Here is a 56,191-nt window from a genome sequence, read left to right on the forward strand (position 1 = left end):
ATATTCCGAGCCTGGCAAAGGGAGCCTCACGTCCTCCATGTGTACCTAGTCCCTCTCCGGAAATGACCAAGATAAAAACTAAGCCATTCAGGGCTTCCCTGGTGGCGCAGTGGTTGAGAGTCTGCCTGTCGATGCAGGGGACACGGGTTCATGCCCCAGTCCGGGAAGATCCCACATGCCACGGAGCGGCTGGGCCCGTGAGTCATGGCCACTGAGCCTGCGCGTCCGGAGCCTGTGCTCCGCAACGGGAGAGGCCACGACAGTGAGAGGCTTGCGTACCGAAAAAATAAATAAATAAATAAAAATAAGCCATTCAATAACTACCCCCTGGATACTTGGTACTTATGATTCCAGCCGAGGCCCACAGAGGAAAAATTGAAGGCGATTTGCCTCATGAAAGAAATCGTGGGGCACTGGGATACTTGGGAGACTTTTAAAAAGATGGGTGAGAGTTCTTTTATTTTTTTCTACAATTTTTATTTTAATATTTATTGTGTTTTTTCTGAAGACAGTTTTGCAGTACCAATTACAAATGAGATTAAATGTATCCCTAATCACACAACCTACAGATAGGTTCTGATAATATTTTAAACAAAATTAAGGTCATAATATGAAACTCTACACTTTGATATGTAGTTTGTTTTATCATCTATAAATAGATCTTTTCACTGGGTGGGTGGAGCTGAAAACAATGTAGAATTTTCAAAAGTCCCATCCTCACCTTTGAGAAACCCTGATTTGTTAGGCATGAACAAATCCTGTGTCATTTTAGAATCTTTGAAAGCATAATTTTAACTTTTATTGTTATTTGAAAAATTATAAAGGAATCACACTAACCCATAATCACATCATTCTTTTTTTTTTTTTTTTTTTTGTGCTATGCGGGCCTCTCACTGTTGTGGCCTCTCCCGTTGCGGAGCACAGGCTCCGGACGCGCAGGCTCAGCGGCCATGGCTCATGGGCCCAGGCGCTCCGCGGCATGTGGGATCTTCCCGGACTGGGGCACGAACCCGTGTCCCCTGCATCGGCAGGCGGACTCTCAACCACTGCGCCACCAGGGAAGCCCAATCACATCATTCTTACTCTATTTTAACAAACATTATATTATTTATGAAGTGAATGCCCATCTTTGGCCCACTGAAGTCCACCTCTTAGAGGACACATTTTAACAATTTGATGTATATCCTTTTCAAGTTTTTGCATTGTTACAGACATATCCATGCATCATCCTTCTGACATTCTATCTGTCCATCTCTGTTCATCCATCCATCCACCCATATCTATCCATGTTAGTGGTTAAAAGCACAGGCTTTGGAGCCAACTGTCCTGGGTTCAGTTCCCTGCTCTGCCAATTCTAGGTGTGTAACCTGTGGCAGGTACTCTGCACCTCAGTTTTCTCACCTCTAAAAAGGAGTACCACATGTTAGGATTTTTGTGTGGATTAAATGAATTAATATAGATGAACTTGAAAAAATTCTTGGCAGATACTAAGCTCTCAATAAATGCATATTATTATTCACAAACACATATATACACATCCTCACATATTTCAACCAAAATGGAGTGTATATTCGTATGTAGCTTGCTTTAAAAAATTATTAATAGATTATGAATGTCCTTTCAGGTAAGGATATATAGAACCTCATTAAAAATAATAACAGCTTTTGGGACTTCCCTGGTGGCGCTGTGGTTGAGAATCTGCCTGCCAATGCAGGGGACACGGGTTCGTGCCCCAGTCCGGGAAGATCCTACATGCCACGGAGCGGCTGGGCCCATGATCCATGGCCACTGAGCCTGCGCGTCCAGAGCCTGTGCTCCGCAACGGGAGAGGCCACAACAGTGAGAGGCCCGTGTACCACACACACACAAAAAAAAAAGATTGGAAAAAACTAATAAGAAAAGACAACAGGAACCCCAGTATCTCAGTAATTTTCAAGAGGGTACAGGAAGATGTGGACAATGCAAGACCAGAAAAAGAAATAGAAGATATTAGGAATTGCTAGAAAGAAACAAAACTCATTATCTGCAGATGATAATCTGAAAATTAAAAGTCTAAGAATCCTACTGACAAACTGATAGAACAAGAAAGTTCAAGATTACCAAATGATTAGAATAACGTGATATAAAATAAGATACAAATTCAAAAAGTTTAAAATATATAAAATTGGATGTGTCTATGATTTCAGAGTAGAAAAAGATTTCTTAAACAATACCAAAAATAGCATGAAGTATAAAGGGAAAAACAGATAGCTACATGGAACTAAAGATATGGCTTTAAAATTGGACAACAAAGACAAAATTAAATGATAGGGGTAGACTGAGTGAAAAATCTTTTCAATTTCTATAAATAACTAAGGATATCAAGTATACAAAAAAAAGAATGCAGAAAGAATAAAGTCAAGGCACTTTATGAAAAAGTACTGTAAAGATATGGAGTCATGTGGCCACTAAATATACGAAGAGTGTTCATTGATTTGGACCTCGCTATTAATTGAAGGAACTACATAAACAGCCAATATTTGAGTGCTTACAAAGGTCAGCCATTATTCTACGTGCTTTTAAAGTGTAACGGTTTTGTTCTGATCCTTACAGCAACTCTATGAACTAGGCATCATTATTGTCTCATTTTACAAATTAGGAAACCAGGAACAGAAATTTCCACAAGTGTTAAGTGGGAGAGCTAGCATTTGAGGCGACACCCCTCACCTCTACAACCACTACAACTTTACTGCTCTGTTACACCATTTCATAGCCAGCAGGTTGTTAAAAATTAGAAAGATAACATGAAAGGCTGGCAAGGATGTGGGGAAATAAGAAATCTCATATAATATTGAGAGGGGCAGCTCTAACATCTTGACAGCAATCTGGCAGTATTTAGTGAAAACTGTAGGCATATCCTTTGTGCCCCCAAATTCCACTCTTGGATGTGTACTCCAGTGATATTCTTCCCAGATGCACGAAGAGGCATGTACAATGATGCCCATCAAAGCTTATTGTGCTAGAAAGAAGTTGAAGGTAACCTAGAAGTTCAAAAACAGGCAAATATTTTTTAGGAATAAGTAACGTGTGGTATATGAATATGCAAGAGAGGAATACTAGTGCCAGAGGCAATGATCAGCATGGAAAAGATAGCAGTGTAAGCAGATTTCAAAACTATAAAGTTGAATAGAATAGTAAGAAACAGAATGTGATGCTATTTGTGCCATTAAAAGCATATCTACATTAATAAAAATGAATTTCATGAATGCACACATTGCAAATGACCATGAACCCTGTGGAATGTGGACTGGAAAAGCATACATTAACTGCATGTGAGTGGGAGCCTGGTGGGGGTAGGAAGGGGACTGATGATGCAGGAAAGAATGAGAAAAATCATGAAATAAAACATAAAAGGGAGAAGGTGCACTGGTTGACAATAAAAACTTGTCAGGAACCAAGGAGTATAATCAATTCAGTTCTGTGCACCTGAGATCCAAAATCCCAAAGCAAACAAAATTAAAAAGAGCAAGAAAACTTTAAAAATCTACCTGTCTATCTATCTATCCATCCACCCATCCCTCCATTCATGCATCTATGTGACAGAGTTTTTTAAAACGTCGGCATATATATATATATATATATATATATATATATATATATATATATATAAAATTTAGACCTATTATAATAAAAATTATGTAGTGATTTAAAGAATTTCTGAGGCCTAAAGAATAGCACAGAGAGGATTATTGAAGTTGAATGTAGTGATTATAATTCCATTTTTTCCTGTATGTTCTTTTAGTTTGTGTGACAGAAAGAAACATCTTTAACCCAGGAAGTGTTTCACATGAATTTTAAAACCTGGGTTACTAATTTACTATTTTATGACTGTCTGGTTTAAGGATGTGTAGAAAAATACTTGTTTCTATGACATGAAATCCTGCACCCTTATAATAACCTATCATTACAAAAACATTCAAATAATTAAGGATAATATGCTTTATGTTGAATTTATGTTGGCCTTTCTTTTTTTCTAGTTTCAAAGCTTATAATGACCCAGAAAACATATTTACTTAATGAATCAAGGAAACTGCAAGAAGGAAACAGCATGGTGATTACTTAAAGAGAAGGCAGAAAAATGGGGAAAAAAATTCCCTCCCTTTCAACTACATTCTTTCCAATGGTCTTAATTACTATCCTCTTGCATTTATGGCCTTTATTAAGTATTGCAATATCTAATTATTTAAATAATGGCAAAAATGCAATGTATATATTCCTTAACAATAAGAGGTTAAAAGATAAAAGCATCTCATTCTCATTTAGAGATATAGTAAAATACTTATGAGTAAAACAACACAGAGTCTGGGATTTACCTTTAAGTACACCAGGAAGAAAGTTGGGGAGGGATAGATGAAATGAAATTGGTAAAGTGGTAACAATTGTTGTTGTTGAGTGACGGGAGTATAGGGGTCCACTACTCTCTTAAGCCAACTTTTGTATAAGATTTAAATTCTTCATCATAAAAAATTTTCCTTAAAAATATGGTAAGTTCTGGCTCTGTGTGATTTTAAAAGTCATTTTGCTATAATTGCATTCTGAAGTATTTACGAAGTGAATAAAGTTCCTAGAGCTGCATGGCTGGACACATTTGGGAAAGCTTATGATACCAGTCCAAAAGGCCAGCCACATTCAGGATGAAGCATGGTCTGACACACGTCTCCCATTTCCAAAACAACTGGCAGGTGTGGGCTGCTTTTCCACGTGTGCACTAAGCATGAGCAAGATTTCTTCCTCTCCGAGTTTATCTGGGGCAGCTCCTGTCTACAAACGTTGCTTTCTCTTTCATTGAGCAATTTCAAAATTAAACTGTCAAGTAATGAGTATTTATTATAATCAAATAACTCTGCAAAGGAATTTTCATTTTTTTGTTTGTTTGCAATTTCCAAAAGACAGTACAGAGAACAGTTGCCCAAAAAGATTGGTGAGTGAAATTGGTTAATGTTATTGACACGGTTTAGACTGATGAGTATTTTGTTTCAGGGAGAATTTTCTACATTAAAACACCTGTTGAAAATTAGTGACATTTATTTTAAAGTTCATACTTTAAACATTTTAAATTATGAGTACTAAAATCCAAAGGAGAATGTTGAGAGGCTGATGAGAATTCTGGAGGTTTCTGCCAAGCAGTCTTTCTGATATAACAATATAACTAGTTGACTTCTTTCCCTTGTCATATCAAGTAAATTAAACTAATTTTTTAGAGAAGGGTGACATCTTTCAAAAGGTCACCAGGAGGTTAACTTTCTTTTGTCATTTGGATGACCAGGACAGATTTTCAATTTACATAGCCTTCAACTTTCCCACATGGGATTATGAGACGAAAAGTGAATCATTTCTGCAGAAAGTGCTCTGCCCATCTGCTAAGAAAGTTTTAAAGTTTCATGATGAAATAGAAATAGAAAAATAAAAGTTTAAAGTTCTACCTCAATAATAGAAAAAGAGTTTCAAATTTGAATATTTTATCTGTTTCAACCAGTGAAATAATTGAATGTTCTCCTACAGTCATTAAAAAATACAGCAGTTATACTTGTTTTTTCTTCTGTCCTAGAAAACATAGAAAAGGCTTTCTTCAAGTTAAAGAGAAGAATGAAAAACCATTTTGTGCATCACATTTTGTAGACAAATGAATATATCAAATACTTGGTAGTTTAGGAGATATAGTTTAGTGTGGTTTTTAGAGCTGGTTTTCCAGTGATAAAATTAGAGAGGAAAAACTGCTTGAAACCTGTTTCCTGCCCTTTGAATGCCTGTAGCTCTTATGGGCACTGAGTATAGTAGTTAGGAATCTGTACTTTGCATTTAAAAAAAAAAAAACCCAACTACCTGGGTTTGATTTCCAGCTGCTCCATTTATAAGCCATATGGCCTTTGGCAAATTAGTAACCTCCTCAACCTCCCCAACTATAAAGTGGTGGTGATGAATATATACGGAACACACACACACACACACACACACACACACAGAGATATGAAAACAGGCACACTGTTGTAAAGGTTAAATTAGATTGTGCATAAAATATACATAACAAGTAACTAGAACATTTATAGCATATGCTCAATAAACATTCAGTTATTATTTGCACTAGGATAGCATTTACATTTAATTGAAAATATATAGCAATGTAGAGGGTATTATGCTAACTAAGTGAAATAAGTCAGACAGAAAAAGACATATACTATATGATTTCACTTATACATGGAACCTAAAAAACAAAACAAATGAACAAACATAACCAAACAGAAACAGACTCATAGGCACAGAGAATAAACAGGTGGTTACCAGCGGGGGTGGGAGGAGGGGGAACTGGATGCAGGTAGTCAAAAGGTACAAACTTCCAGTTATAAGATAAATAAGTACTCAGGATGTAATATACAGCATGATAAATATAATTAACCCTGCTGTATGTTACATATGAAAGTTAAGAGAGTAAATCCTGAGTTCTCATCACAAGGAAACATTTTTTTTCTATTTATTTATTTTGTATCTATATGAGATGATAGATGTTTACTGAACTTATTGTGTAATCATTTCATGATGTATGTAAGTCAAATCATTATGCTGTACACCTTAAACTTATACAGTGCTGTATGTCAATTATATCTCAATAAAACTGGAAGAAAAAAATAAAAATAAACTATATATAGCAATGAATATGTATAACTGGCAAAATAATTGTTTTGAAAAGATGTTTTAGAAACATATTTATTGTACAGAATGAGATAAAAATGCAGCATGGTTGAATGATTCTAAAAGTTGTCCTAAAATTCCCTGAAAGAGACAAAATTTTTCTCATTGGAAGACTACTTTACTTGTTTTAAACTGCATCTGGTTTGAATTAGATTTGGAAATCACTGCTCTGTTTTTCTAAAGTAAGTGCTGGATAATCTCCACATAATCCTGATGATGCGTCAGTTTATTTATTTATTTTTTTGATAGTCACTTCATTTTTCAAAACTTTCACAAAGAGAAATATAAGCAGCAGTTTATACCTGGGTCTTTACCAATTGTTAATGCAATTGTTTGACCACTGACAGTAAGCGTGTGACTAGGTCCATCGCTAGCTCACCATTGTTGTACAACTGTATGCAAATATTGAACATTTCTTCTCACCACTTTCAACTCTTAATTATCAATATTCTCACCAACCTCAGAATTAAATCAATATTATTGTGGCACCAATAAAAAGCTTCTCATCATACAAGTAACAGTATTTTCCCCCAAATCTATTTCTTACCTAATAGGACCTTAATATTTTAAACTCACTAATCCTCCATTTTATTCCATAGAGATATTAATTGAGAGATCAGGCAGAATTCAGCTACCTATTGCTGGAGAAGAAAAGGTGCTCATGCCTTTAAAAAATGCACAAGAGCTCTCAAACTGCTCATGGATGACTCAGAGAAGAGAGGCTAGGACCCTTGGGATCCTAGGAGCTTGGTGACATTAACCAGGCCAGGCCATTTGGTCTACTGTCCTGTTTCAGGCCAGACCCGTTCAGAGAATTTTAATTAAAGGTTTAAGAGATGCAGGTTCTGGAGAACAACTGTTGAAATCAATTCTAGCTCTGTCACTTACTGTGTGATTTGGGCTAACTGTTTGTGGTCTCTTTAAAAAAGGAGAATACTAATCTCTAGTTCATAGGGTAGTTCTGAGGATTAGTTAAATCAATCCATGTGAAATGCTTAGGATAGTGCCTAGCACAAGGTAAGGGCCTAGTAAATATTAGCTATTATCATCACCATCATTATAAATACCCAGACTAAAGCCCATATAGACAGAAATACATAACTACATACATGCACACATGCACATACATATATATAAATATACAGTATGAGCCAAAATAGTATGTCTTTTGGTTTTGTCTTGCAATATTCACTTACCATGGACTACTTTTTCAGGTGAGTACATGTAGATTTATTTCATTAAAAAACTGCTGTGTTGTAGCACATTATATTGATGTACTATTCTTACACTGGTGTACCTTTAGTTTTTCCTTCCAGGCTTTTTGCTTTACAAATAATACTTAAAGCTGCAGTGTTCTATACATAACTTTGCATATAAATAGCACTCTTTCTGAAGAATAGATTCCAAGAAGTAAAAGTGATGGATCAAATTATATATCTATTTTAAAAAATTGATTGATACTCTATTCTCCACGTATATTATGCCTATTATATACTTCCAAAAACTGTAGAATACTATCCATTTCCACAGACCCTAACCAGCATTTAATGCTATTAATTTAATTATTGCAAATCCAATGCATATGATATTGTATTGCATTTGGTTTTCATTTGCATTTCCCTGCTAATAGTGAAGATAGCATATTTCCTTATATTTATTGGCTGTCTATATGTATCCTATGACTTTTAGGTTTATATTATTCATATATTTTTATATGTATCGTTTCTTTTCTTCTATTTCTTTCATCATTGTGTATATCAGGGATATTAACTCCTTGTCTCATATATGTGTTACAAATGTTTTCTCCAAGCCTGTTGGTGGTTGTATCTAGACATTTCTCCTTTTTAAGTGGGCCTTTCCACACTGACCTTAAAATATTCGTTCCTACTGTCTTCTAATAATCTTATAGCTTTGTTTTTGCTCTTTAGATATTTTATCTGCATATAAAATAGTTTTGCATTATTTTGGTGGTAAATAAATAGCTTAAATATGTTGGTAGCGAATTTCCTCATAATTAAATAAATGTGAAATCAGAGATAGAAACTGAGAGATGGATGGGACTTTAAAGATTATTCAGCCCATAGTCCCATCTTGCTAGTCAGATGATTAAAGCCCAGTATGAGAAAAAGAAGTCATTTACTGCAGCACTAAGGGTAATGTGATTTGAATGTTAAGGCTTGATCTGAAATTGCTTCATATGACCAGAGCATCTCTTCCCATGACATTTCCTGCCACATGGGTCTGTATTAAGCAACTTAGCTGGTAGTATTCTCATGTTTAGCTTCCCCTTCTCTGAAATCATAGTCCTTTATAGCATTATTTCAGGTAGATAGAAATTATTTTCGAACCCTTTTTCTTTCAACATAATTTTTTTTCAAAGGTCTTACTGAGAGAGCCAACTTTTGATTTGGCTCAACCTTTCTGAAAATAATAAAGTTTAATATTCCACCTATAAATATCTACCAGACATGAAAATATTCACTGTTCTAGGCCAGAACCAGATAGGAAACATATAACTTGATTCTTAAACTATGGAAAAAATTTTAAAGGGACAAAAATTTTAAAGGGACAATTTGTGGTACAAATTTGTCTGTTTTTGAGAGGGATGATTTTAGCTTGGTTTTAATTTTTATTAGCATTACTTATTAGCTCTTATTGTTTCTTTTCTATTTGCTAAAGTAGTAGTGTATAAACTGAAGAAAATTTAGAAAATGTATAAAATATTAAAAAATTCTACTCTGCATAATCACTTTAAATATTTTCATATATACTTTCTAATCTTTTATGTATATAAATGTGATATTTTGAGCAAAATTAATATCATATTGAACATGATTTTTCTTTTTGAAATTTACATTCATTATTTAAAATAGCAGTTGAAAATTATGAGATTTAACATTAAAATCTGGGAAGATTTGTGGCAGCTCAATTTATAATCTGCTGCTGTCCTTGGGGAGAAGGTATCCCTTTTACATGATGTTAATTTTTAAAGCTTTTCTCAATTCTTAACCTTAATATTTTATTCCTCACTCTTTGAGAAAACTAAGTAAATATAATAGCCAAATTGTCTAAGAAGGTCGCAAATACTGAGCCCGCACACTCTGGAGCCTGTGCACCACAACTAGAGAGAAGCCTGAGCACGGCAACTAGAGAAGCCCACGCGCCGCAGTGAAGATCCTACCTGCCACAACTAAGACCGGACGCAGCCAAATAAATAAATAAATATATATTTTAAAAAGGGACCATAGTATTTTGCTTCAACAGGAATCTGGGATGAAATGAATAAGCTCTGTATCAAATTAAGGTTACTGAGCAAATTTTCCCTGTGAGGGGACAAGTATTTGAAAAAATAAAGGATACCAGACCAATGCAGCAAGTGGAGCTAAGAAAACATAATGAACTGTTATAGAATGTGTACTTCTCATTCTAGGAGACAATTCAAAGCTCATACAGCAGTGAATAGAGGTAAACACACAGTTTTGAAAACATTATTTAGAGAGTAAAAAAGAATATTAAGTATCTAAGCCTTCAAATAAAGAAGATAGAAAAGGATTAACAGAATAAACAGACAACAGCAAAAAATTAAACAAGGAAATAATAAAGATAATGTCATTAAATGAAATGGAAGACAGAAATATGATTTACAAAACTGAAAGCTGTTTTTTTAGAGATCAGTAAGTCAGACATACATTTGAAAAAATTGATCATCAGTAAAAGAGTGTGAATGCAAACAGCATACAGAATGAAGGGAAATAACTAAAGATATAAAAGACATATTGAAACGTATCAAATTATGTTGTGAATAATATTTTAACAGTACATCAGAAAACCACATTAAATGGACAATGTAAAAACGTAGTGACAAAATTAGTAAAAGATGAAAAAACAACTTAAATAGACTAATAGCCACTAAATATATCATATTACTAATGGTAAGTTTTCTCTTAGAAAGCCCTAGACAAGGAAAAGTTTATAGGTAATTCCTACCACATATTCAGAGAACAGTGCTAATCCCTAGTTTCTACAAATTGAACCAAAAAATAGGAAAAGGGGAAAAACGCCAAGCTATTGTTATGAGTCCACATTAATTTTCCTTGGCCACATTTTCTCAAGAAGATGTCCTTTAAAAATCATTAAGAAAAGAGCTTTTGGGGGGCCAGAGAGGAATAGATTGGGAGATTAGGATTGAGATATACACACTACTATATATAAAATAGATAACTAATAAGGACACACTGTATAGCAAAAGGAACTCTACTCAATACTTTGTAATGACCTATATGGGAAACGAATCTAAAAAAGAGTGGATATATGTATATGTATAACTGATTCACTTTGTTGTACACCTGAAACTAACACAACATTATCATGTTATGCAATGCCACTGCTAGGAGTATATCCAGAGAAAACTATACTTGGAAAACTCACATGCACCCCAATGTTCGTTGCAGCACTACTGACAATAGCCAAGAATGGGATTCAAACAAAAGCCCATCAAAAGAAAAATGGATAAAGACGATATGGTACCTATTCACAAGGGCATATTAGCCATCAGAAAAGAAGGAAATAATACAATGTGCAGCAATATAGATGGACCTACAGATGACCATACTAAGAGAAGTAAGTCAGAGAGAGAAAGACAAATATCATAGGGTATTACTTATAGGTGGCATCTTAAAACTGATACAAATGAACTCATTTACCAACCAGAAACAGACCCACAGAATTAGAAAACCAATTTAGGGTTACCAAAGGGGAAACATCAGGGAGCAGGGTTAATCAGCAGTTCCGGATTCACATATACACACTAATATATATAACACACAGCATCCAAAAGGACGTACTGTATAGCACAGAGAAGTCTACTCAACAGCCTGTAATAACCTATAGGGGCAAGGAATGCGAAAAAGAGTAGACATACATCTATGTATACCAGAATCAAGTTGCCGCACACTGACACCAACACACCATTGTAAGTCAACTATGCTCCAAAATGAAATGAACATTATTTTAAAAAATAAAACGAAATGCCTACAATATTCTCCTCAGGCCCCGGTGACCCGGCTGATCTAACATCCCTGGAACCCAGGCAGCCTTGGCTCCCAAGGCTGGACTGTCCTGGGGCTGAGGGAGTTGGGAAGGACGTGCCAGGAAATGAGCCCTCACTGGACCTGTAGTGTCTATCGCCTCTGCACGAAAGCACAATCTCCAGACCCAGGCCGGCCCTCCACAGCTAATCCAAGCCAAGTACACCCAAGGATGGTGGACCCTTTGGTCTGGAAGAGCTTTGAGAAGTCGCCTAGGGCTTCCCTGGTGGCGCAGTGGTTGAGAGTCCGCCTGCCGACGCAGGGGACACGGGTTCGTGCCCCGGTCCGGGAAGATCCCACATGCCGCGGAGCGGCTGGGCCCGTGAGCCATGGCCGCTGAGCCTGTGCGTCCGGAGCCTGTGCTCCGCAACGGGACAGGCCACAACAGTGAGAGGCCCGCGTACGGCAAAAAAAAAAAAAAAAAGAAAAGTCGCCTGGTCTCCAAGTCTCCTGGTGCTGGGGTTCCCACCTCCAATCTCCTTCCACAGATTCACCCAACCTACTGACAACAGCATCCCCAGCATAGCAGGTTTGCAGGGGCCTGGATTTGGGGTGGGGAGAGGGTGAAGGGAAATAGGGAAAAAGTGTTCATTTCAGCACATTCCACTCTCATTTCCAACGCAGGAACAGGACCAGCACTAAGGCTCTGGGGCCCCAGTAACCAGAGCGGGGCAGGAAGAAATCCTCCCGCCTTGTGGTCGTTTCTCATAACAACAACTTTAAAACCAGTGCTTACTGGCATTATAATATTCACAAGGCCTGTGGGGTTGTAGAAGACACCTCCCTCAGAAATGGCCTGCAGTAGGCAACCAACTACGATTTCAAAACAGCACAGGCTTTCAGAGAAGCACTTTCAAGAGGTCAATTTTGCTCACACCATTTAAAAAAAAAAAAAAGCACATGAAAATTTCTCAACATCACACACTATTAGAGAAGTACAAATCGAAATTACAAGGAGATATCACCTCGCAACAGTCAGTATGGCCGTCATCAAAAAGTCTACAAAAGGTATATGCTGGCGAGGATATGGAAAAACAGCAACCCTCCTACACTCTTGGTGGGAATGTAAATTAGTACAGCCGCTGGGAGCACAGGATGGGGGTTCCTGAAAAACCTAAAAACAGAGGTAGCCTATAATCCGGCAATTCCACTCCTGGGAGTATATCGGAGAAAACTGTACTTGGAAAAGACACATGCACCCCAACGTTCATTGCAGCACTACTGACAATGTCATGACTTGGAATCAAACATAAAGTCCATCGACAGAAAAATGGATAAAGATGCTGTGGTACCTATACACAAGGGCATATTACTCAGCCATCGAAAAAGAAGAAATGACACGACGTGCAGCAACATAGATGGACCTAGGGATGATCATACTAAGGCAAGTAAATCAGAGAGAGAAAGACAAATATCATAGGGTATCACTTATAGGTGGAATCTTAAAACTGATACAAAAACTCATTTACCAACCAGAAACAGACTCACAGAATTAGAAAACCAATTTAGAGTTGCCAAAGGGGAAACATCGGGGAGCAGGGTTAATCAGCAGTTCCGGATTCACATATACACACTAATATATATAACACACAGCATCCAAAAGGACGTACTGTATAGCACAGAGAAGTCTACTCAACAGCCTGTAATAACCTATAGGGGCAAGGAATGCAAAAAAGAGTAGACATACATCTATGTATACCAGAATCAAGTTGCTGCACACCTAAAACCAACACACCATTGTAAGTCAACTGTGCTCCAATATGAAATGAACATTAATTTAAAAATAAACCAAATGCCTACAATATTCCCTGTAGGCCCCAGTGCAATGGTAAATACGAATATACTGAATGGTGAGTGTAATGAAATACTACTCAGCCATAAAAAAGAAGAAAATTTTCCCATTTACAACAACATGGATGGCCTTGGTGGATATTATGCTAAGTGAAATATGTCAGATAGGGGCTTCCTTGGTGGCACAGTGGTTAAGAATCACCTGCCAGTGCAGGGGACATGGGTTCCATCCCTGGTCAGGGAACAAAGATCCCACATCCTGCAGGGCAATTAAGCCTGTGCGCCACAACTACTGAGCCTGCGCTCTAGAGCCCGTGACCGACAACTACTGAAGCCTGCGCAGCTAGAGCCCATGCTCCGCAACATAGAAGCCACCTCAATGAGAAGCCCATGCACCACAACGAAGAGTAGCCTGCACTCACCACGACTAGAGAAAGCCTGCACGCAGCAATGAAGACCCAATGCAGCCAAAAGGAAATAAATTTAAAAAAAAAGAAATATGTCAGAGGAAGACAATTACTGTATGATGTGACTTACATGTGGAATCTAAAAAATAAAACAAACTAGTGAATATAACAAAAAAGAAACAGACTCACAGATAAAGAGAACAAACTACCAGTCACCAGTGGGTGAGGGACGGGGGAGGGACATCATAGGGGTAGGGGATTAAGAGGTACAAACGACTATGTACAAAATAAATAAGCTATTGTACAAGGTTATATTGTACAACACAGGGAATATAGCCACTATTTTATAATAACTATAAATGAACTATAACCTTTAAAAATTGTGTCACTATGTTGTACACCTGAAATATATAGTAGTGTACATCAACTATAACTTAATTTAGAAAAAAGAAAAAAAAAAAGCTCTGCTAGAGGTATGCTCTGGGTGGTGTTCGTGCCTGGATGGACAAGGGTATTCAAACAAGATGGGTGAGTAGGGAAGGCCAGAAGAAGGCTGTTGGGAGGATGACTCCCAGGAAATGGCCAAAGGCATGTGAGGAGTTAGTGAGTTGGTATGCCCAGGCTTCTCAGATGACAGGACATAGCGTTACTGAGGCAAGGAATACAAGTGTTAACAGTGTGTGGAAATAGGATGTTTCCTGTTGTCTTGAAAGGAGGCAAAAGAATGTGAAATGGTGACATGGTCACTGGTAGTTTTCCAGAATTCAGCTGAAATCTAAGAAAAATAATAATTATCTGATCAAGGGACTGGATTCTTTCAGACTCCACTTAAAATGGTTTAAGCACCATGCAAATACTTCATTTATAATTCCTAGGATAGTACAGCTTCCATAGGATAAAGTACACAGTAGTAAAAATAGTCATTTGAGTAGTAATTCTCAAGAGTTAACCTAAGTGTTCAACAACAAATCTTAAAATTTTTGCCCACTGTTCTTGCATGTCTTAGTAAACTTTTCTTCCATAAATGCACTGTATGCATCTGGCCACCTTCTGTGTCTCTTAAGGAAGATGGTATAAAGGAAGTTCGCAAAAGCAAACGTGTATCGACTTTAATTTTCGTTTATCTTTTTAAAATTGCTATTTAATAATCTTTGCTTTAAAAGCTTGCTTTGCATGCCAAATGCACATCTTGTTCTGCTTGGACATACAGCGCTGTTCAAAGCAGACTTATTTGTCCAGGGGAGAATTTGAGCCATGAAGTATGTGTTTTAGCATCTTTTTCTGAGTGTATGACAGAGTCTTCTTGTCAGTCCTTCTTACTTGAGTGCAATTCACTCAAAATGGGCTGCTCCAAATAAAGTGGGAGTAAACCTGGGTAAGATTCCTCACAATCTTCAGACCTCAATCCACCATGCCAACTATCTTTGTAATAAGAAAAAAAAATCCAAAATTCTAGATAATCCACTATTTGCATTTTAAGAAAAATCAGAAATCTGCATGCTTTACTTTTAAAGATAGAAGTATCTTTCACTCCAATAAATGAAAAACTCCTTCATTAAAGCAATCATTAACGACAGTGCAGGAGACAAACCGCAACAGCCATAGAGAAAGAGGCAAACTCACCGTGTGTGACACAGATTTAATAGGCCACAGGGCTTTTGGTAAAATGAGCGTTGAATCCCAGGTGCATTCATGAGGCTTGTAGGTGATAAATCTTTCTGTAGTGTTCTGCTGACCTTCCTTCAGCAAAGGGCATCCACTTACTAGAGACAGGAAGACAAATGAGAAACTTAGCAATTACATTAGTCTTTGTTCATGATGTCTCTCAGAATATGGTCTCATTTTTGGAGATAAGGACCCAGGAGTAGTAAATTGCTGGGCAATTTATAAATGCAAATCTAAATAAAAATTTGCTTATCCTTTCCACCCTTTCTGCTGGAATTAATTTTGTCCTTCTTCCAACTTCAATTCAAATCTTACCTTAGTTTATTTCCTTGGAAACCTCTTTTTAAAACTTTTTCACATTAGTGCTTTGTGACTCGAATGGCATATTTTGTATTCTATCTTATATTTGACTTAGACATTTCTTAACATCAAAGTCTTGGTCTTATTGGTCTACACAATATTCTTGGTATTTTCTCCATAGTGACTCATATATCAGGAAACTTGAGGTGTACCAATTTAATTACACACCTAGAGAAGACCTTTTAAATTTAATCCATGCCAAAATGTATACATTGTTTGCAAATACATTAATTTTCCAATGATAAAATTATTTGCTACTCATTTTAAAAAGAAGAAAACAAAATTCAACCATTATCCCACTATCCAAAATCAGCCACTGTTAAAAAAAAAATCAGCCACCGTTAACACCTTATTGTTTTGTTTATAATTGATATGTAATTATAATATGTAAATACAGTATGTATTATTCACCCCATCCAAATAAAAAATGCTGGATTATACAAATTAAGTCTGCATAAACACTATACAAATGGCACCATAATAATAATAATGGTATGTATATTTACCATGTGTTAGACAACACATGCTTTACATACATTAACTAAGTGCTTTACATATGTATAACAGATTTAATGGTCACAGTAATTCTATGATGAAGATTCAACTATTATCATTCCCATTTACAGATGAGGAAACCAAGATATAGACAGTTTAGGTAATTTAGGGCAATGAAGCCAAGATTCAAAGCTATGCAGCTTGCTTCTGAAATGTATATTTTAACTCATTGGTTCTCTACATAGAACACGTTGAGTTACAAACTCAATCTTTAATAATATATTAAAAGTTGTGGATAAGAAAGCATATGGATTGTTGCCATTAATTACCTGGGCATTTAAAAAATTTACTGTATCATTAAAGGTGATAAGTAAAAAAATACTTTTTAAATTATTTGCCTTTTTATGTATTACTATCAAGATATAATGCAGAAAATTTATTTTTTTGCCATATTCATAACTTTATTATAATAACTTACCTGTACTTAAGTGTTGTGACTTAAACTTTAATCCTTTTGGTCCCTTTTCTAAGTTGTCACAAAATTTGGTAAATTATGTTGGTACTAGATATGTAAAGAGAAGATTGTGTTACTACTAATAAATATTGTTTCATATTGCTAACATTCAATTTGGAATTTGGTTTTTCCAAATATTAAATATTTCACCAGTAAAATGCAATTTTGAGGATTTTACTATAGCATTTAAAACTTGCCTATAAACAATTGATAGAATAATCTAAGATTCAAGACAGTGTATAACCAATTAATTTATGGTGGAGCGAGGACTTCGATTATCCTTCTGTGAATAATTCAGAAATGATATTTTAAACAGGATGAAATTAAAGGAATCTGTTCAGAATTTGGTAAAGTAATCTTAAATGCAAATAGCGTTACATGTTTAATTTCTAGAGCTGAATTTATTTCAGGCAATAGGAAAATTATTGAACAAAGCTAAAATAATTTGCTGAGGCTGGAATAGAATAAATATTGACTGTTTTTAGTAAACTATAAAACAAAGTTTTTTTTAACATGGTTAAAAAGAACTAATATGAACTGAAAAGTCCCAGCTTGGCATTGACATATACACACTACTATATATAAAATAGACAACTAACAAGAACCTACTGTGTAGCATAGGGAACCCTACTGAATACTCTCTAATGACCTATATGAGAAAAGAATCTAAAAAAGAGTGGATATACGTATACGTATAACTGATTCACTTTGTTGTACACCTGGAACTAATACAACATTGTAAATCAACTATACTCCAAGAAAAATTTTTTCAAAGTCCCCCATTCCTTGAACTTTTGCTTACCCAAGTCATGTAATTCTAACTTTAACTAGTGAAATATTTAAATAAACCAATGGCATTTAATATTTAATTGACATTCCCTCATTTCCAAATGGTAACATATTTCATTTACTACATATAAAAGTGTTTAGATGCCCTGGACAAGTAGAGAAGGTTATGGATCAAGGCATCTTGAATTTCCCAACTTTTATCCTAATAGCTCCTAAGAGTTCACTTTTATTGAATATCTCAATATTCCAAACCCTATTGTAAGAAATTTGTATGTAACTGTCTCCTTCATTACTTAAAATAACCATATAAAACATATAGTATTGTTATCCTAAAGTATAAATAAGGAAAGAGGCTTAATAACTTGTACAAAATTATTAGAAAATAAGAGAACTGGGATACACTGATCCCAGAGGCCATGCTCTTAACTGCTTCCTTGTATTTTCCCAATGGAATAATTTTTTTCCTTTTTCTAGAATTTTTTTTTGGTATTATCATTCCTATTGCTAAATTCTTTACCTAACAAGAATCATATTTATAAGTTAAATTATACACCTAAGTATAGGATATATTCATATACTAGTGGAATTATATTTTGACTTCATTTGCATCTCCTTAAATATATATTCCCCACCACCACTTTAAATTAGAAATTCTTCCTCATATATTATTTAAATTATTAATCATTAGACTTATTTAAATAATACAATATCCCCTCTTTGTCAATTTTCATTCACTCATCCATTTGTTCCATGATTTTATTTCATTACTACTAGACTGTAAACTCCTGGAAACTGAGGTCTGTTCTCCAATTACACCTCAGTCCAAACTCTTCTTGAGCCCTAGAAAAGCCATCCCTAGTTGGTCATTCCAACTGGCAGATAAAACCCCATCAGAAACATTAACCAGAGTCTTACATCTCCTTTCTCATTTATTGCTGAATTTGAGTTGTATTGTGCCATGAGAAATAAAGATGCAACTTTATACACATTATATTCACATATACTTTTTTTGCTCATGTAATAGTTATAATTAAGAAATGAATAAAAATAATATATTTTCCCCTTATCTCTTTTAAGTTATTTAGAATCAGATGTTCTTTTTGTACCTGTGGAAAGTTATGTGGTTTTGGATTGAGGTATACACCATTTGGATATTTTCCAGTTAACTTCACTTTATGTGAATCCAGATGAGGAAATGTAGTTATAAATTTAGGAGACATGGTCCTGTTGGGATGATTCCTTATGCTGGGAAAGTGAAGCATTGTTCCTGGAAAAATGCTTTTTTTCTCCTTTCTTCTTCCTTAATGGTCCTTGATGGCTTTTCTGGAAGTCTCAAAGATGTATACAGTTTATAACTATAATCAGGAGGCTTTATTTCCCATATGTTGACTTTTATTTCCAATTGTGGTGCTTGCAGGACATTTCTTTTCTATTTGGAGTTGAGATCTTGTGTGGGACGCTGCTGCAGGCCCTTTCCAATATTCCTGCCTCTCCTGCCTTCCTGGGACTCAAGGGCGTGTTCACGTGTTGGAATCTGCAACAGATATGGAAATTGGTGAAGTATGCTACTGTAGACCTGTGTATTGAATATTTTCTCTCTGGGCCAGGGAAATCTCTGAAAGATTTATGAAGCAGGAAAAAAAGCTCAGAAATGACAAGGAGTGTGTGTAGAGGGGATGAAAGTATCACGGCTGCTGCGAGCATTTATTCAGCATCTTTGTCACAGTAGTCACCACATTAGAGGCTAGGGATTCAAAATTATTAACTTGAAATCCATGTCCTTAAGTAACTGAGAGGCTATTGGGAGAAAGGCATGAAAACAAAAACCAAACCTGTGTAACGTGACAGATACTACAATAGTGTTATGAGAAGCAAGGAGAGTGCTCAGCTAATCCTATCAGGAAAATAGAAGTGACATCAAAAGAAAAGTTATCATTTAAACTGATTTTGAAGAATAAGTAGAAATATGCCAGGGGGTAAAGGAAGGAAACAACATTTCACCAAGGCACAGAAAGTATGTAAAATTTGTCATAAGCTATTTCTAGGATTTCTATGGCCACCTAAACCATAATAAGTGCATTGTAGCTTCTATGATTGGGATCTATGGATAAGAATCATGGATTTGCTCTTTGTTGATCTGTGACAAGGATATGGTTGGCACACTTCTAGGATTTAATGAATGTGTTAGTATATTACTAGACAATGCCAATGAATTTAAAATCTCCATGCAAAGAGGAATAATAATCAATTAAAATATATTTGGCTAAGTGGAAATAAAACAGTGCTGGTTCCTGGGAAATAAGGATCTGAGGTGGGGATGAATTTCCTTGTCTTGTGCTAGAATTTTGTGTTGTTTGACAACAACATCAAAATAGAGGCTTTTCGGGGCTTCCCTGGTGGCGCAGTGGTTGAGAGTCCGCCTGCCGATGCAGGGGACACGGGTTCGTGCCCCGGTCCGGGAAGATCCCACATGCCGCAGAGCGGCTAGGCCCGTGAGCCATGGCCGCTGAGCCTGTGCGTCCGGAGCCTGTGCTCCGCAAGGGGAGAGGCCACAACAGTGAGAGGCCCGCCTACCGCAAAAAAAAAAAAAAAAAAAAAAAATAGAGGCTTTTCAAGATTCTAAATGTTATTATGCAGTAATTCAAAGTTGTGTATAAAGAGAAACTACTTTGGAGAAACATTGAAAATGTCAACTTGAAAAAATTAATAATAAATATTTTGTAATATAAAATGATGAACTGTTTTTCAACTTCTAATATGAATATATATTTTTAATGACTACGGCCCATTGAGAGAAAAGCAAGAAGCATGTGTGGCAGGAGCTTAGCATATGTATATGAGGAGGCAGTGGAATATAAAGATAGAAAAATCAGTTGGGGTTATTGGGGTTATATTAGCAAAGGTCTTTAATGACACACCAAGGAATTTTAATGAATCAAAGATAATAGAGAATTTCTTAACCAATATAAGAAACACAAGAGGAGGATCAGTTTATGGAAAAAAGACCATAATAATAAGTAGATTTAAACAAAATATATGTCCACAATATAACTGGAAGTATAGGCCTGTAGCTAAGTCAGCTTTTGCTGCAATAATGCTATGTAACAAACTGCCCACAAACTCAGTGACAAAATAGATTAAAAAAATTTTTTTGCCACAGGGTGTGGGGAAGAGGCAATTAGGATTGACTGCTAACAAGTACAAGATTTCTTTTGGGGGTGAAAGACATGTTCTGGAATTAGATAGTGATGATAGTTTCACAACATTGTGAATATACTAAAAACCACTAAACTGTACATTCTAAAATGGCAAGTCATGAAATTATGTTATATAAATTTTATATCAATTAGAAAAAACAAATTATTAAATCATGTTGGATACATTTCAGTAAACGTAAAAGACAAACTTTTTTCTGGGAAATAGAAAGAACAAGACTATAGGTGTTATCTAGCTGAGTCCAGTTAAATTTTGCAAAAAAATAGTCAAAGGGAACATGAAAGCTTCTGCACAGCAAAAGAAGCAATCAACAGAGTGAAAAGGCAACCTATGGAATGGAAGAAAATATTTGCAAACTGTTTATCTGATAAGGGGCTAATATCGAAAATATTTAAGAACTCCTTCAACTCAACAGCAACAAAAACAAATAACCTGACTGAAAAATGAGCTAAAGACTTGAATAGACACTTCTCCAAAGAAGATATACAAATGGCCAACATGTGTATGGAAAGATGCTCAACATCACTAACCATCAGGAAAATGCAAATCAAAACCACAATGAAACATCATCTCACACCTGTCAGAATAGCTATAATCAAAAAAATTAAAGACATTAAGTGTTGGTGAGGATGTAGAAAAACTGGAACACTTGTACACTATTGGTGACAATGTAAAATGATGCAGCCACTAAGGAAGACAGTGTGGTGGCTCCTCAAAAGTTTAAAAATAGAACTGCCATATGATCCAATAATCACACTTCTGGATACTTATCCAAAAAATTGAAATCAGAATCTCAAAGAGATATCTGCACTCTCATGTTAATTGCAGCATTATTCACAACAGTTAAGATACAGAAGCAATCTAAATATTCATTGCTGGATCAATGGTGTTGGAGGAGGTCATCGTGAGGAAGTGACCACCAGTTGACCCGTGAGCTGGACCTAGGCAATCAGACGTCCCTTACCCCCTACCCTGTTCTTAGAATGTGTGCATCACTTGCCTTTCCTGCTCTAGAAGCTGCCCAAGGACACAGCCTTGAGATAGTAATATGGTGCCGAGACTATCTGGACTGTATACGTGACTTCACCCAGTGAAGTCCTCTCTATAAACTTTTTAAATTGGGGGCGCGGGGAGCGCGGAGATCTACTCATCTTGGCAGCCGCCCAAGACAAGCCACGTGTGTAAGTTCCTTTGCTTCTTAAACCTGCCTACCTCCCAATCTGGAATGGTCTGCCTCTGTCTTCCCTCTCTCCTTGCCCTCCACGTACAGGGGCCAGTTTCAGATTACACCTGTGCAGCTCCTGAGGAGGTTGCAAACTAACAAATGGATAAAGAAAATGTTGTATATACACAAAATGGAATAGTATTCAGCCTTAAAAATGAAGGCAATTCTGCCATATGTACCAATATGAATGAAGTTGGAGGACATTATGCTAAGTGAAATAAGCCAGTCACAGAAGGACAAATACTGCATGATTCCACTAATATGAGGAAATCTAAAATAGTCAAACTCACAGAAACAGAGAGTAGAATGGTGGTTGCCGGAGCCTGAGAGGGAGGAGGGATGAGGAACTGCTATTCATCAGGTATAAAGTTTCAGTTATACAAGATGAATAAATTCTAGAGGTCTGCTGTACAATGGTGTACCTATATTAATACTGTGTTGTGCACTTGAAAATCTGTTAGGAGGCTAAATCGCATGTTAAGTATTCTTATACACTTTTTACAAAAGCCAAATAGAGACAAAAAAAGAGTGGTGCTTAATATCTGAGTGAGAAGATTAGAAATTCCCCAAGTGTTCAAAAATATGTTATCCTCTGTTGTTCATTAATACATGAAAAATAAAGGAGAGTTGATGAATAGGGAGCCATTTACAATCTCTACAAAGTTACTATAAAATAAAGTTAGGGCTTCCCTGGTGGCGCAGTGGTTGAGAGTCTGCCTGCTGATGCAGCGGACACGGGTTCGTGCCCCGGTCCGGGAAGATCCCACATGCCGCGGAGCGGCTGGGCCCGTGAGCCATGGCTGCTGAGCCTGCGCGTCTGTAGCCTGTGCTCCACAACGGGAGAGGCCACAACAGTGAGAGGCCCGCGTACCGCAAAAAAAAAATAAATAAATAAAGTTAATCACTAAAATAATACACCAGTTAACAAAATATGTGGAAATAGGATTACTATTTCCTAAGCAATGCAAAAAATATAAATTAAATAATAAAAATATGTTAATTTCATGTTTCTACATTATACAGTAAACAATAGGAAAGTCTGCATAGACATTAAAAGGGTTTATAAATAAAAGATTTTTAAAAAGAAAGGTTGAGGGGCTTCCCTGGTGGCGCAGTGGTTGAGAGTCCGCCTGCCGATGTAGGGGACACGGGTTCGTGCTCCGGTCCGGGAGGATCCCACATGCCGCGGAGCGGCTGGGCCCGTGAGCCATGGCTGCTGAGCCTGTGCGTCCGGAGCCTGTGCTCCGCAACGGGAGAGGCCACAACAGTGGGAGGCCCGCATACCGCAAAAAAAAAAAAAAAAAAAGGTTGAGAGTTTGTAGGTTGGCTGTACCCTTCCAAGATTCATCCAGAGGGGAGAGCATGCTGGCCCATATTTGATATTTTTATTTTCATTATCATATCTATCTAAACTTAGAAGACTGATGCATGACTTTTCATAACCTGAGCCATTTAACATATAAACCATTAATTAATTCTTACTCTCATCTAACTTTCACCAAGTCACCCTCAGATGATCATTTGGCTTTGCATGTACAGTAGTCTACTGGAAGACAATGAGCTAGAAAAAAGATATGAGTTAGTTTGGTTTATTTTTCTCATAAACTAATAAATCTGTACGTTCTGTTTTTCATGTTGGACTCTTCTGAACCTGGTTAATGTGACATCAGCCCTGACCTACATACTGACCTGGAGCTGATGAAAATCAAGCCCTTGACAGTCAGTTGTTAATTTGCTCCCAGTATATGCCTTATTTTATAACTCTCCTGCCTCATTTATGACCCTTCACATTTCTGTAGAAATAAATTTTTAAACTTCTGAGAAGCACTGAAGGCTCAGCCTTGACTAAAATTGTAAATATACCTATCTCCTGCAAGGCTCTGAAATCTGGTTACATGAGCAAAGAAAGCACATTAGTAGACTGATTCATGGTCAGGGTTTTGTAATCTCCCGCCATGAAAAGACATGAAGATTGATGGTGTTGGTGAGACAATGAAGTGTCCCACCAGGACATACAGCTGTGAAGAAACTGACGAGGAGGGTTATAAACTGGAAGAATAAGAATAGATCAAGACCTCAGAAGTCTAATTGATATAAAAAACAAGTATCATGGCAGTAAGAGAGCTAGACAGCCATCAGACTAAGAAGCTGTGATTGCAGAATGCATTGCTGGTCTGGCCCTCTTTTTGACTAGGTAGCTGGGAATGAACAAGCTCATCTGTCACCTTATTGCCACTAAAGCTCCAATCTGTCTCTCTCTGTATATGCCTGGGTCTTCCTGACTACCAAAAATTGCTACTATACAATATTTAAACTAGTGAGAAATTATCTTTAATTTTGCATACTTTATTTTGTCCTTACGAATTTATTGTTACATATTATTCCTTGAATAATATGTGTGTAAAATTAAGCTTCTATAGTGTAATATATGAATCATGCATTAGCATATGTCATTGTAGTCCCAAGACACCCCAACAGAAAGAAATCAACTGGAGATCTAGTTGAAAGATTGAAGACTGTGATGGCAATATCACATTATAATCCTCACTTTACATGGAAAAAGCTAAGGCAAAGAGAAATACAAAGTCATAAGATGTGTAGCTGAGGAAGTCAGAAAAAGTAAACTAGCAATATTCTCATTCAGTCAAAGATTTAGTGGTAAATGTTGATATTACAGAAGCTATATTTTGGCCAAGATGTCTCATTGGAAATAAAGGAATGGCTTAATCTGCATTCAGTAAGCACAGTTATTCTCCATCTATGAAATTACACTGGTCTCAAGGATCAGTTTAAATGCCACCTCCAATAAATGCATCCCCAGATCTATCAGGATTCATACTTCCTTCTTAATACAGCAATGGAACTTGAAGTTACATTTTGGCTTGTACCTTGTATTAAAGTTAGTTTACAACATCTGCCCCCAAATTAGAATATAAAATTGAAACAAAGATTTCTATCTTTACAAACACTATGTAGGGTTCTGCATATTTTAGGTTGAGTCATGTGAAATTCCTTTTATTCAATGATTTTTCTACCTTACAAAAATGCAAACTTTAAATGGTTCAACAGTTTGAACCATTTGGCAAGCAACTGGTTGCCAAATTCTGGAAATTACAGATGCTCCTTTTTTGAAACTGTTATCTAAAAGCTCAAATATCTAATATTTTTTTTCTAAATTTGCTTACATATCTGAGTTTAATTTTGTAACCCTAAGTATTTGGGGAGATAGACAGAGAGATAGATTGATATAGATATATACCTGATACCTAAATGATGCCAACATAAGAAAAGAGCATTGTAAAATATTCTGCTATTAAGATCACAGTGAACTCCTTAGACCACGAATTCATGCACGTTTGTAGGTTTATAAAGAAACTCAACACTTTCTTCCAGCTGGGCTTTCTCCTTCTTAACATATTTCATGATCTCCTATTTATAATATTATATATAAAGAGATTGTTTCTCTCTTAAATGAATTCATCTCATATATCTTAACATAAAACACACAGATTCCAAAGACAGACAAATTGACAAACTGGAATAATTCCAAACAAACACAAAAAACAGAAGCATTCATTAGAAAATCAGTAACTTCACTCACCATTTAAAACTGAGAGTTTTAATAAAAATGTTAACGGCAGTATGTCTCAGCAGATCTTTTCTGCAAAGCCAAATGAAACTAAGCAAACAGATAGTTTATAAGGGAAACATTTAGCCTTTGCTTTACAAAAGAACTTGAAGTATATTTAAGTGTTACCCACCCTGGTTGCTAAGAAACAGAATTAATTTTCTAAAGGAGTGAGGTCAGAGTAGGAAAAAAGAGTGAAAGCAGGACCTCTAATGTTGCCTAAAACCTAGCAACAAAGCAATAACTCCCGAGCTCTTTTTTGAAAGGTTAGAAAATCAACATACTACAAAACTCAATACTCAGTAAATGTCAAGAGAAAAAAAGAGAGAAAATAATTCCACTCCAGTGCAGTTTTCCTAAATGTCTTGACAATTTACTTTTCGTATTTGTTTAGTAATCTCTTTTGTAAGTCAACATGAGTTGACATTTAATATAAACACAATTTGAAAAGCAGTTTCAACTCTTTTATTACCTTGGGTTGAAGAAGGTTTGAGTTAATTTCCTTAATGTTCACTTTATAAGGCAAATGAAGATTACAAGTTCGTCTTCCTAACTTATGGCTTAACCTACTGATTTCTGCAAAATAATTTATGGAGAGAGCTTTCTATTTTTATTGATCAAATCCTACACTCAATGATAATATATATCTTGGTGAGATTAAAAAAAAATAAACTTGTAAAAAATTTCAAATATGTACCAAAGTAGACAGAATTGTATAATGAATCTTCATGTAACCATCACCCGGCTAAAAAAATTATCAATTTATAGCTCAAATTGCTTTAAATATACCTCCAACTTATCTCCCTCCATTCTTCATATTATTTTGATGCATCATATCAACTTATCAGTAATTATTTTAGGATGTTTCCACTAAAAGATAAAAACACTTTTATTTTAAACCTGAGCATTAACTTCTCTTTTCCTCATATTTTTCTAATGAGGTGTAAAATTTCCTGAACGAAGATCTCTAATGTCTGGAGTCTTTTGACTAGCTTAACTATTGTTTCGTCTGAAGTGAAAGTTCGCCACTGGGTGGCAGTGCATTACTTATAATTTTATCCCAGTTTGTAAACAGAGACTCAAAGATAAATTTGCCTGTACTATTTTCCCCAGTATTCAATTTCACTGTGTTTTTTCCTTGGGGAAATGACAGTAGAGTTGGGTTTACTCAATTTCTTACAGTTTTGATATAAAATTAACCTATCTTTATGTTGATTGTATTTCTCTTTCTCTCTCTTTGCACAGAGATGCATATGATTCTTTCTTAAAAGCGTATGTTCAAAGTGCCTTTTATATTTGGTTCACTACTATTGTTTGTGATGCCAAAATACATATGATGTGGCCACAGATTTCAAGAAAATTATAAATTATTGGCTAGAAAAGATACAAACCCATAGAAATACATTTCAAGACAGGTACTAAATGTCAAATGATCCGTCCTGATAGTTACTCTCCTGGGAAGTTAATGAGGGGTAGGTCCTTGAAGTTTAAGAACGTCTCTGAAAATTTCTTAGAGCAACTAAGATCTATTCTAATTCTTGACAACAGCAAAGTTCTTAATAAAAAGGAGAGGAAGGGAAGATGATTTAGATGGGTGGACAGCATAAAAGCTACTTTAATTCTCTTTAATGCTTTCATGAATGCTTTTCAAGAAGTTTCTGTTAGGGAAATACTATTTCATGGTTAAGTGACTCAAGTTATATATAGAACCATCCAAAAATCTCCTCTTAAGTAGATACTTTGAGTGTATAATAAATTTTTACTGCACATGAATATGTGTGGGATGTGCAAGGATCTGTTGTTGCTCAGCTTCCACAAATTTAGGAAGGTACCCTGTTGTGGAAAATAAAAACCTCCACACTCTGACTTTTATGTCTCCTGGTATTAAGGAATATGCACATTTTTTCTTTACTTTAATATAATTTTATTATCATCTCCAATATCTAGGGTTTTTTTCTTTTAAAAATAACAAATTAGGTATTTGCCCTCTGGTCTTTGGAATTTGGGGTATCATAAAAAGTAACAAAGCATCATCTTATCTCTGCAAATTAGTATCCTTTATTTTTCTGTGCAGAGATGAGGGGAAGAAAATTAAAGCATGAGAGTGATCACCATTTAAAAGTGAAAAAGAAAATGTCCTATAGTGCCTTCCCTTCCTTTCCAGCTAATCTCTTAAGCTGAATTCCTTGGCTCCAGTTTGGGGGAACTTTTTATTATTGTCTCCTAAGGGTCAGTCACATAAGCTATCCCACACCACCTCTCACATCTTTGTTCACCTGAATTATGAGCCACACTTAATTTAAAGTAAAATTCTGGAAATTAGAAGAGTTTCTATTTTTTATTACCCACCACTAAGAATTTAATAGCTTCTAGTTGGAAGGCATTGAATGCGCACATTTTTGAAAAAGCCACTTGAATAACATATGTTTATACAAATGAATTAAAGTGTACTGTAGTAATAATCTTATCACGTAAATGTAGTTTGAAATACTCCATAAATTAACAAGTAAAATAGGTTTTCAATTATGCTCAGAATAAGAAAATAAGAATGAGGGAGTTTCTTGGGCAAAAGGAATAATATTAATGAATGCCATCATGTAGCTGAACAGTTTTGCTTCTGTTTTATCCCCTCCCTTACGAAAGGGAACAATTTCTACACTGAAAATAGCAAACATGAAGAGGAACAAATTGAAGCTTGAGTTAGATGAGGAGACAAGATATTATACTTATTTACATGAATTCAGGTCCTTAAAACCATAGGAGTTACACTTCAGAACAAGGAGAGAACTGGCAGTGGGAAATGAGGTGGTACCCTGTGAAACCTTGTTGAGAGGACAGAGTTATATGAGTGGATATTGGAGATTAGACACACTTGAGTTTACCCTTGACACAGGTGGGCCTCTTTGTGAGTGCCACCTAACACGCCACACAGTGTGGGTTAAGGAATGGATTTTATTGGAGTAACAGTTTTACAACCAAAGATCAGAATAAAGGGGACTTGAGTTCTCAGATCTCCTAATATCCTCTAGGTGGGGAATGAGGACTGGGGCACACAGTTGAACACACGGTGGATGAACATTCTGGGTGACAGGAACTCCTCCTGTTGCTCTCCTGTTTACAGTGCAAGTCTGAGAGCACCTTTATCAGTGGGGATGTGGGGAGCAGAGTACACTGACTAACAAGTTATCTGGGCACCAGCCTTACTGAGTTTGGATGACAGCTGTTCACAGGAGTGTCTGGGAAAGCCAGCTAGCTGCTCAGCGTTTGGTGACTTTGGGGACCTGTGCAAAGTTGCATTCCTACATTTTGAGGAAAAAAGCTAACAATGCAGGGGGAAGCTGAGATTAGAAGCAACCCCTCTCATCAGAAGAGGGAAGACCTCCCAATTCTAGCTGTCTCATTGTCCAGGCAGATCAAGGTGAGCTGCCTGGAGCATCTTAGGAGAGTCATGCTTATCGCACTACAGAACCTCAATCAGTTCTACAATAGGTTTTCTAACAGACAACTGGTGAGTACTCCAGGGAAGTGGGGCTTTCTTTTCACTATTAGAAATGGAGATCAATTCACCATAGATTTATCTACAAAGCAGGGCTGTGTATGAATAAAAGAGGCCTAATCATATGGGATGCTTTCACATTGTACATAAATTTGGCTGCTCTGCACTGAGCCTGAGACTGCCTGGGTCATTGTTATTGATGTTCACAGCTTGTCTGTTGATTTGTGCTGTTTTCTTTCCTTCCTCCCATGGGACTGCTCAAATTTACCATGGTTAGAGAACTGCTCCTTCAGTTATCCATGTTCAAGTCACACCAATTAAAACATGCCCCCTTGACAGAGTGTGAGTGATGTTTCAAAGAAGGACTTATCCATTCCACATTCACTCACCAGGTCAAGCACTACAGTGCACAACACCGTCCCACATGTGAAACCAGTGTATCAGTGACCTCTCCTAAGGACCTAGGCAAAATGGTAAACATTGCCTTCTCACCTCTTTCTACCACACCCTTCAGCCTCTTGGTGCCTTCCTTCACTCCCATGTCACATACTGCTGTCCTTTTGTCATCCTCTGGTGGTTGGGAATTCTTGTTTTACCACCTCATTTAGTCTGTTGCCTTTTATAGCATTCTAAAATACATGTTTACTCTCTTGTATGCCTAATAAAAATATTAACCCTGTTCATCATTTCTAAACTTAGTATACTTTACCTCTTTTCTCAAAGTACTGATAAAAAATTTTAGTTCTATTTGTCCAACTTCAAAACAGTAGAGAAATGTATTTAAGAATAATTAATAATCTACACGTCTTCCAGAGTGGCAACTGAAAAATTTTCTTGACTTAATAAAATACTGACTAACTGATCTTTGCTATGTGCCACTGTTCTAGGTGCTTTACACTTGTTAATACACTCAATCTCACAGCAACCTTTGGAAGTAAGTACTTTTATTATCTCATTTGACAGATGAGGAAACAGAAGGAAAGAGTCTAGTGACTTGCTCAAGGTTATAGAGCTAATAAGCAAAGTGGGTGTAGGCATGTATAATGACCTCTCCAAACCTTAATTTCTCAACTGTAAAACTGAGATAATTCTACTGCCTACTTTACAAAGTGTTCTGAGAATGAAATAAAGAACTGTGTGTGGAAATACTTTGTAAAGTAAAAAAAATTCACACATACATGTGCACATATTCACACACATATCTAGTCTTTTTTTTCCCCACCCTGGCAACTTTTAATCCATTTAAATTACAATTTATTTACAATTAAAATGACTACCTAGCTTTTTATTTGTTTGTTTAAGAGCCAGTGAGGATTTCACAGATTCAAACAGATATCCTGAGATGTAAGATATTACAAAAAATATTTTCTTCCCCCAAGCAACAGAATTGAAGATTTTAAAAGAGCAGAATCAATTCAAATCTAGCAACAGATTTCAAAGCTTTTACTTTAGATCTCCAAGTCATTTGCTGCAGCCATACCTCAGACAATATTCCTAGTAGGAGGGAAGTTAAAACACCAGTTGAATGATTTCCTGCTGGGACTTCATTGTCAGCAACCTCCCTCACATCCTATTTCGGTATGACTTTCACACTTCAGGGGGTTGAATAATGTTTCTTCAACTCGTAAAAAAATGGAGACCCTACATTGTGTATTTATATGCCAGCTCTATTTGCACCTTATCATTTATCAACCTGAACTACTAACTAAAATCAAAAGCAAAATAAGACTTTAATCTGTGTATCTAGCAAAATAAGACTTTAATCGGTATATCTGAGTACATTGCCCTGACATACATACACTTTCAACATATAATTTGCATTTTTAAATAATTACACTAATGACCCTCCTTGGAAAATAGTTATGTGCAATCAAATAGCCAAATTATTATACTGTTTTAAGTCTTAGACTAAATCAATGTGATGTTGCTCATCTAAACCAGAAGATTCTCAATGACCTGGGAAGACAGGTAACAGAATTACTTTGGTCAGCCAAGTGAAGCCTTAGTATTTTTTTTTTTTTTTTTTTTTGCAGTACGCGGGCCTCTCACTGTTGTGGCCTCTCCCGTTGCAGAGCACAGGCTCCGGACGCGCAGGCTCAGCGGCCACGGCTCACGGGCCCAGCTGCTCCGCGGCATGTGGGATCCTCCTGGACCGGGGCACGAACCTGTGTCCCTTGCATCGGCAGGCGGACTCTCAACCACTGCGCCAACAGGGAAGCCCAAGTCTTAACTATTTTTTTCCGATTTCTAACACAACTGGCACTCCAATGCAAGTACTAGTTATCTATATGTTACTGTCATAATATTTTTAAGTACACAAGTCCTGTAAAAAGAGATATCTTAACCATCCAACATCAAAATTAGTGCTTCCAGGGGAGAAAGAGAGAGCACAAAAAACACATAAATAAACAAAAACAAAACACAACTCCATTGAAACCATGACAAGTACAAAATATTTTACATTGATCCTCCTCTTCATTGATTCTTCCTGAGGCAGAGAAGTCTCCTGATTGGTTGTTGGAACTTAGAATTACTCAAGATAATTATAACCGAATGGCCAGAGGGATATATGCTGCCATTATGTCCTTCACCACAAAGAAGCACTGACTCCCATAAGGAATACTGAATGTCATATTTGCCATGAAGGCAGCAATATAAGAAATAAAGAAGCAAAAGAATGTTATCACTGATCTTAATGTATTAATATGGGCTTCAGTGCTGGCGTTTCTAAAATCAAGAGGTCCATTTTGTATCCAATGAGTGTGCTTATAGAAATGAATAACGTTAAGAGTTCACATCACAGATATGGCCAGAGGAAATATTAATGCCAAGTTGACAAGAAGCACTTCATTAATCTGCTTTGTCTTGAGTTTAGTCCTCTTTAGCATGGCATCCCTGAGGACATCAATATCCACATTTTTAGGGTAATCCACCTTGACACACAGAGCTGCAATGCTCACGGAGGTCAGCAGGCTTCCCAGAAGCAGTCAAGGCATTAACTTTGAGATCCTGAATTTCAGCCAAAGAAAACAGTACTGGGTGAAGTGTGTTATCTTGAGGCAGTAAAATACAGAGAGACAGGTGGCAAACCAGAGACTGACAGAGCTGAAAAACATCCAAAAAAAAATCATTGCTGTACCATAAATTTTTACTCTATAAAAGAGTGGAAAGAACATGAGCAAAAACTTTACCATCAACACCATCTGCAAACCAAGTCTAGACATCCCTATGCATATGAAAATGAGTTGCATTGGTGTTAGCTTTCTGCTTTTGACCAATTCATTACAGTTGATGATTATAAGAAATCCATTTACTGTAACCCCTGTGATAAATTCTGCTGACATGAGGATAACATGAAGACGAGCTGACAAAGAGGAGGCCATGTTTCCTACCACAAATCTTAGCTTTTCCTTGTGGATGGTGTCAAATACCTCCTCAATATGATGTTGCAGATAGAAACATACAGCACTGAGAAATCTGACCTTCTGCCAACTTCTGGATCGTAAGTAGAGTCTAACACTAGACTTTTTCCTTAAGGAAGAAAAACTGAGGGAGTACTTTTTAAATCTGGTGCCCTGAATTTGAAACTGTGGGAATGCAAATCCAAAGATCTGAATGATGGTTAAGTCTTCCAATTACATCCCAGTAAAAACTGCCATATTGGCATTATTCAGTTCTCACGCTTACTCAATTATGCCAAACATCTGATTATAAATATTTTTTATTTAGGTTAATACTATGTCCTTTTTGTCTTTTGTTTTTTCCTAAGGACAAATGGCACATTCTTGGGACAGACAACTATTTCTTATTATTGGCACAAGTATCCAGTCTCAGATGTGACTGTTTCTTTTTTCCCCTCATAATAATCATTCCAAGACACTTTGAATGAATCCTTCCTGATCCTCCACCCCCACCCCAGCCCCACAAAAGACAATTTTTTTCTCCAGACTTGAAAATCATTTCCTGGGACCTAACTTTTTTTTTAAATTAATTAATTATTTTTGGCTGCGTTGGGTCTTCATTGCTGTGCGAGGGCTTTTCTCTAATTGTGGCAGCGGGGGTTACTCTTCGTTGCGGTGCGTGGGCTTCTCACTGCGGAGGCTTCTCTTGTTGCGGAGCACGGGCTCTAGGCGCATGGGCTTCAGTAGTTGTAGCACGCAGGCTCAGTAGTTATGGCTCGCGGGCTCTAGAGCACAGGCTCAGTAGTTGTGGTGCATGGGCTTAGTTGCTCCGCAGCATGTGGGATCTTCCTGGATCAGGGCTCGAACCCGTGTCCCCCTGCATTGGCAGGTGGATTCTTAACCACTGCTCCACCAGGGAAGCCCCTGCAACCTAACTTGGTATAAGAATCCTTCATTACCCTAAATGATCTCTCATATTTTCAGTCTTCTTGGTAAAATTCTGACCGAAGGGTCAGCAAACCCCAGTGATAAAAGTAGTGCGTATTCAATCCACATGCTTACATCATGTCTGCTCAGGCTGAAGAATATCCCTTCAAAAGGTAGATGGTACAGAAACTTCAAACCACAAACAGAGGGTGTAATTACATAGGTGTTAAAATGATTTTCCTCCCTTTATTGCAAAGAGATGTTCATATAACCTTGCCGAAAATTAGTTACATCACATGTAACGTGTAAATAAATCGTTACTACTTCATAACTAATGTATGGTGCTCAAACTGTTTAGTTCAGTGGCTAGGTCATACTAAGCACTCAACACATGGTAACTACTTATTAATACTATTAAATGTCTTATTTTATTTACCTCAGCAAGAAAATATTGATCCTGTTAATATTTTCGATAAGACAGTTGAAATGTTTTCAATAAGAAATAAGATTATAAAAGTATAGAAAATAGAAAAGCAAAGAACTGGACTTGCCACCCACTGTCCACACCATTCATGGTTTTTAAAGCCTACTAGCCCATGAAAGCACATGTCAGTGCCACCCGTGTAGCATTCCCCTGCTACCATCAGGTGACCTTCCCACCCATTTTCTATACATCACAGATATCCAAGATTTATCCCATCTCTATCTCTTCTAAAATGCTTGTTTTGTGACCTGTACATCAGTTTACCTTTGGTGCCTGCACTTGCCATCTGCCTTGTCTACAAACCATGACTTTGTCCAGTGAATGGTATTTGCCTTGCCCCATCACCTCTAGGGTCTATTCCCAATTCTAGGTACAGGTGAAGAAGCTTCATCTCAATTCCAGACTCTAGACCAGTGTCATGTTCCTGGGGTGAAGGAGAAGAAATGGGATTTGTACAGTATACAGCTTAGTGTCCTAAATTACCTCTCTGAGACTGGGTTATATTTATTGAGTGATGGCATTTAAAAGGATATGATAACTGGATTGTTATCATATCTGACTGCATCTGGATGTCATGGGACTAAGGCAGCAAGCAGCAAATAAAACTTAGTAGTAAGCATTCAGTAAATATTGTTACTGAATTTTTATGTGGAAAATGAGACACAACTCAGTTCTGGAAAGGTATAGAATTTCTTAGGAGTCATAAAAACCTTACTGGTAGAAGTGAATCAGATTCCATCACAAAAATCCCCATTTTATAGAGAAGGATATTTTGGAATCCTAAAGACTAAGTGACTTATTCAAGGTTTAAATGAGTAAAAACTGGCAGAACTTGTGTAGAGCATTTCAATTTTCTGATCTTACATTTCCTCATAAGCAAAACAAGTGAATAGGAAAAAATGAATTATCTACAATTTTGATTTGTCAACATTTTCAGACTCATCTTCTGCCAAAATCTTGAAAGTTTCTTCCAAAACCTTGAATTAGTTGAGCTGCCTTTGCATGAGCTTTGTCCCATGTAGGACACAGGATAAGATTTCTTGATCCACTGATTAATATATTGGATTAATATCCTGTTTTTGAGACAACTGTTCTCAACTTCTCCCACCCCAGCTGAGTCATAATGTTTATTATAATTCTACTTTGAAGGTCTTTCCATGTGCAAATTATAATTTGTGTCTCAGACAATCAGTGAATGAGGAGGTAGAGGAGAGCTCAGTTTCTCAAAGAGACTGTGTAATTGAGGACTTCACTATCTCTTGACCACATCACAAAAATTCAGCTTTTACTGTACCATGGAGCAGTTTAAACCAACAGGAAATTAACGATGCAATACTTTTGAAAATTGTATAAAGCTGCAAAATGTAAATAACTGCTCTGAACTGGTTGAATATGACATATATGTATCTAAGAAAACAGAATAGGGGCAAATTTGGGAAAGGGACATTTTAATTTTTTCATTACAATTGAGTAAATGTTAAATTATGTAACAGAAGCAGACCAAAGAAGAAAGGCTTATAGTCCAAGAGTCAGAGAGAATTAGAATGGTGTACTAATAAAAGTAAGACACATGCATTCTATCTCCATCCTGAAATGGACTGTAGCCCACCTTCAGATGTGTAACATTCCTTGTAACATGCAATGTAATCAGGAAAAGTAGCTCACAGCAGAAAATGTGGAAATAAAAATAAATGTATTCCCCCAAATTGAGATATTATAAAATAATTTATAAGTAAGTGGGGTGTAATTAAATAATACACTTTTACCAAAATACCGAGTTCAAAAAGCTCATTTAATTTCTTAAAATTTTCTAATATTTTTAGAAGATAGAATTATCTCTATTGTAGAGATAGGAAAATATGTCTTGATATGTTAGATAACTTACTTAAATTTAACCAGACAATGCATGACAAAGGTAGAAATATGTTTTGATCTCCATATATGCAAACTGATACACTTCAGACACACTTAGTCACACTTTCTACATAGTTGAGCAATTTCTTATTCTGAAATATAAAAAGAATACAACTCCAAATCATAGTTCAGAACACACATAATAACAATAAAATAATCATGAAAGCCTGATATTATTTAGCCAATTTTGAAGACCAAATTGTTTCAATACATTTAAGTAAACATTTACAGTGTTTAGACATTTTGACAGTGATCTGTGCCTTCTTCAGTGTTTTTCTCCCCCAATATCCATTTTTTTCAATATCTATTTCACATACAAAGTGATCCTATTCCAAAACAAAACCCCTCTATACCTTTATATTTCTGGAGGCACTGTGGAATCAAAATGAAAATAGGTAGCAATTTGTAGGAGAATGATATATTTGTTACTATTTTCCTGATCTTTCCAAGGATAAATTCTTAAAAGGAAAGATTTAGAGCAGCTAGAAACCAATCAGCAATGAGTTAAAACTCCAACACCATCATTTATCTTCTTTAGCTTTACTATGACAGTTCAGGCTGTCCATGATACAAGATCAATTTCTGTCCTTTGGGTTTTTTTTTTTTCAGGTCCTTTGTTTATGAGAGATATCAAAAGCTTAATCAAACAATATTTTTCCTTGTCTGAGATCTAGCTGATGCTACCTTGAGACAACATTTGTAGAAAATAAAAAGCTCTGTGCTCAATTTTAGTGATACTGACATTTCAGAATAACTCCTAATGAATTGAAGTGGTGATATACGAACCTTTCAGAAGATCATATGAAGCAATCCATCCACCGTGAACAAAAAAGTAGCACAAACTTTCCTTGATTTACATATGGATGTGATCATGTGGGCTGTCTGTGCTAACTCGGAGAAAAAACAGAAAAACAGATTATGTTCAAAGCAGTATGTGTAAATTGAGCTTTACCCTAAAAGGTATCCACATATAAAAATGTCAACACTTCTAGGAGACATTATTTCTTCTGAACCCAAAATATCAACCTAGTATATGTATGACTGTGACATCCAAAAACTAGTGAATTAGAAACGTTTCCTCTTCTAAGATTACATGCATAGTACATTTGTGTGTGTGTGTACAGCAATATGTGTACTTACATTCTGCTGATTCTGCCCCTTGGAAATGTAACATAGATTCTAGGAAACAGGTTAACCAGCTGATTCTAAAGTTTGAATACTGGATTTTTGGAACTGAATTTTTCATTTGGGCTAGATATGTGTTGCTTCTTTTAAGTGCATATATTCTGATTCTCTAACATTTGGCTATCACTGGTAACAGGTAGAGGAAAATGGGGGGAAAATTCTTTTTTTCTTGCGGTATGCGGGCCTCTCACTGTTGTGGCCTCTCCCGCTGCGGAGCAACAGGCTCCTGACGTGCAGGCTCAGCGTCCATGGCTCACGGGCCTAGCTGCTCTGCGGCATGTGGGATCTTCCCGGACCGGGGCACGAACCCGTATCCCCTGCAACAGCAGGCGGACTCCCAACAACTGCACCACCAGAGAAGCCCAGCAGCGGTGGGGGACCTCTTGACAGACTTTATGTATTAATGCTAGAGCAGTTCTGTCTCTAAGTGAAGAGGAGTATATGTCCATTCACTGTAAATCTTGCAAATTAACATACAATGACCATTTTGTATCAAATCAGTCAATAGTTAGCAGTAGCCAATAAAATAAATATGACAAATTATAAAGTGAGCCTATTTTTCTTAGGAAGTTTAAGAATATCTGTTAAAAAGGTAACTCAATATAACCATGGATTCTACAAAAGTGAAAGCGGAGTCTAGGGTGAGTGTCTCGTTCTCTATCATTTGTATTAATTATATGGTCGTTGGCATCTTAAATATTATCCCTGTTGTCACATCTGTAGCTTTGCAAAGGTCTGCATCTAATCATCACATTTTGGATTAAGGTTAATATCACATTTAGCTTGAGAAATAAGAATCTAAACCTATGATATCCTTTATGCAGTTCAGCAGGTATCAGCATGTGAACTGGTATCAGCCTGTCCTAGTGCTTTCTAGAGTTCAGATCAGATTCCCTTCTATCCTACTCTGTCTCATGAGTGATCCCTGACATCGACACATTACTTAGGAATAAATCTTCTCAGTATTTTGGCATAGGTCAAGAGAACACTTAAAAATTTTGTTTTATGTAAATAAGTGAGATGGTGGGTCTTTTTACTAATACATATTTACATGTATTATCCAGATTTTCACTGGTGACAGTAAAACTTAATAGCCATGGTGCTTTATGGTAATGTACTTTGAAAAGTTAAAAATACCATATATACATAGAGAAGCATTATTATAGATGAGTTAACTATTATTATTATTGTTTGCCCTCATAATATAAACATGTAATCATAATTTAAATCCATTATTAAATTTACTAGTCCAATAAGCTGAAATACTGAAATAATCTTTGGTATGGAAAGAGATCTCCTTAGCTGAGCAAATATTCATGAAGATATATGGATGCTTTGTGCCACACACCTTTATGTCTACCAAGAGTTAACAACTTTGGGTGAGGGAGGAATTTCAGGACACCAGCTTTTGGTAAAATAAAACACAACTTTCCAGGCAGAGGTGGATTTATCAAGAAGCTAATGAAGCAGAAGTTTCAGGACCTATTACCACTGGCCAAGGCCTTGCAAGGGACCACAGTCAAATATTTTTTTGTAATGTTTGCAAAAGTAAAATATTTTATCTGAAATTTGCTAAGACTGCTCTCTCTTCACTTTGTTTTCTTTGCACTTTCCTCACCTTAAGTGGGATTGGCATGACTGCGGCAATTTGTGAGATTCGTCTAAAAGGAAGTTGAGTTGGTGATACACTGAGATTAAGTTTAATGTGATATACTTATGTGGTTCACAGTCTCTTACGTGGATAGTTACATATTATTATTACATAATAGCTAGAGACATAGCTGTCTCTGTGCAGGAATGGCTTTCCACCATCCATCATACCAGTTTGGCTGGGTGTCATTGTTACGAGTCCAAGCTCCTACTGTTTCCTACATGACAGGCCAGTAAATAGAGTTGCTGGGGCAAGGAATAGTAACTTTATTTGGAAAGCTTGCAGACCAAGAAGATCGTAGACCGCTGTCCCAAAGAACCATCTTACCCAGTTAGAATTCAGGCTTCTTTTATACTAAAAGGGGAGGAGGTGTGGCTGGTTGTTGCAAAGTTCTTGTTGCCAGAATCCTTTGCTCCTGCAGCTCTCCATGTAGGTTTGGTCACAATATTCCTGTAAAACACCAATAAGACAAGTGGTATTTTCTGTTCTGCAATTTTTTATCTCTATGAATAGAAAAGCGTTATACCTTTAAAGGTCAGAACCTTGAGAATAGGCTATCATGCATATTTCAGGTTATAGGCAACATTGTTTTACAGAGGTGCAGAGCCAGCATGACTAAGCACAGGCAACAGACCACAAGGGTTAGAACTAAAATAATAGATCCAATACGGAGTCTGGTTTGTTCTTCTCTGTTACATCATATCACAAAGATGTTAGCACCTGAGTCAGAAGCATATTACTTTATAAACATGTCCAACAACATCTAACACTAGAAGTATAGAAATGGAGAAAAAGTTGGTCTAAAGATAAACATTCAAAAGCTAGTCTGTAAAAATTTGTCCTAGCCTTATAGCCTATAAACAAAGGAAACAACCCTAAAACTTTACATGATAGCACTAGTTGTAAACAGTGAATCTGAAATTTTTCTAAGTTATTATTAATAATAAAACATTTCAAGCAACTGTGCTAAAAGACTGAATTATCTTCCTAGTCTCTTTTTAAAGTGTTATAGTATTGCTTTATGTGAGGAGGCACTCAAAGACTATGCAGCCAAAAAATGTAGAAAAATGTATTTTAGAAGGGAGGCAGTTATTAACAAAAGTATGCATTTTGTTTGCATTTTGTGATGCTTATGGTATTTGCCAGCTTTTTAAAATGTGTAATATGTTGTAATTTCCCTTTCTAAATAATTCTCACTTTTGTATCTGACTTTGTGTGCTTAATTTTGTATATTTTTAAATAAAAAGGGCCCAGATTATACAAACTGTAGGCCTCATAAAACCTGTTTCTGCCCCTTGAGAATTTTATAAGGAAGGACTCCAAAAGGAGAATCTTTAGGCAAAAGTGGTCCAACAACCTTTTTTTTATGGCTTTCTAACTTGATTCCTGATGTTATCACCCCGATCAGCCTCTGGGGAGATAGGTTTCTTTCTCTTTGTTTAAATACCTTTAAATTTCCCTTTCCAACCCTCAAAAAGAAAGTTTGCATCAAAAATGTTACAGTTAGTCATCTTTGTATGGCAGGATTATGGGTGGTTTTTAAAATATATATTCTTTTGGCATTGCTTACATTCACTTTCTACATTGAAAAGTACTGCTTTTATTTAAGAAACTAAAGTTGCAATTTTCAAGAACTTGGCTCAAGCACAGATAAAATGAAAACTATCTTTGTTCTCTTAAGCACCATTCGACTGATATTAAATTTACATGATCGAATATTTACTACATGCCAGGCCCTAGAATTAACTAATTCATTACAATGTTAATTTTAAATGCATGAAAAAATAGAAAGCTGAACAAAAATCATGTGATATGTGCTAAATATTTAATCTTACAGAGCATTGTTTTCTGAGGGAAACAGCTTATTCCTTGTATATTGTCTTATCCTGTTTGAGCAATCTGTGGAGAGACATTTGACTGATTACCTCAGGATTCCTCCTTCCCCTCTTCTTTCTTTGGTCTCTTCTGGTCCACATAGACCGCCTGTGGAGAGATGTAAGGGGTAACTGGGGTTAAAGGCTATTGCGTACTAAATGTTTGTGCCTCCATTTCTTATGTTGAAATCCTAAACCCCAATGTGGTGGTTTAGAAGGTGGGGCCTTTGGGAGGTAGTTAGGTCTAGGTTAGGCCATGAAGCTGGGGTCCTCATGAGGAGATTAATGCCCTTAAAGGAAAAGACAGCAGAGTTTGCTTTCTCTTTCTTTGCCACGTTAGGACACATCAAGAAGTCCCTCTACAAACCAGGATGAAAGCCCTCACCAGACACTGAATCTGCTGGTACCTTGATCATGGACTTCTTAGGCTCCAGAACTGTCAGAAACACATGTTTGTTGTTGAAGGCACCAAGTCTATGGTATTTTGTTAGAGCATCTTGAGCAAATGAAGACACAAAGCCCCATCTCCAGGGGAGTGCTGCAGAGCTCATACTCCTCCAAGTTTCCACAAGTTTCCAGACACAAAAGAACCATCTCCTCACACCACCTCTTTCTCTTATTTTCTCCCTTCATCTTGAACAATGGTTATCTTCCCACAGGGAGATGATTCCCATTCACATGTAGGAAGCACTTCACTCTAACTGCTGGTGAGAAGACCCCTTGAAGAGAGAGCTTCTCTTTGTTCTTTGTGAAGGACATGAGTTGGTAAAGCTACTAGGGTTCAAACTGAGCCTTTATAAGCCTGCCCTGACTGGCTTTCAAGCTTTTAGGAAAGGGGATTTTGCTACCGAGAGAGGAACTTGCCTTCCAAAAGGAAACCAGAAAGAGGAAGAGTGTGCCAGGCTGAGTCTTTGATAGGAAACTGAAAAGGACTGGAGCATTCAAAAGGATGAATAAGAACTTCTGAGTTATTTATTATGAAATGTGCAATACAGGCCCCCTCTTTTGACTCCTGGGTGAGACTATTAAGAAAAAATCTTTGGCTTGATGTACAGGCTTGAAGCCTCTGCATTCTTTAGGAAAGGAGGTTTGAACAAGAGCTGAGACCTGGGTTCCACGGATAAAGGAGCTAGAGGACAGCAGGAGAGCTGACACCTAGGTCACAATAAATTCTGGTGAATAAATGAATGATAAAAATCAAGAAATATATGGAGTATTTCAATAAAACTGAAAGGAAGTATACAGAGATGTAGGCAGAATATGAAGATGACTGATTTACTGTAGAATGGATATGGAATTTATGGCCCAAAATTCATGGATTTGAGAGCTCTTTATGTTGTTTGCTTGTGGTATATCCTTGACAAGTAACTTCAATTTTCCAAGTCTCTGTTTTCTTATCTGTAAAATGGGGACACCCATTTCAACAACTTCTCTGAATAGTTTCTTGGTAACAATTTTTAATAAATGGTGTGAAAGTGCATTATTAGAATATTTAGAACCCTTATGTACATGGCCACTCTAGTCTACGATTACAAAATACGGTGATATTTATTTATATTATACTGTAGCACTAAACCCCACTAGTCCAACTCGTAAAGTTAGCTCTAAGCTTCTTCCTAGCTTTTTAAGTTTTCCAGGCTATTGCCTCATGTGTATCCAAGATTCACAGCTATCCTTCTATGGGGACACCGCTGATGCTTTCTCAGGCCTTGGTACAGGGAAGACACTGTGTGCTCTTATTTCACACAGTAAAACTGAGAATAGGCTGTGACTTTTAACATCTAGAATTTGTTGAAGTGTTAAAATAAAGGCATAACTGCTAGGGCAACTTGCAATTTGCATTAGAGTCTGTTAAACTCATTAAACAAAGAGGTTATTAGACCGAGTCGGCTCAAATGCCATGGCAGCTGACGTAAGCAAACCAAAAATCTAAGCCTGTAAATGCCTCAAGATTACAAAATCAAAACCCAAGGACAACCAATCACACACAGCTTAGGCTTTAAGCGATTGCCAATCAATAATTTTCTTGCTTTGTTTCCCCCTTTTCTCCATAAGAGTTTCTCCCAGAGCTCTTATCCATAGAGCACTCCTAACCACTGCCGGTTTGGCACGGCCTGAATTCAATCAATTTTTGCTCAAACTCGTAAAATCTTTAATATACCTCAGTAAGTCTTTTAACAAGTCGTTAAGAAGCAGGCCTAGCTCTTGGCCATTCTCTACAAGAGAGAAGCCAGTTCATCCATTACTGAATGCTTCAGGCATTTTCTCACCTTACAGTCTGGGCCCAACTACCTATGCTCCAAGGAGACAGCAGCTTCTCACCTCCCAGTGCTAAGGCCTTTCTCATTTCCTATCCTACTCTTAAATCCTTCCTGGGTTTCTTGACAGTGAAAACATATCCTTTCCCTTTAGGTGGGTGTTTTCACCACAAGGAAGAGTCCAGTCCTGTGCACCGGTGAAGACTGTCAAAGTATTTGATGATACATTTATCTAAGTTTGGCTTATTGTGTACACGTACACACACACACACACACACACACACAAAACTAATGCAGTACAAACAGTCCAGCCCACATTGTGTGCTGTTCTATTCAAAGTTCAGTCCTTTCCTGGTTACAATCTTTCCTCTAGTCTGCTGGGCTGGAGGGAAAATGATCCCTGATAGGCTGTGAGCAAAATACACAGCGAAGATTATCTCCCAGGAGAAAAATGATTGTTTTCAGGATATGGCCTGTCATTGCACTGATTTAACATGTGTTTCTTGGTCTGAAAACATCTGCTTTGGGCTATTTTACTGCATTATGATTCACTAGGAACAATGAGGAAGTAATAACTCCTAACTAAAGTCCCTACCAAAGGAATCCACTGCAGAATAAAAGAGCATTTGCCTGAAAGACAAAGCACTGTCTCTATCCAAGGAGGCAGGATCTGTCTGTAAAATTTTCCCCAAAGGAAGTTTTTCCAGCTACAGAAAAATATTTAGGTGCCATTCTCTGCTCACCTTGTGACATACTGTATAACCACTGGCTACTATAATTTTAAAAGATAAAGAGATAAAATGACAGAAAATGAATTTAATACATATAACAAATATATGATTCAATGTAAAGTGTATCTTAGAATTTGAATAATCATGCCTTTTTATAACTTCTAGAATAAACAATAGAATAAATAAGTTGTTGTTTACACTATCAACAAACACCAAAATGTCAAACATGTTGGAATTTTGTGTGCATATTTAGTAAGCAATGTATAATAATTTTTTTTACTATTAGATTAATTAGTGTGCATTATTCTTGAACATGTCTAGATTAAAATCTGAGTAAAAAATTTTAGCCCAAAATAATTTTAATGCTTAATATCCTTATTTGCAAATAGTTAGAAATTTCATTTCCAAATATACTGGCCAATGACTCAGCAGGGTTTTCTGCTTGTAATAACATCTTATGTCATTTCAAACACAGTACAGTATAATCCTTTTAAATTTCTTCATGCTAAGGACTAAGCATAACCATTAAATTATAAAAACTTGAAGTAGTTCTTAACCGAAATAATGATAAGAGTATTTTTAAATCAAACTCTACATCCATACGACTCATACAATGATACAGGAGTATGTAACCATTAAAATGATGATATACAGTTTCTTCTATTAAAACTAAAATAATAATATATCATAAAAATAAAAAGTTCCTACAAATCACAGGAATAGTAGCTTCGCTGAGCTAAATGTAAGTAATTAGTCACACAAAAAAATTTGGAAGGATGTACAATAAATTTTTTCTTCATACATTCAGTTTTCTAGTTTAAATATTTTACTTCAACCTTAAAATATAGCTTTCTCGAAAAGCTATATTTTCTTAAAGGAAAAAGGAATAAAAAAGCAAAAATGAATAAAATGTAAAATCAAACTGGAGAATCAGAAAAACGTTTTTAGGTGTTCATTATAAACATGTAAGTCTAATGAATATGGTTTTAAATTACAGATTGCTTAATTATTGAGTCTTTAATTCTCAGAGAGAGTGTTACTTTGTTTAAAGGATATTGAGGCCACATTCTCTTCCTCATATTTTATATTTTATTCTTGGATCCAAAAAAATTTGCCTTCTGATACTTCTATCTAAAACTAGCAGTAGTTTTACTGCCTTTATAGTTAAATAGAGTAAAATTATTGATTTTACTCATTAATTATGTTTCCTCTAATAGAATGTAAGTTTCATGAGGTCTAGAACCTGGTCTTGTTCACCCCAACACTTCAGTTTCATGCATGGTTTACAGCAGGCATCAGTGAGAAAACTGATAAACTATGACTCAAAAATTTTTCATTCAGATTAGCTTGCTTTGGGCCCTCAAATATTTCCTGTTGGTGTTTTGCACTGAGCTATTGATGTTTTCATCTCACTGTTACTATGAATCCTGTTGCTAATTTTAAAGGTAAATACATGTGCATAGCTTAGATACATGAAACCTTATATTAGTCACTGTGTGTGTTCACGTTATTCTTGGTTTTATTTTATTTTCTATCTTTATGGTCTTTTGAAAATATATATATCTTTTCATGTTGTCTTATCATATTTATTTACAACGATGCTTCAAATTCTTTTGAAAATGGAAAGGTGGGGAAGGAAGAGTGGAAGAACACAAAGAAGAGCATACATTCGATATGCGTTGATGATAATTAGAGTGACTATAATTTATCACCCAAACCATGGCATTTTTTGAGAGCAAAATAGAAAGTCTATAATAATCACATCAAACAAGACAGCCATCTCCTGCAAAATAGGCTGTCTCTCTAATTGCAATAACTTTGTGACTTGGCAAGAGGAAGAAAATTGTTAATACAAAAATAATAATGAGTCAAGAAATATTTGCTTCTCTGGTCCAGCCTCGCCTTTGGGACAATGACAGAGAGCACGGCCCTCCATTCTATAACTCATGTTCTCTGTGCACAAAGCATCACCCTCCTTTTTCTACTCCCTGCTCACGTGGAGTATTTTTTGCATGGAATACAGAAGTTCAAGGGTATCACTGTATCCACAAGTGATATTTATCCACTAAATTCTCCTGTGAACTTGCGCAATTAAAGCAGAAGCTGGAAGTTTCTCAACATATTCCAGCTTTCTGTCTCAGAATTCTCCTGGAGGCAATGAACAAAGAGCAGACTATGTACTAAAAATCTAAGCAGATAAAAGACAAAATATTGAAAGAAAGAGAAAGAGGATGGAATAATATTTCAAAATATTATTCCACCAAGCGTCTCACAACGCTTGGCTGTTGTGAGACATCTCACAATAGAGCCATTCCAGCCTACTTTCCTCCTTCATATCTTTGCACGAGTAGTCTCCCCTGTGTGTGGGCTTCGTCACCACGCTCTGTCCAGAGAATCCCTTCTTAGAGTGCAGAGTAACCTTTCCCAGCCTCACAAGCAGCTCCAACATCCTTCCCTTAGGTTCCCACAGCACTTTTTTCTCTGGTTTGAATGTCTTGCACGTCTCCCAGTTTAGACTCCTGGCTTCATTCTACATTTCTTACCTTCAGTTTTCCTTTATCCCAATTCTTTCTCTCAAAAAAAAATTATGACATGAATTTGTTTACTACTAAAGGGGCAATATACATCTATTTTAACAGTTTGAGGTCAAAAAAAAATTGAAGTGCCCTTCCCTACTCCAATCCCAACCCCTTAAGATTCCAAGTATAACAATTTGGTAAGTATCCTTACAGACATTTTACCAAGCTAATACCAACATTTCAAAATACAGACACATTTTTATTTACAATATTTGCATATATATACTGCAAATGTATATAACACATATATCTACATATCCATATACCTATGTATACAGGCATACCTCATTTTATTGCATGTTTTACAAATTGAAGGCTTGTGGCAACTCTGTACCCAGCAACTATTTTTCTAACAGAATCTGCTGAATTCGTGTCTCTGTGTCACATTTTGGTAATTCTCACAATATTTCAAACTCTTTCATTATTGCTATATTTGTTATGGTGATCTGTGATCATTTTTTTAAAAATAAATTTATTTTATTATTTTTTATTTTTTGGCTGCATTGGGTCTTCATTGCTGCACGCAGGCTTTCTCTAGTTGTGGTGAGTGGGGGTTACCCTTCGTTGCAGTGTGCAGGCTTCTCATTGTGGTGCCTTCTCTTATTGCGGAGCATGGGCTCTAGGTGTGCGGGCTTCAGTAGTTGTGGCACGTGGGCTCAGTAGTTGTGGCTCACGGGCTCAGTAGAGTGCAGGCTCAGTAGCTGTGGCGCACAGGCTTAGTTGCTCCACGGCATGTGGGATCTTCTGGGACTAGGGCTCGAACCTATGTCCCCTGCGTTGGCAGGTGGATTCTTAACCACTGCACCACCAGGGAAGTCCCTGTGATCAGTGATCTTTGATGTTATTATTGTAATTGTTTTAGGGCCCCATGAACAGTACCTATATAAGGTGGCAAACTTCATAGATAAATGCTGTATATGTTCTGATGGCTCACTGATCAGCTGTTCCACCATCTCTCTCCCTCTCTTCTGGCCTCCCTATTCCCAGAGACACAACAATATTGAAATTAGGCCAATTATTAACCCAACAGTGGCCTCTAAGTGTTCAAGTGAAAGGAATAGTCACACGTCTCTCACTTTAAGTCAAAAGCTAGAAGTGATTAAGCTTAGTGAGGAAGGCATGTCAAAAGCCAAAAGCGAGGCCTCTTGTGCCACAGTTAGCCAAGTTGTGAGTGCAAGGAAAAGTTTTTAAAGGAAATTAAAAGTACTACTTCAGTGAGTACACAAATAAGAAAGTGAGATAGCCTTGTTGCTGATATGGAGAAAGTTTTAGTGGTCTGAATAGAAGATTAAACCAGCCACAACATTCCCTTAAGCAAAAGCCTAATCCACACTAAGGCCCTAACTCCCTAATTTTATGAAGACTGAGAGGGGTGAGGAAGCCACAGAAGAAAAGTTAGAAGCTCATAGGGGTTGGTTCATGAAGTTTAAGAAAAGAAGCCATTTCTAAAGCAAGTTATCCAGAAGATCTAGCTAAGATAATTAATGAAGAGGGCTACACTCATCAACAGATTTTCAATGTAGACAAAGCAGCCTTCTGTTGGAAGAAGGTGTCATCTAGGACTTTCATAGTCAGAGAGGAGAAGTCAATGCATGGCTTCAAAGCTTCAAAGGACAGGCTAACTCTCTTATTAGGGACTAATACAGCTGGTGACTTTGAGTTGAAGCCAGTGCTCATTTACCATTCTGAAAATCCTTGGGCTCTTAAGAATTATGCTGAATATACTCTGTCTGTGCTCTCTAAATGGAACAACAACAGGTGACAGGACATCTAATTACAACATGGCTTACTAAATATTTTAAGCCTACTGTTCAGAACTATTGCTCAGGAGAAAAAAGATTCCTTTCAAAATATTACTGCTCATTGACAATGCACCCGATCACCCAAGAGCTCTGATGGAGATGTACAATGAGATGAATGTTGTTTTCACGCCTGCTAAGACGTGCAGTTCATGGATCTCTGCAGTTCATGGATCAAGGAGTCATTCGGACTTTTAAGTCCTACTATTTAAGAAATACATTTTGTAAAACTATAGCTGCTATAGATTGTGATTCCTCTGATGGATCTGGGCAAAGTAAGTTGAAAACCTTCTAGAAAGGATTCACCATTCTAAATGCCATTAAGAGCATTCATGATACATAGGAATTCTAAGTCTCTACTGCTATTTCTACCACATTTGCAGTCACTTCCTCCATTGAAATCTTGAACCCCTCAAAGTCATCCATGAGGGTTGGAATCAACTTCTTCCAAATTCCTGTTAATGTAGATATTCCAAATTTTCACCATAAGGTGTTTTTAAAATCTGCTTCCTTTTCAGCATTCCTACTGTGACCATAAATTTTATTGGGGAAATTTATAAAGATCTTCACATACTAAATGTGAGAAAGAACATATGAGCTCTTTTAGTGGAATGGGATGAGAAACAACTTGGACTTGTCCATTGTAGAAATTTTGATTCTTTTATTGAAATAATGCCAATTATGACTTTGATTTATATTTATGTCTTTGCATTGTGGTGATTTTAAAACATAAACCAAAATTCTTCAACTCTCTTCCCATGACAGTGCAGGGGGTTAGTGCCCCCTCTCTTGAATCTGGGTAGGTTTTTTGTTGATTCCACCAATAGAATACAGTAAAAGTAAGGCTATGTGACTTCTGAACTAGGTCAGAAAAGTCCATTCGAGTTCTACCTGGTTCTCTTGGGATGCTTTCTCTGGGAAAAGCCAGCCAATATGTAAGAAGGTTGCCTACTCTATTCTACCATGTTGAAACAAAAGAACATTACAGGAAATCGTTATATGCTGAGGGATCAAGTATAATGTAAAAAGGGGGATATGAAAAAAGAAGTGAATAAAACCAGAATATGTTAATAGTGGTTGCCTCTGGCTGTTGGGATTATAAGCCATATTTTCTAGCTTTTAATATTATATTGGACTTTGCAAAATATTTATTAAAAGTATGTATTTCCATTATTATCAAAACAAAATAAGCCAATAAAGGAAGGGGAAAATGAATCATACTGTTCTAGGTAAACTTAAACCTTAATATCATTTGTTACTTAAAAATGCTTTCATTCATTGTTCTCAAAATAAATAGATATTGACTAAAAATAAAGCAAAATTTAAAAGACTGGGGATAGATGAACTAATTACATTTATTATATCTATCTAAAGAATAGACAGAAATTAAAATAATTTATTGAAAACTTAGCCTCTCTATGGGGCCTACTGGCTAAATGAAATATTTTTAAATGAATGAGGGATTGATGATATATAAGTAATATAATAATCAAAGGTGTTTTAGAGCATGTCAGAATTAAAAGTATGATGAAATAAGCCATATGGCATAAAATAAGTCATAGTAGATTATATAAGGAGCAGATACAAGGTCTATAAGTAAACATGTTCCATCTTTTAAAAAATATATATTTACAGGTATGAATTGACACCTGCACACACACAAATGCACAAACATAAACCTATTTTCTTCTTACTGTTCCACTTAATTGAAATTTTCTCAAACTTCATTGTATGCTTTTTCTTCAGCAATAATTCATTTTCATTTTATGATATAAGCAATACTAATACATAATTTCATTAAATGATAAAATTAAATTACTGCTGTTCAAATTTTATATGCAAACCAGTGAGAGAGGATATTATTGCATTAGGTATTTCTTAGTAAAATAATTGGCAGTGTCAAGTCATGTATCAGAAACAAGAGTCTAATGTTGATTTAATCAAATAAAATAATGTTAATAGTTTGTTCTTCCAAACAGTGTTAAGAAAGGGGAAAGACCTCGGTGGAATTATTTTGTTGTTACTGCTGTTGCTTATAATGTTGGACTCTGTTATTACAGAGCCTCATTACTACTTCTAGTGTGAAAGGAATTGGAAGAAATTTAGGAAATAATTTTAACATATAATCAAATTTCCCAGTCCTGTAGTATGCTGATGATGGAGAGGGAGTAGAACTCTAGGATCCCATAATCTCAGTAAGTGAATATTGACTGAATAAATGATTAAAATGGATAATTTGACCAATATAAACAACCAGTATGTGCCCACTATTAGCATAGACACTATAGCAGATATAAACAGTTTCTATTTGAATCAAATACTAGATATGAAATTTTTTTTTTTTTTTGCGGTACATGGGGCTCTCACTCTTGTGGCCTCTCCCATGGCGGAGCACAGGCTCTGGACACGCAGGCTCAGCAGCCATGGCTCACGGGCCCAGCCGCTCCGCAGCATGTGGGATCTTCCCAGACCGGGGCACAAACCCGTGTCCCCTGCATTGGCAGGCGGACTCTCAACCACTGAGCCACCAGGGAAGCCTAGATATGAAATGTTAATAGCATAAAATGCTTTGTCCCTCTCTCTTCCTTTAGAAGAAAACAATGTTCATCACCATGTATTACTGGTTTCCTTAAACGTCGTCATTATCCTTGATCTTCATCTTTAGCCCGCCAGTAATATTGTTACTGAATTAAACAGAAACAGCTCCTGACTTTCGGTGTAACAATTCTGTGGAGTATGCCTTGATGAAGAGTAACTTCCTGCTTTTATGGTGGAACAGACCTTGGGAGCATGAAAACTGTCCTCAGGGACTGAATGGCACAGTTGCACTGAACATGACATTTATTTGGATTACGCATAAAGATCCAACTCAAAATGTGGACCTTCCACTTGAACTATATACTAAAGCAGGTTGCACTGAAGTAGTTATAAAAATGGTCAAGGAGGGATCAATAACTGCTTTTTCACCAGTCAAGTTCAAAAAGAAAGCCTGGACCACACAAGTGCATTGACTTCGGTGAAAGAAGTGTAAAATTAGGAAAATGGGCTGCTGATACCACAAGCTCCTTCTTTCTTAACTGCACCCAAAATATACCTACACCTGTACCTATACCTGTATCTATACCCATATACATAACAGCTATATCTATATCAATTATCTGTCTATCATCTGTCTACCTATCTTTTTTTTTCTTTTTGTGAGCCTAATATTAAGAATACTCCTCGGGACTTCCCTGGTGGTGCAGTGATTAAGAACCCGCCTGCCAATGCAGGGGACACGGGTTTGAGCCCTGGTCCGGGAAGATCCCACGTGCTGCGGAGCAACTAAGCCCATGAGCCACAACTACTGAGCCTGCGCTCCAGAGCCCGTGAGTGACAACTACTGAAGCCCGCGCGCCTAGAGCCCATGCTCTGCAACAAGAGAAGCCACCGCAATGAGAAGCCTGCGTACTGCAACGAAGAGTAGTCCCCGCTTGCCACAACTAGGGAAAGCCCGTGCACAGCAACGAAGACCCAACACAGCCAAAAATAAATCAAATAAATAAGTTTTTTTTTTTAAAAAGAATACTCCTAACTTCTGTCCATGGCCATATAGACAGAAGATGTAACTAATATTTTATTAGAAATTAATTAGTGAGTATTTCAGGAAGACTGATATGGAATAAGTGATAAAAACTTGTGTCAAGGAAAAAAGATGTTGCCAAAACCAAATGGAAACAACTTCACAGTTTTGCTCAGTGACCACCAAACAGCACGACAGCCTCTACAAAGAATAAGCTGGAAAGAGTTAGACAAGGCTTTGTAGGTGACTCTGGAGATATTGAGTAATTAAGACAGAAAAAATACTCACTTCAAGGAGCCCCTAGCTTAATAGATTGTATTCTATTCACCTTAGTATTTCTGTAAAATGAGAACTTACACAGTTGTTATTCATGTAAAGGCCAAAATACACATTAGAATAAGTCGTTTTAACTTCTCTGATCAATTCTATCTGTGCACAGCCCATTTTCCTCCTTATTTTAGGGGCTTGCTGCCACCTATGGATAAGAATAGAGTATTACAGTTTGCATCAAGAGCCCAATATCCACCGGTAACACAGTAGTGAATGACAGATGTAGCTTGAGTTTCATACATTTTAGTTCAGTTTAATTCAGTTCAAGCAATATTTATCATCAATATTAAACACTTAATTAGGCACTGGACATTCAGAGATATATAAACAAGGCTTTTATCCTCAAGGAGCTTATAGTCTAGTAGGTGAGGTAAACCTAGAAACATTAATTTCAAGACTAAGAAAATGTGCTGCAGGGCAAGAGCAGAGTTCAGCTTTAATAATGTATAAATGCAAAGCAGGAAGTGTGAGAGTGGAGGCTGAGGTAAGTCTGCTAGAGGTGATGTATTAGCTAACTCATAGGGAAGAGGAAGAGTTAACCAGAAAAACAGAAGAGAGGATGGGTATATGAAGGCCATAGGTAATCTCTAAACTCCCTGACAATTTTGCAGGTAATGTGTAATTTAGTCTTTTTCTGGCTGCACTGGGTAGATTTGCTCAGTTAGTGAGATTTCATCAATAGGCCGTATGAGAAATAATAATACTAAAAATAACAAAAGCTTCCCCACTTGTTGAGCACATTCTACATACCAGTTATGCTAAAGCTTCACACGCATTGTTTCATCCACATAAAAACTTCATGAGGCAAATATTATTATCCCCATTTTACAGATGTCAAAACAGGTAAGACAAGTTAAATAAATTGCCCAGAGTTACCTAGCTGGTTAGTGACAGGACTAGTTTGCAAAACAAATCATTCTGATTCCAGGTCTCTTAACCACTGAGCTGAACTGCCTTACATTGTTCCTCCTTTAGTATAATGCAGTAGCTCTCAAAGCAATGGCAACCTGGCAGCAACTCACCCCCTACCCAGCTGACTTTCCATGTCTTGAATTCAAACTCTCCAAAGGTAAGGACATGATGGGTTTAGAGAATGAGCTCTATCTTGGAGCCTCCTGATATGGAATGATTTGACTGCCCCCCCACCCACCCTCAGGGCTCCTGCCCCCAATTCATATGCTGAAGTCCTAAGCCCCATTGTGACTATCTCTGGAGACAGGGTCTTTAGGAAGTAATTAAGGTTAAAAGAGATCAGAAGGAGACCTGCAGATGACCACTGTCCTCACATGGTGGAATGAGAGAGATCTCTCCTCCTCTTGTTAGAAGGCCACAGTCCAATCAGATTAGGGCCCCACCCTTATGACCTGCAAGATAGCTGCAGTACCAGGACACAGTTAGAGAGCACTAATTTGTAAAATCTGTCCCCCATCCCTGCACCAGCCCCACTCATGGTCTGTTCTGGTTGCCAGACACTTGTTTGAAGTAAAACACCTGCAGGGTTCCAGGCAAGCACTTGTAACCCGCAAGCTAACTTCCACAGTAGAGCTGTAATGCCCTTTGGAATTAGAGAGGGCCTCCTGGAGGCCAAATAAATGAACTTCCAGCCAGTCCCGTAGCAGCTGTGCAGTGCTCTGATGGTGTTGTCTGAATTATGGGCACAAGGCTCAAGTCTGTTTGGATTTCCCTATGAAATTCTAGTATGAAATGCTTTGATTGTGTTTAACATAAAAAGCCAATTTACTTTAAGGAGGGAAAAGGCTAGGAAAAGATTTTCTGTTTGAGTTGAAGAATATCAGGGCATCAGTGAGAAGATTAGACTGATTGCAAAAGACTCTAAAGTCCTCGAATCACCTGCAGTGGAGGCTGGCCCTCTGAAGTTACAAACTCTCTGTTTGGCAGCACTTAGTAGAGATGTGAACAGGTCCCTGAGGGACACAATAAGTCTTGGAAGAGAACAGAAAACAGAGTTACAAAAAATTTCATTTAATGGCATGAGGATCGTCTATCTCTAAAAGCAGTCACAATCACTTAAAGAGGCATCAAAATCCCTACAATTCAAAGTGACTGAGTCCAAAAATAACTTAAATTCATCTCAGAAGCATACAGAACTATGTCACAGGGGAATAATGGTTTTGATGCAAATGATCAACGTCAGAAAGCTTAAAGAAGATGCTGTGGAATGTGGAAACTAAAGGAACAACAACAAAATGCTTGACAACTTCGACACACAATGGGAACTCATTGTAAATGATAAAGAGAGACAGTTAAAATCTCTCACTGAAACTTTCCTGAATATAAGTGTTCCGCATCTCATTAGAGAAGATTACAATGATGATGGCAATTTGGAATCAGAGGGAAAAAAGTGATTCAGAAGAATGAGACCAAGATAATCAGTCAGAAATGGATTTGAAGAAACTTAAATACTTCTTTAAACAGACTTAAAAGAGAAAAAAAAGTGATATTTTAAAAGTTATGTGAAGCCAATCAAATGAGTGAAACAATTCAAATTAAAAGTCTCAAACTGAGAGAGCATCTTTACAGTGTGAAAATGCATATTTTGAACATGAGATTCAAAAGCCTCAGCTGAGACTTCAAAAACTGTCTAAACTACATCATGAATATGAAACACAGCATCAATTGATGAGGTAATTTATAACTTAAAATGGAATAGAGTACACAGAGGGGAAGGCAATGTGAAGAGGAAGGCAGAGATAGGAATGATGTGGCCACAAGCCAAGGAATGCTGGCAGCCTTCAGAAGCTGGAAGATACAAGGAAGGAATCCTCCCCTGGAGCCTCCAGAGGGTGTGAGTCCCTGCCAACTCTTTGATTTTAGCCCAGAGAACTGATTTCTGACTTCTGACTTCCAGAACTGTGATGGAATAAATTCGTTGGTTAAAAAAAAAGGAGAGAGTACAAACTTCCCAAAGTTTATGAAAACATCAACATTACACATTGACACCTACAGTAAGATAGCCAAGATGTGGAGAAAGAATTGGAAAGCACCACTTCTATCACATAGGATTTTCTCCTATGACAAAAAACCTGCAGTTGCTTGGCAGCTCTGTTGACTGAAAGCTCAATGAGCTAAGAAAAGAAAATGATCAAAACAGGGAAAAGCGGGCAGAATCAGAGTTTAGAATCCAGCCTTTGCAAAAGACCCTTTTGCACCTGCTATTCCACTTGCAGCTCAGGGCAGCTGCCAGAGAGGGTCAGGGCATTCCCTGCATCCTCAGGTCCCCAGGGGAGGAGGGGGATGTGAGAGCACAGGGATCCAGGGTGATGTGCAGGTTTGATTCAGTTGTAGAGCAGCCAACTCCCGCATGTCCACACGCACAGCAGATGTGATGTGTTTTCCTCTCTTTAAAGAAATTTTGATTGATATTTTTTTTTTTTTTTTTTTTTTGCGGTACGTGGGCCTCTCACTGTTGTGGCCTCTCCCATTGCGGAGCACAGGCTCTGGACGCGCAGGCTCAGCGGCCATGGCTCACGGGCCCAGCCGCTCTGCGGCATGTGGGATCTTCCCGGACCGGGGCACGAACCCGTGTCCCCTGCATCGGCAGGCGGACTCTCAACCACTGCGCCACCAGGGAAGCCCTTGATTGATATTTTTCTAGTGTAACTGCTGCCCTTTAACTGATGATGCATTTTCTCTTATTAAAGTTTTATAACTCCTAAGAGAGTAGTTCCAGAATACAGATGGCTGAAATATAATTCTTACTAATACATTATTTTCATTTCATTGGACCTCCCAGAATTCAATTGTGTAAGTACTGTATTTTAAATGAATAAATTAGTCCATGACTACTTCAGCCATAATTGAAGCTTGACATGACCAGTTGGAGATATGTGAAACATTAAAGTCTATTTCTATATACTATCAAGTATACTAAGAAATCTGTACAAATAACCTAATATTTACTTTAATAATTGATGATTGGTTTTGAAAATAACAGAAAACATACATGAAAATACCAAAACAACAACAAACCCCTGGCAAAACTTATTAGTGTTTTTATTCTTCATTCTCTTTAGAAATTTTTCTCATTTTTGGATATACTTAATCTTTTGTAGATGAGTCCAATATAATTTAGTTGA

The 56,191-nt window shown here is 36.9% G+C and overlaps 2 protein-coding genes across 2 annotated transcripts; both read right to left on the reverse strand.

The window, feature by feature from the left end:
• Positions 1-14,982: 14,982 nt before the first annotated feature.
• LOC308622296 (uncharacterized protein C7orf78) lies at positions 14,983-29,940 on the reverse strand (the record flags this gene model as incomplete). The annotated part of the gene is given in 8 exon segments (XM_081243658.1): positions 14,983-15,069; positions 15,635-15,774; positions 17,010-17,060; positions 17,063-17,093; positions 18,941-19,110; positions 19,113-19,263; positions 19,267-19,368; positions 29,884-29,940. Coding segments are annotated over 8 exon segments (789 nt in total).
• A 1,934-nt stretch (positions 29,941-31,874) lies between these two features.
• On the reverse strand, positions 31,875-32,782 carry LOC308622494 (taste receptor type 2 member 2-like; the record flags this gene model as incomplete). The annotated part of the gene is given in 4 exon segments (XM_081243949.1): positions 31,875-31,967; positions 31,970-32,191; positions 32,195-32,386; positions 32,390-32,782. Coding segments are annotated over 4 exon segments (900 nt in total).
• Positions 32,783-56,191: the final 23,409 nt, after the last annotated feature.

Source organism: Mesoplodon bidens (genome assembly GCF_964165515.1).
Source record: "Mesoplodon bidens genome assembly, chromosome: 9".
Lineage (NCBI taxonomy): Eukaryota > Metazoa > Chordata > Mammalia > Artiodactyla > Ziphiidae > Mesoplodon > Mesoplodon bidens.